This window comes from Argentina silus (assembly GCF_951799395.1).
Source record: "Argentina silus genome assembly, chromosome: X".
Lineage (NCBI taxonomy): Eukaryota > Metazoa > Chordata > Actinopteri > Argentiniformes > Argentinidae > Argentina > Argentina silus.
In genome coordinates this window covers 15,010,241-15,071,909 of record NC_139653.1, presented here as the reverse complement: position 1 = coordinate 15,071,909, position 61,669 = coordinate 15,010,241, and the positions used below count along the sequence as shown (strand labels likewise).

The 61,669-nt window shown below is 43.8% G+C and overlaps 4 protein-coding genes across 8 annotated transcripts; 2 read left to right on the top strand and 2 right to left on the bottom strand.

Annotated features, from left to right (window-relative positions):
- The first annotated feature begins 3,505 nt into the window (after positions 1 to 3,505).
- On the top strand, positions 3,506 to 14,950 carry sufu (suppressor of fused homolog). 4 transcript variants are annotated; one of them, XM_083694472.1, is made up of 13 exons: positions 3,506 to 3,841; positions 4,300 to 4,434; positions 5,157 to 5,293; positions 6,481 to 6,623; positions 6,853 to 6,938; positions 7,893 to 7,965; positions 8,381 to 8,534; positions 8,728 to 8,830; positions 10,462 to 10,500; positions 10,717 to 10,851; positions 11,268 to 11,406; positions 12,846 to 12,914; positions 13,106 to 14,950. In XM_083694472.1, exons 1-13 carry the CDS (start codon positions 3,693 to 3,695, stop codon positions 13,193 to 13,195), a joined length of 1,452 nt encoding a protein of 483 aa, XP_083550598.1. In that variant the 5' UTR covers positions 3,506 to 3,692; the 3' UTR covers positions 13,196 to 14,950. The 4 variants fall into 4 exon arrangements, with proteins under 4 accessions (XP_083550598.1, XP_083550597.1, XP_083550600.1 ...); XM_083694471.1 differs by having other exon boundaries at positions 8,378 to 8,534; XM_083694474.1 differs by lacking the exon at positions 10,462 to 10,500.
- Positions 14,951 to 15,904: 954 nt separating this feature from the next.
- trim8a (tripartite motif containing 8a) lies at positions 15,905 to 26,212 on the top strand. The gene is made up of 6 exons (XM_083695591.1): positions 15,905 to 17,720; positions 21,934 to 22,029; positions 22,255 to 22,488; positions 22,631 to 22,662; positions 22,742 to 22,857; positions 22,973 to 26,212. Exons 1-6 carry the CDS (start codon positions 17,148 to 17,150, stop codon positions 23,647 to 23,649), a joined length of 1,728 nt encoding a protein of 575 aa, XP_083551717.1. The 5' UTR covers positions 15,905 to 17,147; the 3' UTR covers positions 23,650 to 26,212.
- Positions 26,213 to 32,285: 6,073 nt separating this feature from the next.
- npm3 (nucleophosmin/nucleoplasmin, 3) lies at positions 32,286 to 35,917 on the bottom strand. 2 transcript variants are annotated; one of them, XM_083695135.1, is made up of 6 exons: positions 35,772 to 35,917; positions 35,414 to 35,499; positions 34,991 to 35,110; positions 34,593 to 34,686; positions 33,675 to 33,804; positions 32,286 to 32,629 (listed from the first exon to the last, which is right to left on the bottom strand). In XM_083695135.1, exons 1-5 carry the CDS (start codon positions 35,842 to 35,844, stop codon positions 33,692 to 33,694), a joined length of 486 nt encoding a protein of 161 aa, XP_083551261.1. In that variant the 5' UTR covers positions 35,845 to 35,917; the 3' UTR covers positions 32,286 to 32,629; positions 33,675 to 33,691. The 2 variants fall into 2 exon arrangements, with proteins under 2 accessions (XP_083551261.1, XP_083551260.1); XM_083695134.1 differs by having other exon boundaries at positions 32,286 to 33,804.
- A 382-nt stretch (positions 35,918 to 36,299) lies between these two features.
- oga (O-GlcNAcase) lies at positions 36,300 to 59,493 on the bottom strand. The gene is made up of 18 exons (XM_083695443.1): positions 58,758 to 59,493; positions 58,169 to 58,220; positions 57,817 to 57,914; positions 55,660 to 55,790; positions 55,033 to 55,204; positions 54,800 to 54,898; positions 54,236 to 54,520; positions 50,375 to 50,533; positions 50,000 to 50,220; positions 49,553 to 49,819; positions 49,129 to 49,332; positions 47,309 to 47,483; positions 43,662 to 43,747; positions 42,367 to 42,471; positions 41,957 to 42,045; positions 40,686 to 40,878; positions 39,122 to 39,281; positions 36,300 to 38,953 (listed from the first exon to the last, which is right to left on the bottom strand). Exons 1-18 carry the CDS (start codon positions 58,924 to 58,926, stop codon positions 38,817 to 38,819), a joined length of 2,802 nt encoding a protein of 933 aa, XP_083551569.1. The 5' UTR covers positions 58,927 to 59,493; the 3' UTR covers positions 36,300 to 38,816.
- Positions 59,494 to 61,669: the final 2,176 nt, after the last annotated feature.

The window sequence follows — 61,669 nt, the reverse complement described above, 5'->3', positions numbered from 1 at the left end:
TTCAAATTTGAGAAAATGTTAAGATTTTCTTGTGAAGAGAATATTTGTATTGTATGTCACTACCAATTTCATGAAATGATGCTATAATTTCATCAAATGATGTTACAATTTTGAAATTATGTTTTGAATGTGTGCATTTACTATACATTGCTGTTCAACTAGACAAATGCATATGCAATTTGATATGTAATATTTTAAAATACAATTTCTGTGATTTCATTTTCAACTACAATGGACTCTTCTTCTTCGTGTCTTGAGTCTCCTATAAACATGTATCTGGGTCACAAGTCAGTACCATATATGACTTCCAACCATTTGTTTGTTTCGTCTAAAAACCTAACCTGTTGTTAATTCATTGTCTATCACCCAAAACAACACATGGTCTGCACAAAGGACAAAGTCGATAAAGTTGTGTGTTCTGCTCTGAAATAGTTAGTTATGCCTTCTGGCTGCGCCAGAGAAAGATTTGAATCGATTCTGTTCAATAAAAGCCTAAATGTTTGACTGCCCAAAACTCTTGAACGTCTCTTCTCATTTGTCTGGACCCCAACAGAATCACCCATGTATACATTATGTGAATGAATAAACTATTAATGATAAAAGCATTGATCTTATGATCTATTTCACTTTGCAATGTTGATGTAATATATTATCATCAATGACTTACAGAGAATCAGACCATGTGCTTTTTTTGCCAAATGCTTGATTTGATCAACCTGTTGTATAAAGAGAAACAGGGTGTGTGCTTAATTACAGTTGATTTACTGTAAATATGCGGTTCAAGGCATGCAACTTACACAACCCACACGCCCAGACCACAAATATGTGTTATCTACTTCTGTGATAAGTGACTCAGAGGTAGTTCCATGGAATCTGGAGTCATGGAGACAACAGCAGGATGGTCCATAACCATTATAGTTCGATCTGACTGGGTTTAATGCATGAGTAATAAACAGACAAATTAGTAATTCTCTGTCTCAGAAAGCAAATGTTAACATACAGTACAGGACATCTAACAAAGTATAGTAGCACATGCTAAAGTGGCCTTTTAGTCCAGAAAGGCCAAGTATCCATTATCGCTTATTCCAGTAAATGTGATCAAGGAGTTGAGACAGTTACACTATTCTATTATAGAAGTTGAGCAGCCTGAGGTAGTAGTTTGTTACACACATTGATCGATATAGATCAGTTGTTACACATGATCCCACATGACATGACTTACAGTAATCAACATACAGTATACATCCTTTGATTCTGTGCTACTGAATGATAAGACAATTCTGAAACAATATAAACAAAATAAACATTAAAGCACTGTGCTGGTATGTTTTGTCTGGGCTGGAATCCTCAATGCCACCATTATGATAATTTCACATTCCTCCTCTTCTCCACTGCCTCACTTCCTATGCGCTATCACGCTATGCTCCTCAGGGCTCTCCTCCTGTCGGACCACTCTTCTCTCCACTCTGTACTCCTGCTGTCCAACATGGGGGTCACCTCTCACCACGTACTCCCCTCCCTGGTAGACGATGCTCAGGTCTGTCCGAGGGAAGGTGCCATAAACTCTCCTCAGGTCCTCCCTTACAAACTCTGGTAGTTCCCTGCGAGGCCCATACACCCTCTCAAGCCTCCCCCAGCGCAGCTCCCCTCTCAGGGTGAAGCCCTCAGGCCAAGCCCCACTCTGGGCCTGCTGGAACCTTTGCGGTTTGGGTGGAGAAGGAGCCCTTGGAGCCAAGGGAGGAGGGTTTGCATACACACACTGGTAGTTCCAGTAAGGATTAGACCAAAACATTGGGGAAGGTCTGTAGTAGTGATGGTACTCTGTAAGACCCAATGAATGGGGACCCCTAATGTTACTAGTGACCAGGTTTAAGGGCTGAAGATGCTGGCTATTGATGGGTGGAAGGTAGTGACAGTTATTGTACCATTGCATATGTGCGGTGTTGGCTGTGGGATACATGACTCTGTAGGTGTTGTGTGCAGGTAATGCATACGGGTAGAAATAGTTCATGACCTGAAGGCGAGGTATGGAGACAATGAGAGAAGGTCCCCTGGCCTCAGAAACTGGTTTAGATTATATTTGTCCATACAGAGACAACATCTCAGCTGAAACACAACACAACAAAGTAGTCAAAGATATGAATCATGGTACAAATAAATAGGCCCTTGAAACAAATGTACTCCCAGAATCAACACTGCAGCTGTTAAGAATCCATTTGAACCCCTCTGATTGTGGGTCTCCTATAAACATTTCTCTGGGTCACGAGTCAGTACCAAATGGCCTCCAAAAAAGTTCTCATTTTGTCTAAACACCTAACCTGTGGTAGATTCATTGCCCATCACCCAAAACAACAGATGGTTTACACCAAGGACAAAGTCGATAAAGCTGTGTGAACGTCTCTTCTCCTTCTTCTGAGCCCCCACAGCTGGCTATTGTGTTCCTGTATATGAATAAGGAAACCTAAGAATAAATACACTTATGTGAGATGAAATTTGAGGACTGATTTCATGTCTGAACACAGATAAGTGAAAAAAATAACTCAACGATTGTGGACAGCTCTAATAATATCATGGCAATCAATCAATCAATCATAAATGTGCTCACCTGTATTCTGAAATGCTGAATAAAATATCAGCCTCTTAGAAAATGAAATGTACCTCCATTTGATAGAAAGGTGGCTTCCAGGCAAGTTCAGAAATAACAAACCAATACCTCGTTTACACCTTATGAACCTGACACAGTTTTACGACGTGACTTCAACGTTACAGTATCTAGGCAGCAGGCAAACATGAATGTGAAGTAGGCTAAATAATGATAAGGTCATAACTGCCATATCTTATCTCAATGAACTAGTCTTTATCTTTATCTCATTTAATAGGAAGTGATTACCCTTACAGCAAGTCATTAGACAAAAAAGCAGTTTAAACACTGAAACAAATAGCCTATTGCTCGTTCTACTGGAGAATAATAAACAGTAGAGAGCGCCCTAAACCAAGTAAAATCAGAAGGGCTATGGTGAAGGTTGCATGCAGACTAGGGGCAGGACATCTAAGATTATTAATTTGATCACAGTCTACTACATACCAGTATCAGAAATTGTTTGATAATAACTCTAGATCCTATATTTTTGCTCATGGGTAAGATGTTTGCCTTAGAAACGGCTAAAACGTGGTTGCAGTAAAAAATTAATAGTATAATTGAATATTGAGCATATCATAGCGCTGGGCCGGGGTGAAGTCAAATTCAGCATTTAGACAACTTTTTCCCCAGAAAGTCATTGTTGCTTGTCCTCGGAGATGTACACACAGGATTTGTAGAAGTGACTGACAAAAAAACAGCCAATTAAAGCTCTAAATGTAGTGCCGCCTACTTAAAATCATCACTTTCATAGGATAAATTACGCGTCGCTCAATTCTTGTCAACGTCTACTTTCACAGAATCGACCAATCATGGAAAGGTTCTCTTTGGGGGCGCAACAGGCTTGTTGTAGGGAGAGAGATCGATCAGTAGTTTTTTTTCGTCGTAAACATTAACTACCAAGAAAAGTTTTCTACCAAAAAAGTTCTAACATTTGTCGGCCAAAAGAGTGCCTTTCTTTCATCTATCACCGATCAGTCAAGGGAGTCTCCCATATATACCCGACAAGGGTAGGTTACTTTCGCCTATTCTTTCCCATTTATTTGAGACTGGGATGGATGAAGTGCGGCCTGGCAGTGGGGCACCAGCCCACGGGATAGCGTCGCTGTTCCCCCCGGGGTTGCAGGCGATTTACGGGGAATGTAGGCGCCTCTACCCCGATCAGGCGAACCCGCTACAAGTTACAGCCATCGTTAAATATTGGTGAGTAGAGACATCTGAGTAATGTCTATGTATACGCTTACGTCGGACCCCTGGAATCTATTTATTTTTTGTTAAGATATGGGGTCTAGAATCCCTGGAGCGAAAGTGTTCCATGCCATGGGGAACGTTCCGTGTTAGTTGTAAATATCAGGTGTGTAGTACTATTTTCACGAATGACCCTACCGGTCAGAAGCTCCCAATAGAAAGGTATGTATTGTGTTTGCATGGCATGGGGAACTTCCGTTTGTGAGTGGTTAACAACGTTCCGTAACTGGAAGCTTCCATTCCTTCAAATCAATTTGACTGACCCGCATTTGATGTGAGAACACCCGTTTGTTTTGTAGTCAACTCGCTAGATCGCAGTATTTATAGTTTGCCCTTTTCAGCTGTTCCACTTCAGTCGCTACATTATGGTTGATTAACGTGTGTCTACCCGTCTCTCGTCATGCTTTTCACAGGTTAGGGGGTCCTGATCCGTTAGACTACATCAGTATGTACAGGAACGTGGGATGTTCAGCCCAGGACGTTCAGGAGCATTGGCACTATGTCAGCTTTGGACTCAGCGACCTGTATGGAGACAACAGAGTTCATGAGTAAGTAGCTACAGTACCGTGGGCTAAAGCCCCTGGTAGAAATAAACCGTGTTAGATTCAGACTGACCCTGAAGGCAGAACTTGTAAAACTGACTATTGCTAGATGTGTGTTAAGTGGTCAACTTCTTGACACTGATGTAAACATCCTACCACCTCTCAAGGGACAGTTCGCCTCAAAATCAAAGTTTGCCAAACATCTCTGTCGTTTTTCTTTCTGGCGTGAGGTGTGCAGATATGGTGGTAAGATTAGATAGAACAGTTAGCATAGATGGAATATGTACTTGACTTGACTAGAGTTGTTTTGATGTTGCATTACACCAAGCATTGACAGTGATATAGGATGATTTAGAGAAAATATTTGTTTAAGAGGCACTCTGTTTGACTTCTTTGGGCATTGTCAGAGGAGGCAGGGATCCCAGATTGTAATGGAGACCACCAACAGAGACGCAGTATTGGAGAAGCAATGTTCTCCATTGTTTTATAAAACACTGTTGTTATTGACTAGCTGAGCCTTCCACATACACACACACGCACACACACATTCTTTTAACATTCTGCGGTGTCAGCATGCTTAAGAAACAGATAAGCCACAGGTTACTATTGTCTAATTACCATTTAACTATCATCTCATTTCTATGCATATACCAGGTAATTTCTGTTATGTACCAAACATGTTAAATGTACCTTAGAATGAAGTGCTATGGTCTTTGTGTTTGTGTCAGATTCACAGGTCAGGATGGCCCCAGCGGGTTTGGCTTTGAGCTCACCTTCAGACTGAAGAGAGAGGTGGGAGAGACGGCACCCCCAACCTGGCCGGCTGAACTCATGCAGGGATTGGCCCGTTATGTCTTCCAATCAGGTAAGGTTATGCTATGTAACGTATGTATCTTTTGTTCCATTGTGTCAAAAAAACAAACTGACCCAGTTTTGAATGGGCTTCTGTGGTGTCATGAGTTTGAGTTCTGAGTTTGTCATGTAAACATAATTTGCATCTGAACTTTTTTACTTTTTTATTTTTTTGAGATGCAGTTGGCACACATTCAATTATGTACTTCCTCCCTCAGACTAGAGCAACAATTGGGAGGATCTCATGTCTACATCGTGTTGTTTGGTTGTTTTTGTCACAGTCTGTCGACTGTCAATGCTATGTCCAGTCCAGTTAATATTTTATACCTGTTGTGGTGGCCTGCGATAGTGTTGAGGGGATGGGGTGAGTGAGGTCACAATTGAAGGCTAGGAGCTTGGAACATGATGTAATTCTCAACCTGCCCAGTGGCTACTCGTACTACTACTACTACTATGGCCACCCTGGCTAATCATACCCAGCTTCCAATGGTCTCATTACACCCCTCTCCCGTACAACTCCCACCCAGGATGTTGTAGTGAAGTAGAATGTGTGCTCACTCAGAGAACCTCCTGGTAAAGGTTAAAGTGAGCTGTATAATGAGTGGAAGTGTGTACTGTGCACTAATGCATAGCCCCCATTTCAGGACTTTGCCCCTGCATGGTTCTTCTCTCAGGAAGTCTTATTTCCCGTTCTTTGTCTGAGAGAAGTGTACGTAAACACTCATCTGAACAGTAAACAGTATTGTTTTTGCGGCTTCAGAAAACCAGTTTCCACCACCCATTAGTGTATGCGTGTGTCTCTATGTCTGTGTGTCTGTCTCTCTCACTATGCTAAGTCCTTTAAATCCCCCTAGCCGTGTGTAATGTATACATCCAGGGGTGGTTTGGCTGGGGGGGGGGGGTTCCCCAGCTGGGGTCAATTTGCTCGTGGGTGGGCCCTGAAACTGGATGAATGCTGGCTCCCTGGCCCTTCTCTCCCTCTCTCTCGCTTTTCTATCATATGACTGGATTGGGTGCATATTACCCCTTAATAGGATGGATACCTCTTACAAAAACTCTTATCTCTACAAAAAGTCTTTTCTTGCCCTCTTTCTCTCAGATCTGTGTTCCCTTGTAGAGTCAGTGAGGGGAATCTTTGTAACTAGAACAAGTCTCCTTAGGCTATTGAGATTCACCTCTTCTCTTTCCTGTCTCGTGCAGAAAACACATTTTGCAGTGGGGACCACGTGTCGTGGCACAGCCCCCTGGACAACAGTGAGTCTCGCATCCAGCACATGCTGCTGACTGAGGACCCCCAGATTCAGCCTGTCCACACACCGTTCGGCCTGGTTAGCTTCCTGCAGGTGAGAAAATCTAACCCCAGGCTTCAGTTCCGGCCTATAGCACCGGTAGCCTTCATTCTTTATCATTCATTACCTCAAATTCTAACAAAAAAGTATTGCTGTGTTGTAGCTGTGTTAAGCAAAACTGTAGGGTCAAAGATGCACATCATATCTCATAAGGCATGTCAGATAAGTCTGTAGAGTTGTTGAATGCAGCCCCCACATTCACATGCTTTGTCCTCCTCTGTAGATTGTGGGTGTGTGTACAGAGGAGCTGCAGGCAGCCCAACAGTGGAATGGCCAGGGCATCTTGGAGCTGCTACGAGGAGTTCATGTGTGAGTCAGTCAGTAGGACTATAAAGATCAGCCATAACACAAACACGGCACAGCATCATCTAGCCCAGCTGTATGTATTGAGGCAGATGCAGCTGTGTACAGGTACTTCTCCCCTGTTACGACTCTAGATCAAAACTCGTCTACGTCTAGGGGATGTAGAGGAGTCTCAACAAAAAGGAGCACACCAAACTTATTTTAGGAATTAAACAGGCCAAAATCCAACTAATTTACAGGTATTTATTTTGCTCAGGGCAAACACAAACACAAGACACACGCCAAGGGGAAAAGGGAACTACGAGCGGTGCCAAAGCAAAGAAATCATAAACAAAAGTGATCCCCTAAACTAGTGCAATAGTAGGCTATACTATCAAGGCTATGCTAAAATGCTATGCTACACTAGACTAATACATACAGAGGGAGGCACCCACTCCTAACCTGGTGAATTGTAACAGGTAAGCCTACGTGATGGAAATGTAAACCCATGGGTCTCCTACCTATTCACCTTACCCTTATGGCGTACAAATAACAAAGAGACAAACTATGAGAAAAAAGAATAAGTAAACAAGTTTGACTTAAACAACCACTGACTACAACCTAACAAAAGAAAACACGATGCAGACTATAATACGGAGGTGATTCGAACAAACAATGGGACAGCGAGACGACAGCTAACACACGAGTACAAAGAAACAGGTCAACTCTCGAAGGGAAGACAGGCGGAGATTTTGAAGGAAACGGACAAGAACAGATGAGTGATGACGGGGACGAATGGCCAATTGCTGACGGAGAATGTAGAATGATAGGATAAGGGAGAAACAGAAGGAAACACAAAACACAACAAGGACACACGCACATGCAGGAGTGGGAACGTAACAGCAGTATTGCGGTGAATCCATTAACTGTGTCTGAATTATTTCACGTCAGCCTTGTGTGAATGATTGTCTCGGTGTGTAGTGCCGGAGGTCCCTGGTTGATTACAGACATGAGAAGAGGAGAGACCATATTTGACATCGACCCACACCTACAAGTAAGGCTTTGCTGGGTTATTTAGACTGTTTTTGTTTTGTTTTAGCTATTTAGTATTTTATTTATTTATTTGTCAGGTATACTCTAGCCACAACATGATAAACAGTTTGAGTTTCACTGACTCATCTTAAGCCCAGGTGTAGGTCTTATTCTATTTCTACTGCAGTTACTCAAAGATGTATTTAGACTGCTGTCTATTACTACTGCTTAGCTAATTCAGATTCCAGGTACATTTTAAACCATGTTCAAACAGCCCCTCCTGCTGGCCCAGTCATCACAGTGCACTTTCTGTGACTGTTGTGTGTGTATATTTGGACTAGTCACTATATTAGAGTAATCAGATCATATTCATGCGTGTGTATGTATGTGTTTGTGTGAGCTAGTGTTAACGTGAGCGTGTTGCTCATCCCTAGCAGGAGAGAGTGGACCAGGGCATAGAGACAGAGGGCTCCAACCTGAGCGGGGTCAGTGCCAAGTGTGTGTGGGACGACCTGAGCCGACCGCCGGAGGACGAAGAGGACAGCAGATCTATCTGCATTGGATCCCAGCCACGGAGACTATCAGACAAAGGTAACACACACACACACACACACACACACACACACTTTTAGGATGTGTTAGTCCACTTATCTTAAGCTTAGGAAAGTCAAGAAAGCCATCACTGGGTCTACTGTTAAACCATTTGTAGCAGAGACATTTGTAAGGATAGAGTGTCAGGTTGGGCGATAGTGTGCTAAGTGTGTGTGCTGTTTGTCCCTTGCAGACACTGAGCAGATCCGGGAGGCCCTGAGAAAAGGACTCGAGTTCAACACCAAGGCAGCACTACCACCCATCAACAGCCAGAGACAGGGCCACGAGAGACCCCAGTGAGTGCACACACACACACACACACACACACACACACACACACACACACACACACACACACACCTACATACCCACATACCCACCCTCTAGCCCAAGGCTTATCTTCGCCCCCTGCCCAAACGCAGCTTGAGACCGAGCCACCAAATATAACTAGGTAGAGCAATTTGATTAACCTTTCAATGAGATGCTTCTCCTGCTCATACATGAAGTTCATGATCAGGATATCAAAAGCCTTTTAGAGCAGCGGAGGCAGGTGATATTGGGAATAGGAAGGAATGGCCATCATCAAAGCCATGTCTCAGTATTGCCGCCAATTGAGTCCCACTGCAATTAGGCACTTTGTCCTTCTCCTGTCCTGTCCTTCGCCCACGACTGTACAGCTTAGCTCACCCCACCCCACCCCACCTCACCTCTCTCACCATCAGCACAAGGTTGTACCAGGATAATTCTCCACCCTCATCCTCCATTGATCCCTTGACCCTCCCGAACCCCCATGCTGTGATCCCAGTTGACCCAAGTCTAAACTGTTAAGATGTCTGTTTCTGAGCCACTGGGGCTTGAATGTGTCAGGGATTGTAGGTTTCACCTCATAGCTGTCCCTAAGCTTGTGTCTTCTAGTATTGTATGCATACATAGAAGTTGTGTTCAATCTGGGACTCTCTGTGCTTTGTCCTGGCACTCTCTGGTCTCTTTGTAGCCTATTGGATAATAAGGAGATAAGCCTAAGATGAATTGGATGGGGCAAGATGGCAATTCGTTCTGATCCGGGTACTCGAAATTACTGGAACTTCAGTCAAGATTGGAGAAAACATTGGGACACTTCCGTAGCAACCTGGTCAAAGTAACCTGAAGTCATGCATTAGCAACACATGTTTATAAAACACTTTTTTGAATTGTAACAGTATGAATTTTGTGCTTGATATATTTCCATGTGATCTTCACCAATCAACTGCATCACACTTAAAAAAAGTTATGCTAGCTGGTTATTAATACTACCAGTCTATCGTAACGGTTGTTAGCATGTTAGGTCATATTTTCTGCATCCATGGTGGCAGTTTGCTGATGGTGTACAATGATTTTGTTCAAATATGTTCTTAGCGACACCCAAAACAACATAGCAGGCTAATGATGAAACAACATTAGCGTTAGGTTTAGGAGAATGATGAGGATAAGTTTGGAGTATTTTTGCTGGGTGTTAATGGGAAGTCCCTGCAGCTTTCCCCAAAGTGAGAGGCGTGGTCTTATGGATTCCCATTTGTTACGTATAGCCGTCTCACTGTATAGAAGGATGATGTCCTAAAAGCAACCAGGAAGTTGGCCTAACCATGGCAGGCAACTTTTCGGACCTCCTCATTCAGCTCCATTCACTTGGAGTTTCATTTAACTCTCCCAGAGCAGATTCACTTCCAGGAGAGTCCCATCACACTCTGAAAGTGGCTGGTAATCACTTAAGAATGTTGCATTTCACTTGTGGAGGAGGGAGCTTACATTGCCTGTTTGTCACTGTAGTGGTAGTAGTGGTTGAAGGCCCACACATTTATATGCCTTTTGGCAGCACTGGTGGTTATCCATCTCATCTCGATCTATGATATTCTATGTGGTACAAATTTCCCCCCTGGTTTCTCCATAGACAATCAGTGGGCCATTTGCAGAGCCAGCAGTATGAAAGGTAAGAGCAATCGTAGAGATGTCAAATGTCTCCAAACATCTCTTTTATTGGGAGACACAGGCCACTGCAGGACTTAATATGTTCCTACATAGATAATCAATGGTCATTTGAGTCTTTCTCTCACACTCAATCTACCCTTTTCTCTCTCTTTTTTTCTGTCCTTCTTCTCCTCATCTCCCCCCCCCCCCCCCCCCCCCCCATCTTTCTCTCTCTAAGGAGTCGGAAGGACAGTCTAGAGAGTGAGAGCTCGGCGGCCATTGTTCCTCATGAGCTGGTGCGCACACGACAACTGGAGAGTGTCCATCTTAAGTTCAACCAAGAGTCTGGCACGCTGCTTCCCCTCTGCCTGAGGTACTAGACACACACACACACACACACACACACACACACACACACACACAAAAGAAGCAGAGGGACTCTGACCCTCTTTTCTTCTCTAATAAGTACAATATGCAAGAAAATTAGAATACTGAATTTGAAATGTAGTTCTAAAGATACTAACAGACTGTATTTCAGCAATATGAGCCAGTATTCAGCTCTGGTTGTGATTGTGCTGGTTCAGAGTTGGATCTGGTTTATGTAATCTGTGTCTGTGTGGGAAAGAACAAGGCCATGGCCAGCTTACAGAGAGGCCTTTGTGTGAGGGAGGTAGGAAGAAGGAATGACACTGGGGAGCTCCCACTGTCAGCCCACAGCAATGTCCACCCCTACGTAGCAAGTCAGACATGCCTGTGTTTCTCTAATATCTACATCTCTTCTGTTTGAAGGGGCCGCTTGCTTCATGGGAGACACTTCACCTATAAAAGTATAAATGGAGACACGGCCATCACTTTTGTATCCACCGGAGTAGAAGGATCCTTTGCTACCGAGGAACATCCGTATGCAGCCCACGGTCCTTGGCTACAGGTACAAACACACACCTGAACATACTAGCTGCAGGTACACCCACATGGTCCCAATACACACTGGTTAGAGTGACTCTGGTTAGACCAACACTAGGGTTGGGCTGGTATCTGATAATATTTGTCACTAGCATCACTAGCTTTGGTGGCCACAGAGGTGTAGAAATTAAGGAAAATTGCAAGTAAAATAATAATAATAGGCAGCGCAAACAATTACAATAAATCATTGAGCACTCGGAGAAGAGAGTAAAAAAATGGCCAGACTAGGATTTAATATTTCCCCGTAATTTTACAAAATTTCCATCTCGAGAATAAACCGCTTTTGTTCCAGGTAACCCGGTATTCCCACCAGAACTGGAAATGTCATTCTAAAGTGTAAAGAATACCTAACTCGAGCCCACTCATTCACACCACAACACACACACATCTTTTCGTCTTTGTTGGTAACCTGTTGTTTATTTATTCACTTAAATGTTATGGATAATAAACTTGCTAAATTGACTGAACAAAGCCTGTTTTTTGTAAAGATAGCACCGTGTCACCTGCATTGAAAATCACCAGCTTTCCAGCTAACTTTGCCCTATTGTCACTAGGGAAACTTGCCTATGCCATCCAGCTTCTGTCCAGACATAATACAGAATCAGATATAGTGACCTGTCAGTACACCCCAACAATGCTCTTTGCTGAAGCCCGGCTGCATTCCCAGCGCTATTTTTTTTTGTATTACCGTATCAACTACCTTTCAAGGTTGCGTTTACATTTTCAGCATAAACAATGTGTGCGCAAGGACTTTGTCTAAGTAAATACGGTAGGCTACAACAGTGCTCACACACACACACACACACACACACACACAGTGAGCATTGATGATTGATCATGCAGATAGCAGAGCAGAGAAGCCAGATTTAGACACTGAATATGATTTAACAGTTCCATTTCACGTCACACTATTCATATAAATAATTTACCGGTTTCTCGCAAATTATTTATCTCCGAAAATTTGAATGGGTTTGGGCGGACAATCTTGAGAACCCAGTTCTACCATAGGCCAGACTTGTGAAAATTGGAGTGTTAGCAACAGTTGGATTTAAAAATGACTGGTACCAGAGTATTTTGCCAGGAAGGTATACAAATCTGGATATCTCTCAGCCCTAACACACACATACGCAGAGCAGGAAGATCATTAATCTGTCCCATTTTATCTTCCACAGTGCTGAACTGGTCCATCATTATCATCATTACTATTATTATTATAGAGTATCATGATCCCATTGAGCCTGCTGGTTAAATATAAAAGCATCCGGCTATTTCCCCACTTAACTGCAAAACATTTCCAGTGCAAATGCCTTAAGAGTGATGTATTATGCCAGAATGTTGCCTCTGAGCTACATGTTGCTAGCTACATGTACTGTATGTAATTTTGCTCTCTTGCCTTCCCTCTAGATATTGCTGACTGAAGAGTTTGTTGAACAGATGCTTGGGGACCTACAGGAGCTGAATACTCGTGAGGAGGTGGGTGAAACATTTTACTCCTTTAGAGAAGTAAAGTTAATTTCAGTCTATAACACGATTAATAGTCTTTATATTAAATGCAAGCCTTTGACATGCTATGTTGCTATGTTATTATTTATGTCATCAAGATGGAAATAGTTTTGCTGTGGGGATAGATATCATTAAATGCTTTTCTCCGTCCTTTTTTTAAGACTAAGTTACCGAAGGAGTACAGTTGGCCAGAGAAGAAGCTGAAGATCTCTGTCCTACCAGACTCTGTGTTCGACAGCCCTCTGCAGTGAGACTGGGACCACACACACACACACACACACACACACACACACACACACACACACAGCCTCTCACCCTCTCACCCTCACTTTCTTACACCGATCTTTGTGGCGAGACTAGGATAGTACACTCACATAAACACACACACACACTAACAAACACACTCAGACATTCTAGCCTACACCTATAGATGCTCTCCCTTGCCTGGGGCTCAGACCTGTCTTGACCCACTGCGGTGGTCTGCCAGACCCTGCCACACTGACACTGTCCTCACTCCTGAGACTGAACCACAGCTAGATACAGTCAGAAGATTATGGAGGGTTTTATCTGGAGGATTCATCTTTTTGTCACTTGCCTAAGACTGTAGACGACTTACTGTCCTCACAGACTGGCCCATCACTCTTTTACTGTTTATGAAATGTCTGGAAATACTGCCGAAACATCTCTCTCCAGATTGTTATCTAGTAGATGGGAGTCATGGGTTGGATGTTGACTGGAGGGAGAGATACAAAATACTGGATGTTGTCATTCCAGACAGCCCCAGCTCCTAAGACGCAATATTTCACACTACATGAATGCTAGTGGGTGCATTGGTGATTTAGACAAGGTAGATTCAAAATGGGGATGAGCCAGAGCCATATGTATGTAGAGATGTATGTAGTACATATATGAGAGATGTATGTAGTACATATATGAGAGATGTATGTAGTACATATATGACTGTGGGTTGCTAGGTGTGAAGGCAGAGGAGCACAGAGACAGACCTGGCTGGAGGGGAATCCCCCTCACTGCATCTGATTTAGATCAAGGGTCAGCATGGTGTTTACTTCTCTGGGGCTACATTCCATTTGAAAACAAGAGTGACAATTTAACAGTGTTCTTTTAAAAGCAGGCCTATGTATAGTATCCATGTGTTTTTAAAGTGCTGGACATTCTTTTTCAATGTTTCTTGTATGTGTATGGACATGCCAAAGTTGCTAGAAGTTGAGCAGAGTGGTTACAAAGCTGTTTGGGTCTCAGGATCACAATTCTGTGATTTTAGGTTTTTATCGAACAGACTGAACCTTAATTCAGTGCCAGCCTCTGTGAAAATCAATCAGACCACATAATTCTTTAGTTTTATTGTGTGTCCTTTGTCAAATATTTGATGTGTAGCAACATGTAATATTTTCCCTTTACCAAGAAAGAACTAATCAAATAGAACTTATCAAAGCTGAGGTCCATTCTACATGTTTCTACATGTTAATTGAACTACATTCTTAGTTATGAAACCAAAGCCTGTCATCTGTCCTTCATGTATCCCTCACAAGAGTTTATCCTTAATGATTTACGTAAATCAACTGTACCTGAATGCATTTTCTGAATAGACTGTATTCACTGCCTACTGCTCCTGTGTTTTCATATATCAGGTTCAATCCACTGAAACTGGGTTAATTCTATTAATTCTATTTCTTTGGTTAAATCAAGGTTAGCTCGTCATTCTTTATCCAGCATCCCACAGATATTTCTGACGCCATGACTGCATTCCATTCATTGCTTGTTGAACGACTTAGTTATTTTTCAACAGTTGCCTCCTGTTTTTCACAAAATGTACTCTACAAGTATTTTTTTCTCTTTTTTTATTCTTAGTGAAAATGTAAAAAAGAGCTTTTATTAGGGCATTTTTTAGAAGTGATTTTGTGATACTGTGTTTTTATTATTTTATGATGAATCACTAAACTGCCTATGCCTTTGTAATCCCAAGTGCATTAAAGTTATTTACATTAAAGTCATTAAATGCCTGCTTGGTCATTCTTTGTCTTGTAGACTACTGTTGACACACAAGATGGCAACAGAACATGTGCACAGGTTGAAGCCTAAAATGTCAACATGTTTGTTCATAAAAGAACAAGAGATTTACATTTAGCGGTCTTAAACAAGTGTTTGTGTTTTGTTTTTAAGTCTTAGCTACAGCAGCAACACCAGCCATACCCTACCTCCTAACCCTCCTTTGAATATTAAACAAAATATCTATGAATATATAAATATGAGAATGATCACAGATGTGCCTCCACAATATGAGCCATTGTCCTTAAATGTACAGCTGCCTCATTGATACTGTATGACTGAGTGCAGGTGTTGTTTGTTACAGTCCATCCCCCTTACTCTATGCTGATGTATTCTGCCTTGCATAAGAATTACTTTTCCCTGGATGTACCCCTTCACCCCACTCACCCCTCTGTTTGAGATAGAAATTACCTCTTACCACAAATCTAGGATCGGATTACCCAACCCCCAATCCTAACCTTGACCATTATAAGGATAAAGAAATATCTGAGCTGTTAGGTTAGGACAATATCAGTGGTTAGGACAATGTCTACATTAAAACAGTGTAACCCTGAAATAATAAGAATTTCAAGACAACAGATCAAAATGGTATTATGATGTAAGGCTTAGTACAACCATATTCTCATCTAATTTAATGTCTGTGGATCTGTAGATCAGAACAAAACAGAGAGAGCACTGAGCTGAAAGATGGCATTAATCTATATTCTCAATGCATAATTTCCCCGTTATAAAGGCGCTCAGAATAGTTGCCCTTTTAAATCTATCCCCGCCCCTTACCACTCGACTCCTCCCCTTATGTATCAATTCTGTGACGTGTCACGTGGTTCTCAGGTGGGGGTGGGGGGGGGGGGGGGGGGGAGTCGATGTAAGCCGTATTCAGAGTTGCGTCCTGTGTGTCTACATTCCTCTCATCAAGGAGCCCAAGAGAAGAAAAAAAAATCATAAATAATAACATAGATAGCGACCGGAATACAGCGCTTCGGATATACAAAGGACTTGGACCCAAAACTCGAGAAATGACGGAGCGCTGAAGCCTTCTGATGTTCTCTATTTTCATGGACTAAAGCTGTTAGAGGCAGCATACAGATGAGATGAAAGTAAATAGTAGCGTTGCTTTTTTTATTCAATTTAAAGAGGAAAACAAGATGGCTGATGACAGAAAGCAAACAAGGGCTAAACGGTGCCGTTGCCTTTAAGACTAAATAGGTTAGTTATAAAATGTATATAGTATGCGTTGGTAGAGGCGTTAACTATGCTTGATATTTTGTAACTATTATATATCCAACCGATACAATCAAGGACACTGGCTTTCGCCTATACTCCGCTCTGCCTGTTACAATGTATCCTTGTTTGCTCGGTTGACTTCCTCTTCATGCAATGGAATTCAGAATAATATTGCTGCCACATTTCTGTCCCGTCTGCCAACGAATTTAACCATTTCTATTTGATAGCTTATAGTTATAGTCCTATTCTTTAGATGGGTATTGTAGCCTATTGCCTTCTCAGGGTACATTTACAAACATTCGAGTAGCCTGTTGGCTTGAGCTTGCGAGAATAACACCTTGGTGATGCTGTTACGTGATATTCATTATGTAGCAAAGTGGTATCAAGACACAGGAAAGGTTTTCCTATCTTCGACAGAAGTGTTTTATTGTAAAAAAAATCACACTTCTGACATTTATTACCTATAGGTCAAGTTGTTTTGAGTTGCCTACAAACCAACTGACTGCATTTTGTCAACTTCTCTGTGTCGACTCTCCTCCTGTCTACAGATGGAGATCATCCTTGACACATAGTTAAAGGCCTACGCACTGAAAGGAGAATCTGTCCCATCATAATGTCCATTTGCCTCTGTGCCATGCCATGTGTGTCGAACATATGAATGGTAACAATCAACTCGGGATGCTTTTGAGATTTTGATTCGTGTTCTGGACTGCAATTGTTCTCCAAATTATCTGGAATCAAGAAATGTATGAATTTAGTCATTCCCAGAGTGCTTAAGAAGAACAATATTCTTCCGAAATAGAAAGCCTTCTGCAACATTGTGACGATTTTCTTTTGACTTGATAGCCTGCTTTACTTTAACAAGACAGGATTCATTTGGAACATTAATTTGTGGGATTCACATTTGGCGTTATGGCTGAGAGTTGGAAAAACTGCTTTGAAGAGGAGCTTATCTGCCCCATTTGTCTTCATATATTCGAGGAGCCCATCCAGCTGCCGTGCAAGCACAATTTTTGCCGGAGCTGCATCTCGGAGGCCTGGGCAAAAGATTCGTCCATGGTCCGCTGTCCTGAGTGCAATCACGTTTACAATCAAAAACCCATCCTAGAGAAGAACATCAAACTGACCAATATAGTAGAGAAGTTTAACTCAATAAACGTTGAGAAAACCTCCACCGTTTTACACTGCATCCTCTGCCGACGGGGCCCTCCGCTTCCAGCGCAGAAAGTTTGCCTGCGCTGCAACGCACCATGCTGCCAGTCTCATGTCCAAACGCACCTCCAGCAGCCCTCGCCAACCCCTGGACACCTGTTAGTGGATGTCGAGGAGGTGAGGGCTTGGAGCTGCCTTCAGCACGACGAATACCGGCTTTTCCACTGCGAAGTGGAGCAGGTGGCTGTTTGCCAGTACTGCTGCTTCTCCCGCTGCGCCTCCAGCCATGGACACGCAGTCTGCGACGTGGAAGTGCGGCGCAAGGACATACGGGTATGTAGGCCTATACAGCAAGAGAGCAATTAGGATCAGGCTAGAAATAAGTATAGGTTTATTCTCACCTAGCAAGCAATGGCCTCTCAGGGACACACACATACAATTTCAACAGACAGATTTTTATTTATTTATTTATTTTTAACTTTTTGATCACCTTAAACTGGCCCCTTTCCCTCTGTGCATTATCTCATTGGTCTCATCATGTATGGTGCTGGCTAATAGGATAATGTTGGAAATGAATGAAGCTCTGTAAGCTCAGATTACTCTGCCTGCTGAGTGAATACTGTAACAGACACACTGTGGCAAGGTGAGCTGATGGCAGTTGCTGCATACTGAAGAAGGCTGAGACTGAAGCCTCTCCTTCATGTGTCTTTTCTGTCATCACCAATCTGAAAGAACCAGACAGATGAAAGCTTTCCCTTAGGGAAAGGTTGTCCCTAACCTTAAAGCAGGTTTGCCAAATATTTAAAACATAGAACTGATGATTGAACAGTGTCATGGAGGAACTTCATCCTGCTCCTTTGAACATTGCCCAACACCCCCTATGCCCTTAGTTAGGATTTGTGATGCAATCTATCCAAACAGGAAATAATGACTACATAGTGTGGGGGCAAATTCCCGGCAGAATGTGATCTAGTTCATTCTTGTCGGTGTCTCTGTTCTCATAACAGCAATGTGTTTTATCTATGAGGAAACAGGTAGTCAGTCACATGCTGACAAACACACACATGCTTGTATACACACATGCGCACATACACACACACACATAGGGCACTCCAACTAGCACTGATGACTAATGATCTGTGCTGTTGTGGGTTTGGCAGGGCTGGGCCAGGCAGGGGAGGCGTGGAGGAATGCCTCTCTCCACATTGCCAATGTGTCATGGCTTCTACAACAGCCAACATTCAGCCAGGGAGGGAGAGAGAGGAGAGAGCAGGGTTATAATACACACAGGCTTAATTTAATTCCTTAAAGTTACCTTTCTACACCACTCACTCCCCTTGATCTGAGATTACTGGGTTGGGAATAGCCACCTACTTTCTCCCTTATTACATTCAATGTACTGTACTGTCTGCCATGTTGGCACCAAATGTTATGATAATCATTCTAACTTGGAATGAGATGGAAGTTGCCTGGAATGTTTGGTGCCAACATACTTCTAAATCTCAAGCAGCATTTGTCTGTATATAGATCTCTGACTCTGGAGGGGAGTCATCGAGGGAAGCTCTCTCCACAGCTGCTCTCCACACACACATGCACACATCCTTCTGTTCTTTCGCAACTGCTCCTTTAGAAGGGTGACTCAAGTCATCCTGGAGTCAGACTGCATAGCAACACCCCCTCTCCTCTGTCCCACTCCTTGCCTCTTGCCATACGGGTGGGGTTTGGTTTTAGTCCAAGCAGAGGTGCTCTTCCCCCGCCCACCACAGGAAGGGTGTGTTCCCCAGTTGCCCCCTCCATCCACCTCCCCAAGTGAAGCACCCTGATTCACCCCCCCCCCCCCACCTCTCTCTCTCTCTTTCTTTGGCCAGCTGTGTGCTGGGAATGGGGCCAGCAGTAGCTCTTAGGAGAGAGTAGTTCCCAGCCTGTCTTCACATGCCGAGTCTGCTCCTCTCCTCAGGTCTGCCCCCCTCCCCAACCACACACTCGCACATACTGGGTCAACGTCAGTGTGCAGTAACATTGATAAGGTGCAGGATGGTGTGGGAAAAAGTATATACATAAAAGGTATGCTCCCATAGATTTTCCCTTTGGTATGATGCTAATATTTCTCATAAAGGAACCATGTGTTGTTCGATGGGCACTCTCTTCTATATGATAGGGTACCGATAAGATCTGATGATAATGAGCCTAATATCCCTGGTATTCTAACTAAAGGTCTGATTTGAAATGTCTGAGGGAATGCACACTGAGCTCTTTGTTCAAGTGATTAAAGGCTTCACTCATCTGAATGTGGGGTCGTAATACTGGGGGAGTCATTTTCAAAGGTCTATTTAGCGATTATTGCATCTGGATGTAATGTACTGGTTTATGTGGTAAACAAATCACAAATACATTGATACAGACACGTGTGTTTCCTTTTGGGTTTTTTGTTCTTTATCGACTCATGAAATAATCCCAAATGTTAAGTACCCCATTTTTTGTCATAAAGCAACACAACAAACATTACTGTGCAGGCTTATTTGGTCTGAGATGAGACACTTCACACACAGTCTAATAGATTTGTTTCTAAAAAACTTGAACAGGAAATAAGGCTTTTTCTTGTTGGACTTTCTTGAGGCCTTGTGTGTCTGAGTCAGTTCCTCACAATATGCTGAGGGCAGTTTGATGACATCAGATGTGGGAAATTGTTGTCAGTTGATTGTGAAAGGCTCTCTGTTTGCTGTAACCAGGGCTCTTAATTTAAACATGAGATTCCTGGCCGAACTGTTGGGCTCTGGGCGCCTGAATAGGACAGTGGGGAAAGTGATCATCAGAGAGTTTTATCTTGATAAAGGTAGGCTTTCACACTTGAAGAGAGAGGCAGATCAGTACCCAGACAGGTTGAAATGTTTCCATCGGGCTATTTCAGACACAGAAGTCTGAGAGGGAACTGGAGGAGGTGAGAATGAGGAAGACTGCCCAAGCAGAAGTGTCCAGGCACAGACAAGCCGGTGACCTGGTGTCAACACCATACAAGCAGTTTAGAGTTTGTAACATAACTTTGAAGGTGAACACCGAACAAAGACTGTGCCAATATTCCATGTAGAATCCTGTATGATATGGTTGGTCTTTTCTAGAGAGATGTGGATGAGGTGAGTACTAAGCAAAGTAAAAGAGTAGATTTTATGTTGAGGCCAATTGTTTGATGTGGTTTGCAGCTCCTCCCTGGTTTCAATTCACACCTGGTCAGGTCTGCATAGACCTCACTCTGAAGGATGGGAGGGGGGAGGGTGTGTGCAGATGCATTGTGTGTATGGCTGTGCTAACAGTCTGCTTCAGGCCTCGTCTGTGTCTGTCCTTAGTCTCTGTTGGAGACACACTCGGAGCAGAACACAGGGCTAGTTGAGTGTTCCGTTTTTGTCTACTAAAACAACTTGTCTCAGGTCTATATTCAACCAAGCGATCAGATTTCTGTGGTTTACAGTAGTGGCAACACACACAGTACAGACAGCAATGTTATGTCCCAGCTCGAAAATGTTTGTGGGGAGCTTGAGTCAAACATAACAATCTGCATAAATAAACATTTTCACCATTTAGGTGTGAAATTCTCAGTAAGAGAACCCCTCTCACACTGACCTACAGAAACCTGCCAAACTATATCCTTGAGGTCCAACAAAAAAAGAAGGCTTCTCCCCTCCTGATAGTGTCTGTCTGTGTCTGAGAGAGACAGAGAGGGAGGGAGGGAAGGAAGGAGGTTGTTGTGTTTACTGAGCCTGTTGTTTGTCTGTAGGACTGTGAGAGCTGTTAGCTGCTGAAGAGGCCTGTTGCCTTGGTACCAGAGCAGAGCCACTAGGACCCACTCACCAGGGGCCACAGGAATGTGTCCTTCTTTCTCTTTCTCTCTTCCATTCTTCTATTCCTCTCTTCTTTTTCTTTCTCTCTTTCTCTTTTTATGTGTCTTTCTCTCATTCTTTCTCGTGCTCTGTCCATTGACCTGTAAAAGCAGTGGCCCTGCAGTGCACTCACACACACACACACACAGAATGAGAGGGCAGACCCTGGTGTTATGCACACAGACCTGACAATCTGTCACTGACACAAAGGACAGCGTAAACAAAGGGAGTGATATTGTGTGCAAAATGAAAAAGGCTCTCTCTCTCACTCCCCCTCTTTTTCTATATTACTCCCCCTCTTTCCCTCTCTCTGCTCTCTCCCTCTCATTGAATCTCTCTTTCTCTCTCTGTTCTGTGTTTATGACTCTCTCTCTACTCACTCACTCTCACACATTTGTTGGTGAAATTACCGCAGCGCTGAAGCACTCTCACCTGCGCTTAGGTAGGTGGAGTAGTGGTAATAGAGGAGTGTTCATGACAATGAGCAGGTCAAGTGCTATCAGGTGCGCTGAAAAAATGTGTCTATTTCAGACACACCCCTTAGCTCCACTGCCAACGCCCCTCGCTAGCATCTGCATTTGCACTAAGCCTTGTGTGTCTGTGTTCATCAGTGTCTTATGATGCATTCTATGTTCTCAGACTGACCCCTTCTCTGTCTCTCTCTCTCTCTCCAGCATATGTTAATGAGACAGCAGGAGAGGATTGATGATCGGGTTCAGGACATTGAGGAGCAGCTCTGTAAGCTGGAGTCAGACAAGACACAGGTGGAGGTAATTGACACACTCACACACACACACTACGCCTGTCTTGCTCTTGAGTGTAGAGGAGCTACTTTAATTGACTAGGTTTGTATGGTGCAGTGGTATGTACTGTAGGCTTTATCTCTACTGGCTGTAAACATACTATTATCTCTGTGTCTGAGCCATAGAGACCTATTCTCAGCATGTGTGTGTGTGTGTGTCTGTGTGTAACTCTAACCCCTCCCTCTTCTGTAGGATGCAGTGTGTGATCTGAAGGAGCAGGTGAGAGCTCAGTACAGACGGATGCAGGCAGTGTTGGAAGAGGACCTGGGTGAAACCATGCAGCTGCTTGATAAAGCCCATTCGAGATACCAGCAGGAGAATGCCAAGCAGGCACTGCAGCTCAATGAGAGACGACAGGAAGCAGACAAACTCCTCAGCTCAGTACAGATGGTCTTCGACAGAGCAGAGGACATTAACTTTATGAAGGTAGAACACACACACACACACACACACATTTTATATATATATACACACACACACACACACACACACACAAATTGATCTTTTAGGGAAGAATAATTCTCACAGCAAATGTAAATGATCACACTAATCTCTTTCTTTTTTTCAGAATACCAAACCTGTGAAGCTATTAACGGACAGGTAAGCATTTCTGTTTGACACATTGAGAAATGAAATAAAGCGAGCTGTGTATGTGACTGTGTCTGGTTTGTCCCATCAGGTCTCAGTTGTGCCTTGGTAGTGGTCTCCCTCCACACAGAGTGGGCCACCTCAACTCTAAACTCCTCCTCTCTGAGATTGCCAAGAAAGAGAAGAACCTGCGCAAGATGCTGGAGGGTAAGAGAGAGGTTTTTAGACTTGTTCTCATCAAATGAATTAGTAACTTCTTGTATATGTTCTTGTCTATTCTTAAAGTCCAATAAGATGCATTCTCTCTCTCTCTCTCTCTCAGCTCCATTCAGTGCTCCCTCCCTCCTCCTCCAGACAGTTCTGTATCCCTGCAGCTCTAACAGCTCTGGTTCTAGTTCCAGTGGAGCAGAGAAGCGTAAACACTCCACAGCCTTCCCAGAGGGCAGTGCTGGGACCCCCAGCTTCCAGGAGCCTTCTCTAGGGGGTGCCAGCAGCAAGCAGTCCTTCTTGGGTGGTCAGGGCCACCAGGGAACCTCCAATGCTGAGGGTCCCTCCTCCCAGGCCCCTAACTCCAGCCATGCCCTGGTCCCCTGCAGCTCTGCCCAGCACATGGTGGGTCTGGGGGCCAGCTCCAGCGCTTCTCCATCGGCCCCCCACCACTCGGGCCCCGTGTTCCCCTCCTCACACTTCCCCAGTGGGGGCCCCTCGCAGCAGGCCATGTTACCTCAGTATGGGGGCCGTAAGATCCTCATGTGTACCATGGATAACTGCTACTGCTCTGGGGTCCCAACCCGCGCTCACCCTCCATACCCACGATCAGGCTCCTTTCCCTGGGTGAGCTCACAGGATTATCCCCCTCACCCCCATCTGTCCACTGGAGCCCAGTCACTGCAGGGGCTGTCTATGAGGGACTGGATGGATGCCTCCCAGACACACAGACACCCAGACTTCTATGGGATCTATGGACAGTCCTCAGCCAAACACTATGTTACTAGTTAACCACCCACAAGCACCGGAGATCATTGCATACGGATCTTTTAGGATCTCTTTGTTTGTTTGTTTTTCTTATCTTTCCTTTTGTTTTTGTTTCAGAGGAGGAGTACGGTGTGTATGACAGTGAAACTGTATATGTGGTTTCTGTCCTTTAACATTTGTTTTAATCAATCTCCTTCCTTTCTCTATTCTTTCGAACTGAGCAGCAATCTGGGTCTCTAGCTGCAGTTTAAGGTTCAGGATTCGAGGTTCAGAGAGGAATGGTTCCTAAACGGTACGAGTCCCAGCTGGTGTTTCTAACACAGTAGTTATTGACCCAGTACTGCGGGAGTCGGTATAAGAAACTGGGCCTGTTGGTGTTCTCCATCTCCTCTCTCATCCTCTTCCTCTCCCTTTCACTCTCCCATCTCCTCCTCCACTCTCCACCTCTCCCTCTCAGGAGAGAAGATGGTCCATATTGCTATTTCTTTTTATATGGGGAACACGCCCCATTGACTCTGTTTACATTCAGGCTCATGTTGTTATGGTTATGATAATAATACAGAGAAGTGGGTTTGTGGCTGTTCTAAATATAAAATGCTGTTATTACTGTTCTGTCATATTTTTGCCACAGGCAGTTTGGTGTGGGTGGGTGGGCTGGGCACTACTGGTAGTCTGGTAGCTCTGGGAACTGATGCCACTAGACCCCGTAGCTCTGGTGGTCAGCTAGTGCCAGTCACTGACCATAGTAAGATCTCAGTCAGGAAACTGTTGTTTTGGTTTTGTAATGACCATCATTATAATATATTTTTTGCTTCGACTATGTAAAGGTGAATTCATGGTCTTGACCCTATTCAGGAAGTTACATCTGTCTTAAATTAAACACATCCTTTAATGCAAGAGCCTCCTCATGGACTCCAGAGACTGCTGTACCTGAGACGCAGGTCCTTTTTTTGCTTCTTGAAAATTGTTGTCACTTCCTGTCCCCAAGCTCTTAATTTCCTGTCTGTTGCTGAATGCATGCAGAATGCCTTCCCATGCACTCCACATGGCAGAAAACACTCAAAGGTAGTTGTCAGGTTTTTAATGATTTTGATACAAGATGATACATAGACTGGAAACATACAAATCAATGTGCTTTAAAAAAGTATTAAATTATGTTTGACAAAGAGGAAATGTGTACAATCTAATTTTTGTAAACATTTTGTGCGACAAAAAATGAAAGCTGGGAGAGTGCAATGTGTTCTGGGGGGGTAGTAATTACTGATCTAAAATGTCAAAGTATGCTTTCACTGATCAAGTCATGTCAAATCAGTGATTTCTTTAAAAGGAGGAAAGAAGGATGCAATATGTATTCAAACAGGGCCTGACTGATTAGTCATTTTCCAGTTATGGACTGTGCTGTTCGGTTGCCAGTTTGTAGTGAAAGATGGTGAGGTTTTTAGTGGGTGGGGTGGTTTTGCAGCTCGTGTTCAAGCATAGTGGGTCACATTCTGAAATGTCTTGAGTTTCCTGTTGAAAAATTCCATATTGCTATGCACCCCGCCCTGTAACCGGCCCACAGTCTGTCTACAGTTGACTAAGCCGTATCAAAGGAGAAAGAGACAGGATGTTCCAGAATACTCCATTTATAAACAGTTAAGGGACTCGATGAACCAATCGGAAGTGTTGACTCCCATGTGTACTTCCAGGTTTCTTTTATGGTATCATCTCTATTATCCTCCTTTGTCTTATTATTAGAGCTGGTTGGCGAGTTAGGTCACCTCACTAGAATAACTGAGTATCAGCTGTAACTCCCTCCCTCTCCAGGGGAGGATATAAGCACAGAGGCTTAATGAGGGCTGGGATACAGGATGCATACAGTCATCCACTGATCTGTCACTCAAACTCCATCCATCCTTACCCTCCCCCAGTGAGATGGAGGCATGGAGAAGGGGATAAGCTAGGGGACGGAGCAGAAGAGAGGGTAAGAAGGGGGAGTAGGGGGAGACAATACTAATGACAATGTAAGAGAAGCACATCACTTATTTATGGCTTGTAAAACGTTCTATCAACCCCCCCTTCTCTTCCTCCTTTCCACTCCTATTTTCTCTCTGTCCTCACTTACCCCACATTGAAACCTGTGTGTGTACGTGTGTGTGCGTGTGCACGCAAGGGTAAACCTGTCTGGAATTGATTATAAAACAGTAACATAACTCACTCTCTGCATGTGATCAGGCTGGGGAAGTGTACATAACTTACAACTGGAGTTATATTTCAGATGATTCTCTTTGATTGAAAGTTGTGTAAGTGGACGGTCGATTCAACGTGTGTGTGTTTTTGGGAGAGAGGAGGGGACCGAGAGTGTGTGTGTGTAAGAGAGAGAGCGAGATCAAGACTGTGTGTGTGTGTGTGTGTGCGTGCGTGCGTATGGGGGTATGTGTGGGTGTGAGAGAGAGAGATCTGCCAAGTGGAGAGCAGCTTCAAGAGGCTCCACATCCATTTTACTGTCAAATCAGCCTCCCAAAGATCCTGTCCCTGAAGTACTGAATCACAGAGACAAATGGGAGGAGCAGAGGCTGAGATTTCACAGTGTGAAAGTTAGACTGGCATAACCATGTGTGTGGGTGGGTTGGTGGGTGGGGTGGGGATGCATGTGGCAGCTTATTAGAATTCCCTCTTTGCTTGACTCCCTTACCTCTGTATGTATTATTAATAAAGGGGACAGTTTAATGGGCCTTTATTCTCCTCTCCTCTCCTCAGACAGCATAGCACTCATGTAACTGTGACATCAGCATCCATACAGTTTAACCACTGTGAATGTGTCAGGGTAGTTTTTTTTTTACATTATTTTAGCCAAACAGTTACACTAACAATCGGAAACTAGCATGGAATGAGAGAGAGAGAGAGAGAGAGAGAGAGAGAGAGAGAGAGAGAGAGAGAGAGAGAGAGAGAGAGAGAGAGAGAGAGAGAGAGAGAGAGAGAGAGAGAGAGAGAGAGAGAGAGAGAGAGAGAGAGAGAGAGAGAGAGAGAGAGAGAGAGAGAGAGAGAGAGAGAGAGAGAGAGAGAGAGAGAGAGAGAGAGAGAGAGAGAGAGAGAGAGAGAGAGGAGAGAGAGAGAGAGAGAGAGAGAGAGAGAGAGAGAGAGAGAGAGAGAGAGAGAGAGAGAGAGAGAGAGAGAGAGAGAGAGAGAGAGAGAGAGAGAGCTCTCTCACTCACTCAGCTGTTGTGCAGCTGCTGTTTGGTGTGCTTTACCCTGGGCCCTTAGGAGCTGCAAGTAGGCCCTCTCTGTGTGAAAAAAAGGTATAGGACTGAAGCTGGACAAAGTCTCTCTATTGTCATTCAATCATGAACACTCCATCACTCTGGCCTATGCTTATAAACACCTCCTTCTGAGAGGACTTTGAATCCAAAATACAAAGAGCATTAAAAATGTGCTAGAACATTAAAATGTGTGTACACATGCTCAAAGCTCAAGATCTATGAAATTATGTTTATAGATCCCCATGTCTATTTTTGGTCATCCATAAATCTGCTGAATACATAAACCAGTCCAGTACCTCTACCAAGTTTCAGCTGCCATAAAACAACAGATGACAAACTACCACCAACATCTCAACAAAGTGGCGATGTTAAGAAACATCAGCTGTTTCTGACGAATGAGCAGAGGGTGACAGCCTAGCAGTTTCCATAGTAACAGGTTTGACATCGCTGTGACCCGATCAGTGATCACTTCTAATATTGAAATCTCATATTTCCTTAAGATTATCCTCCAAAGCACACCGAGGCTCAGCTGCCTGCAATCTCCATCTGCAACGATTAACAAAATGTGTCCCCTAGGTAACACACACACGCACACACACACCATTGAATAAATAAAGCTTTTGAGAGGTTGTAACAATATCCTGTCTTTGTCTCACATGCTGCCTGCTGAGTTTCATTACACAACCAGGAGAACGCAGCATTCATCATACGTGTATGTAAGTGTGTACTGTCCCCAATTTAATCACCCACTCTCACTCCCTTTCTCTGACATGGTTTGTGAAACACTGAATATACCACCTCATAAACCCACCTTAAACACTCTACTCCAGGACACCCAGCCTGTTCTCCATACAGACCTGGTGCACACACACACACACACACACACACACACACACACACACACACACACAGAGCTTAATTGCCCTGACTGAATCAGCTGCCTAGGCCTGCTGAGTCTGTTACCCCAGCACCTGCCATTCACTCTGCTCCTATCCCTCCAGCAGGAGTTGGAGGTCTGACTCCCTAACACAGGTGTAGTGAAAATGGGGATCACATGTCATACTCTAACATAGGTGATTATCTGGGAATCTCTGTCTTTGTCTACTCTTCTGCCCAATGAGAAGTATTGATCTAGCTGTAAATCTCTGGTCAGTCATACATCACACAATATTATCATGCTCCAGTTAGCAATGAGAAAGATATGTTGCAGGGGATGCAAGTAATGATAGAGGGAGAGGCCACACAACTATGGGCTGCCGCGCGCACACACGCACGCACACACACACACACACACACACACACACACACACACACACACACACACACACACACACACACTGTCCCAATTATCTATTGATAGATAACTTTTGCAGTGTAGTAGCTGGGATGCAAGGGGTAAAACTTGAATGTGACGACATTTCACCACATGTAAATGACGAACGCAAAACGGGAAGTACATTCGAGGCTGTTTATAAAGGCATAAACTTCCACTTGTTTTTGTTTGGCTCGAAAATATCATTAAGTGCTTTTACGGAGCAGCTTACTCAATATGCCCTTAATTATTGCATGATGCCGGGAAAGTAGTTAAGTTTACTGTTCAAACTAGAATAGTAAATCTGACAGCTAGTACAGGCATATGCTATGAGTTTGGAACATATGCTTGCCACGTGAAACCTACGTGAAACCCCTACACTCGTGCATTGAAAATAAGTACTATAATGACCTGCAATTCAGATGTTTATGACAACTTTCAATTCTGATCTCTAAAGGGATGTGTTCCTTTACATATCTTTTCACACTTAAATAATTTCAGCGGAGGTACTAGCGCTGTCTGCAAAGATTTGACAGTTGCGTGGATCGAGATATTTTCAATTTCAATGTATATGACATTGTCTTGTTGATATACATGCAGTGAATAAGTCGGCCTCAATTATATCTATGCCTATTGTATTAATTTCCTCCATATGCTGATTGTTGCCTACCATGTTAGGGTGAAGTTAATGTCAGACACACTATTATATATATTCAAATGAAGTGGAAGGCCAACTCTTAGCATCATTTTTTACACAGTGGTCAGTTCTTTGCCATTCATCTGTCAATGTCAATGAATTACAAGTGTATTTCTTTGTAAAAGATGCAGTAGCGTCTGTACTGTATTTGTGTACTCCTATACAGTTTGGGAAATTAATAATTTAGGTTGTTTTCACAGTTGAGCAGTATATGTCCAATGTTTTGTTGTCATTATTTTTTCTCTTCTGTATTGCTTAATGTTGCCCATCCAACATGTCAGATCTAAGATTAAGTGTATGGAATTGGGCTGTATCCTCCACTCCAGTGCAGTAAATATGGACCTGAGCTGTTGACATTGATGTTTCCCGGTGGAACCAGACCATGTTTATGGGACGACTGAAACACTTCTTTAACATCACAGACTGTCTCACTGCCTTGCTGCCCGATGCTACTCTGGACAAGGCTAAAGAGCTTGTGGAGAGCTGCAGGTAAGGAAGCTATTCTACACTAAAGATGGACTGAGCTGAGCTGTTTAAAGTGTGTCTCTATTGCTTAGGCTAATCAATGCTAAGGGCAGCTGGTTGGGATGCATTTTCAGTGGTATGTGTCTCAGAGCAGGCAGTGTCCCCCCTGGCACCACAGAGGAGCAGCTGCATTACTCCAAAAAACTCTACTACTCCGCCTTCCACCCAGACACCGGCAATCGTATGAACCTGATTGGTCGAATGTCCCATGCTGCAGTTCTGCAGGTGAGCACTAACTGATGTGATTCTGATGGGTTACCAGGTATCACAGATATGCCTCACCAAAGATAGATGCTGATCTATACACTATTAAGGGACTGGTCATATGTTAACAACTTACACAAACTTTGGATAAAAGCGTCAGCTAAATGGCTGTGTGTATGTCTGTTGAACTGAGTGTGTATGTGTCTATTGTGTGTTGAACTGAGTGTGTGTGTTTCTCTGTGTACTCAGGGAGATCCTCAATGGCGTTGCTGTTACAGATGAGAACAGGAACAAGCTAGGTGAGCACTGGAACACTAACATACAATTAAAATGTAACTGATATACGCTCAGTACAGCTCACACAGTCACTCTCTTTCTCTCTAACAGAAAGCTGCTACCCAAGGCATCACACAGGTGGTCATCTCTTGTGGCTTTAGACATTCTCCTCTGGTTTCTTCCGCTTATCTACTCCTTTCCTCCAGTTTCAGTCATTCTGCCCATTATGAGAGAGAGAGAGAGAGAGAGAGAAAGAGAGAGAGAGAAAGAGAGAGAGATAAACTCATAAAGTGATATTAAACTGTCCTGTCGTAAAGGATCACATTCTTCCATTGGCAGTTGATGAGGACGGGAGTGTTGTAAGTCAACAAACTAATTTGGTATTTTCAGATGCATACTGTCTTCTATATTAGTCTGTTTCAGATGCATATTGTCTTCTATATTAGTCTGTTTCAGTGTCTTTTTAACTCTACTTGGCGCTATTTTGATCTCTCTTTTCCCTCCATCTCCTCATTTCTCCCCCAGCTTTACCTTCATGGTGTCAGCTGCCTGCTCATTCTTCTTCAGAACTGGTGACAAATCATTGAGTCTGTCTGTGTATATTGTATCTAAACATGGATAAATCCTTTTCAGCATGTTTTTATCTGTACCTAAGCTGGTGTGTGTGTGTGTGTGTGTGTGTGTGTGTGTGTGTGTTCTCCAGCTCCATGGCTGTCTCCAGAATGGAACCAGAGCTGAGGGACATTGTGTCTCAGTACGGGGACAGCATGCATTACTACTACTTGTCTACTTTAACAAGGGGCTATGAGACAGGCCAACACAACTCCTTCTCCTCTCCCCCCTTTTTCTCCCCCTCTGTCACTTCCCTCTCAGTTCCCCCCTGGACCAGCTCCACTATGTGTAGATCAATGTAAGATATCAGCCTGTTACACTCCTCCTCGCCCCCACATACCCACCCCACCTCCCACTCCCACCCAGAACATGTAATGTACCCTAATAAAATAATTCTCAGTGGGTATTACGTTTACAAGAGGCTATTTAAATGTGATGTTTGTATGCACAGTTGTATTGTGAGAGTGAGGTGATGTTTATAGTGATGACAAATGAGTGCATGAGAGGCTGGACATAAACTGAAGAGACAGAAAAGTTATGTGTTTGAATAGCTTTAACTGGAATCACACTGCTTTTTACATTACACCACTGTGATGGTCCTGTGTCATCTGATAGCTGGCTCTTCACAGATTGACAGTTTTGGGTGAATAACATAAACACTAATGTTAGGTCAGCTCAGTATACAATTCTATTCTGTTATTAAGGTAAGGATGTGGGGAGCTGATCCTCGAACGCTCTACCTATGTAGAACAGAACCTGAACTGGTTGTCACACATGCCCCCTAGTGGCCATATAGTGTAGTGGTTGTCACACCGGCCCCCTAGTGGCCATATAGTGAAGTGGTTGTCACACCGGCCCCCTAGTGGCCATATAGTGAAGTGGTTGTCACACCGACCCCCTAGTGGCCATATAGTGAAGTGGTTGTCACACCGACCCCCTAGTGGCCATATAGTGAAGTGGTTGTCACACCGGCCCCCTAGTGGCCATATAGTGAAGTGGTTGTCACACCAGCCCCCTAGTGGCCATATAGTGCCTGTATCTGCCTTAGAAAGTAGGCAGCCGTGACAAAGTTGCTTCACATGATTCAAATGGGATATCCTGTGGCCTGGGGTGGTCCAGCACCATGGCTTACAGTGCACACATATGCCCATGTTGGCATGGTTTTGAATCCGGCCCATGCCGTGCTGACATACCCTCTCCTCCTTACTTTCCTGTCTCTCTCCACTATCTCTATCCAACATATATATATATAGTGACAGAGAAGGTAAAGAGGGGGAGAAAAAGGGAGGAGAGGAGAAGGAGCTGTGTTGCCCTGTCTCATAGCCCCTTGTTAAAGTAGACGTAATGCATGCTGTCCCCGTACTGAGACACAATGTCCCTCAGCTCTGGTTCCATTCTGGAGACAGTCATGGAGCTGGAGAACACACACACACATACATATTTTTTTTATATATAAAAGAGTGGGACTGAAAGTAAGGAGCAGAGGGTATGTAACCTTCAAATAAAAAAATAAAGATAAAAATCTCCAAATGGGATGTCCTAACCTAGAGCCACTTCCATGGATTCCTAACCAACCCCCTTATCTAGACCTCAGTATTGGTAGAATGGATAAACAGGTTGCCCTCTGATTGGCCAGGTGAATGTCTGCAATATTCAGGGCAAGCAGCTATGTGCAGGGGCAATTCAGATTCATAAAAATTATGCAAAACAAAACCTCAGAATGATTACCACCACTGTGCTTAGGGTGAGATGCCAGAGATGTTCAATTGATTTAATACAAATAAATGATACAGAAAAACTAAAAAGATGTTTTTATTTATACAATCTGTAAATGTACACAATAAAAATGACAGTATTCAAGGGAGGTATTTCAAGTGGGATCAATGAGTTAGCTGAATTCAATGCATAAATCTGATACAGCCATAGTTCCTAGCTTATGGTGATGCATTTTAAATTGTCAACTAGATACTCTGAAAAACTGATACTAAACATAACCAATCACTTTCCAATTGAATTGAATTCTAAGCTATCTTTAAATATTCTTCTTCTTAAGCAAAACACAGAGAATCAGATTGTTCATCAGCCAACTTCACTTATTTATCCAGATGTGTGGTCCTTTCTTCAGCCTCCCTCATCGCCCTGAATGAGAGGTACACTGACATTGGATGTCATCAAAATCATAGCACGCAACCACACGTGTATTTCATTTTCACCCACCAAATATACCTTTAAACACTCTGAAAATCAGTAGTAAAAAGATCATGTAGCCAACTGCTGGTGTTGTGACCAGGGTGATTACACCAGGTCATGCTTCATCAACAACAACGCAAGCAGGGGTCTGCGTAGGTTTGCGAAGGTTGCACAGGCGTTCGCGCCCCTCTCTTAATTTCTCAACGTGCAACCAGCCACAGATGTTGCACACCATTGATTGATTGGTTAGTGAATGGAGGCGGAGCTTAAGTAGTTCAGTACTGAAGAAGATTCGGGATACATTTTTGCGAATTAAAAGAAAGCTGAAGAAAAAGAAAAGTGGAGCTGCGGCTGGGAATCAAACAAAGCCCACCTTCGTTATGCTCTAGTATGAAGTATTCATAAAGCACCGGGAGACCGAGACAAACTATCCTGAGGTAAATACAGGCAGCCTTTGTTCACTAGCAAGCTAGTTAACTAGCTAGCTAGCCTAACTAGCCTACAGTACAGTCTGACTTCTGCTACCCTACTTTGTACATTCCTACGTAGAAACAAAAAGGGTTCTTCGGTTTCTCCCTGTACGAGAACCTTTTTTGGTGCCAAGTAAAACCCTCTCTGTGGAAAGGGTTCTACATGGAACCTAAAAGCTTAATTTCCTCTCACCCAAACACTGTTATTTTCATAATAAACCCATTTTAGGATGGTGATTGTATCACATACAGTATAAAGAATTAATTGCAACTGATAACAAAAACATACAAACACAAAGAAAGAACTTTCTGCAGCTAAAAAACACTGCAGAGACCAGGAAAGGAACTCCCTAATCACACAGAGAGGAGACTTCTGTAACCACGACACCACAAAACATGGGGTGCACATCAAAGTATCAATCTCTCGACCAAATAGTATCCCAACTTCCTCACACTCCCAATGCATCCATAAGCATCTGAATTCATGTAAAATGTTAATTTGGTATAAGAAGAACATTTCATACCCAAGATAAACAACTTCTTAATGAGGACAACATGCAGCATGTTTCTTCTTCGCTGGTTTGATAGGGACTATTTCCTGATCCAGTTCCTCATCATCATCATCAGACATGCCAGATTCAGCATCTTCAGAAGCTAAGGGAAGAGAAAAAGACATCAGTCACTAAGGGCAAAGGTGTTAATCTGCATCTAAAATAACCACAAAACCAACATCCAATGACATTTTCAGTTTCATCGAATTTTGACGAAAAATTTACTTATTTAATACAATTATGGTTTATTAAATCACGCTTGGGTGTTTGTAATATGTGTATTTTGGTTTCCTTAAGCAATATAGCTTCTCACCTGGGTACAATATAGATTCTCACCTGGGTACAGCCCTTTTTCAAATGTTTCCCCATACAGTACGTGTGCATTATTAGGCGGGCCTTGATTATGGCTGTACCTTTACAGTTTCTGACTGCTATGGAAAGCACCCACTGTTTATGCCCTTTCGTTTCTGTATGCTTATACTTCATTGTTTCTTTTTGATGGATGGAGAATAGCCTAAAGAGTTACAGAGCTTTTGTTTTGGAAAATAAATGTTTGTTGGTTTTACACTTTATCGGAGCTTGGGATCCTTTTTGGGGTTGCTACCTGGGAAGTGTGTCTAACCGTGGCGTCACATACTCATAGCATCAAGGCAAGTTTTGAATTCTGATTACGGATTGCCTTTATAAGCATTTTCTTTGGTTACATTACACTGTGTGCAAACTTTTATTCCAGCTAATCAACTCTTTGATGAGTTGGCATGTTGAATCGGGTGTGCTAGTGCTGGACCAGGACAAAAGCCTGCACACACTGAAGCTCTACTGGACTGGCAGTGAAGAATACAGGTGATAGTCAATTAATGTGATCAAGCCCATACCAATCAATCAACTTACCAACAAGATGTAGACCGCTGACAGTCACTGGTCCTGTTCCAGACTTCAGCCGGATAGTAACCGGGGCCTTCAACTCAAACTCTCCCATGCATACCTGAGGAAGACACTACAGATGAGACAGGCAAAACTGGCAAAACACATTCCTTTCTTTACTGCTTTGGAGAGATGCATTTATTTAAAGTGACTGGGCAAGAATGGCCTAAGGGTTATTGGATAGCTTGCATTGATAAGACAGAAACTACAGTTACTTTTTCTCTCTGAAGTACCTCTACAAATGGAATATTAGGTCATCAAATTATAAAGTAAAACAGCAAATAAGCAGCATGCGGGAGCTTTTTCTTTTGAATAAAGTCTACTTTCCCTCCCTATTTGCGGATCAATTGATGAATGCCACGTACCATGGGCAGGCAGTTGATGTGGAGGTTGGCAATGGGCACAGAGATAGTCTTCCCCTGGTGATTCATGGCTGTCACCTCCACCACATTACTCTCCTCCTTGGCTCCCTCTCCAAGGCAGACCTAGAAGTATCAGAGACACAGTAAGAGATGCATTCTGAAAGATATACTGGGTGATTGATCAGCAACATCTCACAGGCCAGATACACCAAGACATTCTGGGATAAAGTGAAAAGGAGAAGAGTGCAAGAATAGAGATGGAACAGCTTACTCAAGTACAATGGCCATTCACAATCTTTGTGAAAAGGGTGTACGCATGTTGTGTAACACTATCATGTGTGCAGTATGTGTCCGTCCAGTATCCATAACTTCGTGTTCCAACGAATAAAATGGGAATTCGATGCATGTCTATATCTAGAACCCTACCGTCCGTAGCTCGAGAAAGTGCTCCAAGTCCTCCTCTTCGTCCCCCTGGAAGGTGTAAAACGGTACTTTGGAGGATAATTCACAGCCTGCGAAGACACAAAGTTCAATTCTTAGTAACACGTGTAGTGTGATGCGCTATACAGTTCACAATCCCAAAACGTTGTAGTTGAATTTACGGCTGTAACTTTAAAACTTTAATGTTATCCTCTTGTTGATCTTAGTCACTTAGAAATACGGCTATTCTCAATAGTTCAAATAATCAAATACAATGGACATAGAGCATGCAAGCGTGACATCCCCACGTGTGCTAAAACGCAATTTTATGCAACACATTCCTTTAGTAAAAGCGTTGTCTTACTGAAGACGAAGCTCTCCAATTTAGATCTGCCAACACTCCCGGCATCCGATGATTCATCTTCTGCGAACGACATATTTATCTGAAATTAAAATAAATTTAGACGGACAGTTCACTAGTTAGCAACAAAACCGCTCGCTTTCGAGAGAAACAAACCAGTGTCGCAGGAAATACTACGTCATCAATGTGGAAGGGGCGGGCGCGGCATATTTCGCCGGGGTTCTTCTCTGGTGAAGATCAAGTAAGTAAGTAAGTAAGAAAGATTGCTTTACCTTCATCAGATCTTACCTTTGGCTTACCTGTACATTTGACAATAGCGGGGGAAAGCTATGCTGGATATCATGAATGACGAACGAGTAATATCACTCAGATCATTATTGAACATAAAACTGCTACATTGTTGCAACATGGCTTTCCAACAAGCATGTCATGGCTGTTTTCTTTGTTCTCCAAGTATTTCGTGGGATTTGAACTTCCATGTGGTGTAGAATAAGGCATAGACACAAATAAAAATATATTCACAAACACTTTTTACATACTTTATTAAGATTCTGAACAATCTTTTTCTTTTACATACAAATCTTACAGAAATTATAGTTACAGATTTGAATACACCCTCACCACAGAATGTCCGACGTATCATCAAATGTACAATTGAAGCCCTTTCAATTGCAGCTGTGCATTCAGAATCAGCAGAGCAGTAAGCCAGCATGTCACAAAATCACAAGCAATGTCAGATGTTAGATATCTGGTGAATCCTCCCATACCAGTGGGTAAATACGAAAATTGGTGCTTACATTTCTTAACCGTCATGTAAGAATAATGCCAACCCACATGTTTATCCTCATCAGGGGGCTTCTGGGGGTGGAAACCAGACTATGAACACAGCCATGATGATGGCTTTGCTCTGGAGCAAGTTGGATGAATTGTAATGTTTATGTAAATAACCAGGCTTGTGCTCATTGAGAAAAACAAAAGAGCAGAAGACAAATTCAGTTACCAAATGATTGAGAAGCAACACAAATTACTCAAAATATTTTTTGTGCTGTGCTAACAGTGTTTAGATATCGTAGCATGTGGATTGGGGTAGGTGACATGCTTTCAATCCACCAATGTAGCATAGTAATGGTGAGGTTATTCTGAGGTCTGCCAAATCAAATCTAATATGCATCATGCACAGCATAAATGTAATACAGTATCAAAAACATCACATTGGCAGGCAGCTATAGAAGTACATGAGCAACAGCCGATGCTGTAACAAATAGGAGAAAACTCCATTGTATGATCAAAGTGCTTTTTACTCTATTCAGATTTACAAAAAACTAATGAGAACATGTTTGAGTATAAAACATAAAACACATAGATACAAAAAGGCCTAGGAATCTCTCTTCCACGGCACCTCTCTTGGCACGAGCCACAGAGGAGTAAGAGTCAGTGCCACTTTGGTGATGGGGTTAAATAGCCTCAAAAGGAGCAAAGGGCCTACACTGAAGTGGGAACAATGTTGTTAACATTACAGGAAGAAATGTAGAGATGTATAGAGCTGACTCGGTTCTTAAATCTGCATCACAGAGAACCATGTCTGTTCTACCCAGTACATCTGAACGTGAAGTAATGTAGGGCCCTCCTGAGTGCAGCCCTGTTCATCAGCGGCCATACGGTTAGTGGTTAGTTAGCTCTTCTTCACTACATCATGTTATGATGAAAATCAGAGCAGCTGTGTGACAAGGGAGTGCTGAAGCTTGCTCTTAGTCTTGACATATGTTGTCTAATATTGAGACAGGGTTCTTCATCCTAGGTTTGAGAGCAGTAACAGTTGCTGAACCTTGACACATTTCAGGGCAGATAAAGAGACAGAGCAGAGCTAGGATATAGTTACTCCACACAGAAAAGCCAATATGTGAAAGATATTCTTCTATTGCTGAGTTTAACAGAGGATGGAGAGCTTGTGAGCAACTAAAAGGACATGGGGAACCCTGGGATTTGCAGTACTGAGCAATAATTATATAAGGAGTCTATCCACAGGTAGAAAAATAATATTAAAAGGCAAAGAACCAAAAGGCAATACAAAAGCAATATTAACAGAAATGTATTGTAAGTAAAAAAGCACGGCCAAAAGCAAAGGGTTAAAGGGAATAGGCAGAGAAGAGAGAACCTTGTGAAGTGAATGGAGGTGCATGTGCTGCTCATTCTTCAATCCAATATTTGGAGGAATTTCACTAGACTCCCACTCTAGTAGACACTCAGAAAAATGCTTTTCTCTGCAGGTCTGTCACTTGACTACTAAGGATCCTGTAACAAACCATGAAAAGACAGAAGTGTTTGCTAGGGGCACACCTGTTCCTTAAAGAAGTGCAGGTGATAACAGTAACATACTTTTAAGGCTCCCTTTCCTGAACCATTATCAGCAGCAAAATCATGTTGCAGTGTCAGTATATACGGCAACATCTCAAATGACGCCTTATTCCCTATATAGTACTTTACTTCTGCCCTGGGCCACATACTGTATGGCTCTGTGCCAAAGTAGAGCATTATATGAGGAACAGGATGCCACTTGAAAAGCCTACCTCTCTACACACTTTGCCTACACCGGATACAAACAGACAGGGTGGCTGACACACTGGTCACAAGTGAAAGGCTAATGGAGTGGATGGCGCTGGACCAGCTCCTGCTTCCTGGAGCCACACGGGGAGCAAAAACCATCCCCACCACTCTGGAGCCCATAGCAGGAGGGTAACTGTCCTCCATCTTGGCTCAAATCAACACATAGCGCTTATGGGCTGCAGATGACCTCCGGGCTCTTACAGTTTGGATTCTCTCAATCCAGCAGAGCTTGAACATCTAGGAACAGCACCATGAATCTGTAAAACTGCTGTGCTTCTGCAGCACACAATCTAAAAACAGGCTACCTTGGGCTAGTCCAGATGGTTATGTAGTATAAAATCGTCATGGAGGGTTGTTTTGTAAAGGTAGCTGACATGATCATAAGCCTAGTTGACTGAAGCTCGTTCTGTACAGTTCCTTGGTTGGTTTTCTGAGCTAGTTTCCTCAGAGGCTGCGTCCCATGATGATGATATCCTTGGGAAAGCCCTCCATCTTTGCCACTTCGAAGCAGCCCAGCTTACTATAGAAGTCCAACATCCTCTTGTCAGCCTGCCTCACCTCACAGAACGCGCCGTGGGACCCTGAGAGGAACAAATCAACAGGAAAGACAGAGAGAAGAGAGTATTTAATCTGACTAAGACTAAGACTGACATGTATGTGCATAGATCGCCAGTTAGGATTTGGCTTCTGAGTCCCTGCTGCTGTTAGAGGACTGATTTGATTGGTCTCTGTGGGTGGGCGTCACCTACCGTTGGCCTTGAGGGAGGAGAGCAGGCATCCCATCATGCTCTTGGCCACGCTGGGATCGGTGACCTTGGCATGGATGTCGACCTTGATGAGGGAGGGGAAGTTAGACAGGAAGGTCTCTGGCAGACCCTCCTCTTCCTCATGGAAACTCAGCATCATCTTCTACAGGTTGGAGAGGACAGAGGGAGGAGAGGAGAGAGAACAGAAGGAGGAGACATTCATTTAGCAGACATTATTTATCCAGGTAGACTAACAACTAAATTCATCCTGGGCAGATGAGAAAACCACATACACTCACCGGCCACTTTATTAGGTACACCTGTTCAACTGCTCAATAACGCAAATATCTAATCAGCCAATCACATGGCAGCAACTCAATGCATTTAGGCATGTAGACATGGTCAAGATGACCTGCTGAAGTTCAAACCGAGCATCAGAATGGGGAAGAAAGGTGATTTAAGTGACTTTGAATGTTGCATGGTTGTTGGTGCCAGACAGGCTGGTCTGAGTATTTCAGAAACTGCTGATCTACTGGGATTTTCACAAACAACCATCTCTTGGGTTTACAGAGAATGGTCAGAAAAAGAGAAAATATCTAGTGAGAGGCAGTTCTCTGGGCGAATATGCCTTGTTGATTGCAGAGGTCAGAGGAGAATGGCCAGACTGGTTCGAGATGATAGAAAGGCAACAGTAACTCAAATAACCACTCGTTACAACCAAGGTATGCAGAAGACCATCTCTGAACACACAACACGTCGAACCTTGAAGCAGATGGGCTACAGCAGCAGAAGACCACACCGGGTGCCACTCCTGTCAGCTAAGAACAGGAAACTGAGGCTACAATTCGCACGGGCTCACCAAAATTGGACAATAGAAGATTGGAAAAATGTTGCCTGGTCTGATGAGTCTCGATTTCTGCTGCGACATTCAGATGGTAGGATCAGAATTTGGCGTAAACAACATGAAAGCATGGATCCATCCTGCCTTGTATCAACGGTTCAGGCTGGTGGTGGTGGTGTAATGGTGTGGGGGATATTTTCCTGGCTCCTAAGTATCAACTGAGCATCGTTTATACACCACAGCCTACCTGAGTATTGTTGCTGACCATGTCCATCCCTTTATGACCACAGTGTACCCATCTTCTGATGGCTACTTCCAGCAAGACAATGCGCCATGTCACACAGCTCACATCATCTCAAACTGGTTTCTTGAACATGACAATGAGTTCACTGTACTCCAATGGCCTCCACAGTCACCAGATCTCAATCCAATAGAGCACCTTTGGGATGTGGTGGAACGGGAGATTCGCATCATGGATGTTCAGCCGACAAATCTGCAGCAACTGCGTGATGCTATCATGTCAATATGGACCAAAATCTCTGAGGAATGTTTCCAGCACCTTGTTGAATCTATGCCACAAAGAATTAAGGCAGTTCTGAAGGCAAAAGGGGGTCCAACCCGGTACTAGCAAGGTGTACCTAATAAAGTGGCCGGTGAGTGTATAACAATCACAAATAAACACGAATAAAACTACAGAAATAAAGAAGCAGTGCGGTCCTACAGTACCTCAGCTTCCGAGAGGTCCTTCTGGCAGTCTGGTTTGTTGTACTTCTCCTGCATTGAGGGTATCCAGCTCATCTTACACTTCTTGTCGAAGGGCTTGAGGTCTGCAGTGCCCAGAGCATAGCCACAGATCCCCTCCTCATCCTCCAGCACAAAGCCATAGTCTGGACTCAGAGTGAGGAACCCTCCTACTAACCTGGGGACAAGACAACACGCTGTCAGTCATACAGACAGAAGTACATTCCTCCAAAGTAGGAGTGTTAACATGTAAACGATAAGAAATTCCTAAACGATTAGAGAAAATCCCTTAACTAAAAACATTAATTTAAGATCTAAGATTCCTGCTTACAATTGCATTTAACAATGCTGCCTCTGTTGCCCAGCACAGATTTGAGGTCTGTGCGCTTGTCCACCTCTCCCCTTGAACTGAGCTGAACAGAGAGAATGATGCTCACAGCACAGGTAGCTGTATTCTGTTATTTCCCTATATGCCTAAGTTTGCTGTAAAACTATATTTTGAGTCCAGATGTGTTGCTAAACTGTCTGATTACTTAAAGTGCAATGGCATATTTTCCTTGTTGTTTTCCAAGAGTGGCAGGGCTGCCTCAACGTTTCACTTATCACCTATGTAAAAAGCGGTAAATGGTGGTAGAAATAATGAATGAAAATAGCCTAATTGTCAGCATGTAGGCCAAGAGAAAGAGCTTCATCATTAGTCTACACCAAGGTGACCTATCCACCTGCGCTTCCCTATCAAAAGACACACTGTATCTGTCTGAAATCCATGCCAATCCTCCCATTCTCTTTCTGCATGTTGCCCTCGCATATAGGCTTTCACGTTAAAAAGCTAACATTGAATGCTTTAATGCAAGTACAGACCTATCGTTTTATTTTGTGGGTCACCTGAAAAAAAGTTACAAGTCATATCTTGCAGTCAAATGTACAAACCGATGACATGCTATTAGAATATATGCAGAATTAAATAATTGTTTGTACAATTTAAACATTTAACCGTTAAAAATTGCCTCCACTAAATGTATTTTTGTTTTTAAAATCTACTCCAAAGCACACTGCATGAACGTTGCACAGAAATAATCAAATCTCTAATTTATTGTTTTCAAGGGAGTTGTAAAAGCTTTCCATTAGAATATATTTCTCATTCAGAATCCATATTTGAACTCTGAACACATTGACTACAAATGACAGAGAACGCTAAGACTCAAACTGTGTATAAGTAGTAAACCTGCATTAGAGTACATTAACCCATGCCCCACCTGTCTCCTATGAGATCTGGCTCCTGCTCGGGGAAGGGGACTTCCACTCCCTCAGAGTACATCTCTCTGCAGATCTTGTAGACCGCATGCTGAAAACACACACCACACAGAAGGCAGGACTTATAGAGGATGCAACCCAGAAAGGACAACAGTTGAGAGTGACAGAGAGAGAAAGAAAGACAGACACACACACACATACATACACACACACGTAGACTGCTGACTTGGAGTGCAGAATGGATGAGCAGCTCTGCAAATTAACCTTGAAACACATCTAAACTAGGACAGCTCAGCTGGGAATACCAGCAGCCTAGCTACACCCACACTCAGTGAATTCAGCAACACACACACACACACACACACACACACACACACACACACACACACACACGTCGGCGTACTCTCCTCACCTCATCTTTGGGAAAGTACGGCCTTATGGAATAGGTTTTGGAGGTTGGCAGTGAGGGTGGAGGCTGGAAGAAAAGATCGTTTGCCCCATCTATGGGCAACAATCGCTGTGGGTCAAAACAGACAGGTTCAGTTCCTCTGAGACTCAGGCACTGGGAAGGCCCTCTGGCCTCTGCCTTGGCTGGCTGCCTCAGAGTCCATTTGCTACAGCTGAGCCACTGTCACACCAAAAAAGGGCTGGGCAAAAAGAAGGCTAAACACTAGCCAACCATGTTACAGAACTGAAATGGCTTCCATGATACTTTTTGGTTTGACAGTGAGCAACAGCAGCAAATCACATCATACATCTTTTGTCTTTTGTTGTAAGAGCATAGCACATAAAGCAATGCATATCTTTTTTTCTTAAAGAAAGAGAAAATACGTAGAAAACTGATATATGAGGGTCGCGACTTGGTCTGAGAAAGGCTTTACTGGCTAAAGGAGATGCTCCTTTCCTTTGTCTAAGGCATCGCAAAGGTTCGCTGCGCAGGGCCCTCCTGTAGAGAAAAGTAATGATGCTGGCGCAGACACAGACAAAACTCCAGGAACAAAACAACAGAGGTTTATATGGCAATCTACTTCTGAGACCAACCGCTCAGTCCATCTATACTAGATCAATTGCTACTGAGGCTCTCACTGCTCAGCGTGGAGATGTAACTAGGCCTATAGGCTGGAGAAGTATAATTTTGTTCCTGGAGTTTTTGGCGGGCAAACTCGCTTGCGTTCTCGCTGGCGCTGCGATGCATACGCGTGCGCGTGCAAAAGGGGAGGGGGATATTTTTGTGCTGTGCTTTCCTGCAAAGAAATGAGATGTCATGAAATAAAACCTAGCCATGCTCGCTTGCGACCGCATGCGCCAGGGGAAAGCAGTATCTCCTTTGGGCAGTCGCTGAAAGAAATTCAAATTTAAATTGAATTAGATAACAACCGTCATACCGAACACTGGGCGTGACTTCTTATTCTTATATGGTTTCAGTTCACCCATTCCCTCTTCAGACAGATCTCTGCATACCAAGATGCTTTTTCGACCAATGCCTTTAGACACAACCAGGCACTCCTCTCTGTCCAAAACATGGACTTCAATTGTGATTGGTGCAAGAGGGAAGGGAGTGAACCCACCTTTTACAGATCCAAACTCATAATCATAATCAGCTCACCTTAGACAGACCAAACCCTTTCATATCTGCGCTGCGCAACACAACTTCATTAATACAAACTCTTTTTTTTTTGATTGCTGTGAAGTCAGTGTATTGGATACCTGGAACTCTCCTGCTAGACCTCCCCTAAAGGCCCAGGGCTCTTGGTCTCCACTAAGGAACTGTGCTGAGGACTGACTACGACACCCTGTTAGGAGCAGAGCCAAGCGGACATCGTTACCAGAGGACGGGGCTCTCTGACACAGATGGAGGGGGTGGGGGGGATGGGGATAATAGGTGTCTATCATTATCATTATTTTCCAGTAACTCCAAAACAAAAGATAATCTATTTGTTGTGTTTTTTTTGGGGTAAAAAGATACATTCAACTATTTTTTAATATAGGAAATGATTTTGGTTGAGCTGGGGCTCAAGCAACTAAAGCTTACTTCTGTGCACCTCAATTGAGAGGAATCACTGAGCTGACAGGCTTAAGCCTCAATCAAAGTAAATCAATCAACTACCAAATCCTGATTCACTTCCAGTGAGAACTAACAATTCATCCATGCTCAACCAATAAACGAGCAAAAGAATCAATGTTTTTAAATAAGCCATTCCTTCATATTGTCAACTAAATATGCACCTTTTCATGCACTGAGAACATGACCATTAAAGGGATCCTAAATTACTTCATCAAATGCCCCTCTATATTCATAAGACAAGCATTGGTATGCCTTTGCGTTTCCCCAGCGGTGAGTAAGCTCAAGTTGCTAGGATTAGCTTATACTGTGAAAACCCTAACCTTCGAGAAAGAGGGTGGGGAACGCAAAACCGACCTTAGATCAGTGTCCAGGGGGAAAACCTACTCTGTAAGCTTCAGCTGCTGTTGCCCCGCTGATCTCAGCACCTCGTCTGAAGTCACATTCTTATCTTATCTGCTTCGTCACATGACGAGGGAGCAAGACTCATCAAACCAGGAAGAGAGAGAGAGAGGAGGCAATAGCCTACCTGGGGAAGGGGCCTCTCAACTTGCTACTCAAGATCATCCAATCAGCACAGTGAAGACAAGCTCCACGGAAATATGTTTTCCAGCACACCTAGAGCACTTAACTCTTAGGGACTATTCACTGTGTTGTTGTTGCCATTCTGAACCTTGTTTACAAGATAACATAACATAGGCTAACATACATAGGCTGAACAAGAGCAGCCTTTATACGAGTGTTGCGCCACCTCTCAACCCAAAGCTGAGACAAGGACCCCTGTCATGTGACGAGACAGATGCAGCGCGCGTGCAGGAGAGCAAACACTCCTGCTTTAACGTACAGTAACAACCTCACCCTGACACCTAAGAACACTCCTTTTCAAGAGGTGGCACGACACAGCACACAGACACACCCACTGGGAGGAGCTCAGAACTCACTTTCACTTCAGACTCTAGTTCAGCACTAATAGACTGAATAAAATCGGATTGCTACTAAAGTATAAAGCCATGGTCATATGCTTTTTCTAAAGCGACGTACAGTTCCCATATAGGCCTATATGCCTAGGACTCAAACCAGCAGCTCTGGTGCTGCAGGCATCATACTCCAACCAACTGAGCCATCAGTGACCATTATGATGTGATGATATGATGGCCAACACTAATGATACTTGTAGTAGAATGGTCCTGGCGGCCTATACTGCAATTTGGGGTTTTGCTCCAGAGTGTGGAGCATGTAGGAGAGTAAGAGAGTGAAAACCAGGTGTGAGTTCCCTTAGGTGCATCCATGGCAGATCAGAGCCATCTCAATAGGCCTACTGATAGAAACAAAAACATGTTAGAGAGAAGCTGTCAAAAAGAGAGATTACGGAGTTAACACTTATCGCTTGGAACTAACTCGCTGCGCAAAAGTGACTTCATCCGGAGGGCTGCTTTCCTTCTCCCAAATCAGTCTCTTATACCATAGACTAATCTGATATGAAAACAATTAAAAACAAATCAAAACAAACAAACAAACAAACAAACTGAAAAGTGGCAACGCCTGCACTGGGCAAACATTGGCCACACTGTTGATCCAATAGCAGTAGAAACTGGTGCTGTGGATTCGTCCATCTGCACATAGTGAGGGGAGAAAACAATAGGAGATAGTCATTAGTAAGTGTTCTCAGTATCAAACCAGGGAAGCCGTGACTGAGTGCCAGCTGCAGTGCTTCTAACAATGGACTGGAGAATAAGGGGGCGAGCAGTTTTTTACTCTGCTTGTGAAGACACAGGAGCAAAACACAATACAATGGTTGTATTGTAGAGAATCAATAAGAGGCAATAAACTAAATCTGGAATTCCTGATAGATCAGGAATGAACCAATCTCTGGATTCAACTTGGTATATAATGCTTTATAATGCCTTATATAGCTGTTGTATAAGAGTTTAGATGTGACTCTACCAGTGTAGGTTTGCTGCCTGCTGTGTACTGGAGGTTAGGGTCCTCAGCTTTACCATAAAGCCAGACAAGACAGAAACCTGTGAATGAAAGGTGGTTACTGGGAATAACCCACAGACCATGCTGGTGCTTCAGGTTCTATCAAGGCAGCTTCCAACAGCTGCAGGCCTCAGATCACACTGAAGCTGGTATTCTTCTAACTGTATCAGGGGATACTTTTTACAAGTGGAGTTATTGCTTACCATGAGATGCTCGATGTGTGCGATCAGTGTGTGAGTGTGTGTGTAGGGGTGTATAAGATCAAGTGTTTTGGGTCCAAGGAGAAGTAGTATTGCTTAGTTTAGACAGAAACAGATGGCTGTATGATGGAGTGGAAGCCTGCCTTGGCTCTGATACAGTTAGAACAAACCATTCAGAAGAGGTATCTGAGGAGCCTACGATGAGGCTTTGAACTCAAGACCATCTAGAACACTGGTATCTACACCTTTCAGACCTCCTTGAGATTACTCAGTGAGGACTGTGGATCACGATGTGGGTCACGTGTAGATATGTTTAACCAGTAATACATCTAAAACATGGCTGAGTTGATTCATTATGCACCAGAATGGCCTTCCACAGTCAGTCACCTTGCTCTCCAAGCTCGCGTGCGCGCTAGGGCATGGGGGCGGGTTGGGACTTCCCCTGGGGCCCACCCCCATACCCCCCACCCCTCAGACTGGGAGACATGGCAGCAGGTGTGTCTGTGTGTGAACACAGCAGTGATGTTACTGGACACACAGCAAGCAGCAGGAACCCTGCTGGATCAGTCACTACAGATCCCAATACAGAGATCAGGTCACCTCATTTAGCCTGACTAAGGGAAGCTGGCAATGCAAGCGGCATTCAGTCAGTAAAAAAAAAGAAAAAAGAAAAAAAAAAGTGTGCAATGAAATAGAATAAAACAACAATTGAAAAGCGATGTAGTGCCTTTATATAGACCTGACCTGGCCTCTTACTGGCTGACATACTGTATTCTCAGGTAATTATAACATTAGCAGAGAGAGCTTAAACTAGAAGTGTGAGGCAACTAAGAAAGGTGAAATGATTGCATTGTCAAGTCTTAAAGTCAGCTTTGCCATCTGTTAAGCAGACATCTAGATATACGTGTGATTGATTATGTGCATGACTCAACTACCAAAGACTGGATCTACATCTTCAGTCTTCCTCTTCAAAAGCAATGTGGTAGTATGTTCCTATGTGTATGTCAAAACTAGAGCTGAGGGATAGCCTAAATAAGGTCTAAGGTCTAGCTAAATAAGTTCTTACTGGACTGAAACCGACTAACTCTGTGGGTGTACACACACATACGCACCTAACCACTGGACAAACGACTTGACCATAGAGATGATGCTCTTGATGTCCCAGATGTAGGGGTAGAGGTCATACAGGATGGTGCGGTTAGCAGAGTTGGACAGACGGGTGAACATCTGGATGACGGAGCAGCACATCTCCTCAAACGCCTCTGCCCTGGACTGCCACTCCGCAACCTGCAGGAGACAACAGCAGTTTGAGAAACTCTGGACAGAGAATGTGCTCCTAAATGTTGGAAAACAATGGCTACAGTTTCTAGTACAACTCAATAACACAAGAACCCATCAAGACTACACATACATACACTCAGACATACGCCACTTTATTAGGTACACCTGTTCAACTGCTCGTTAACGCGAATATCTAATCAGCCAATCACTGGCAGCAACTCAATGCATTTAGGCATGTAGACATGGTCAAGATGACCTGCTGAAGTTCAAACCGAGCATCAGAATGGGGAAGAAAGGTGATTTAAGTGACTTTGAACGTGGCATGGTTGTTGGTGCCAGACGGGCTGGTCTGAGTATTTCAGAAACTGCTGATCAACTGGGATTCACACACACAACCATCTCTAGGGTTTATAGAGAATGGTCTGAAAAAGAGAAAATATCCAGTGAGCGGCAGTTCTCTGGACGAAAATGCCTTGTTGATGCCAGAGGTCAGAGGAGAATGGCCAGACTGGTTCGAGATGATAGAAAGGCAACAGTAACTCAAATAACCACTCGTTACAACCAAGGTATGCAGAAGACCATCTCTGAACACACAACACGTTGAACCTTGAAGCAGATGGGCTACAGCAGCAGAAGACCACACCGGGTGCCACTCCTGTCAGCTAAGAACAGGAAACTGAGGCTACAATTCGCACGGGCTCACCAAAATTGGACAATAGAAGACTGGAAAAACGTTGCCTGGTCTGAGGAGTCTCGATTTCTGCTGTGACATTCAGATGGTAGGGTCAGAATTTGGCGTAAACAACATGAAGGCATGGATCCATCCTGCCTTGCACCAACGGTTCAGGCTGCTGGTGGTGGTGTAATGGTGTGGGGGATATTTTCCTGGCACACTTTGGGCTCCTTAGTACCAACTGAGCATCGTTTATACGCCACAGCCTACCGAGTATTGTTGCTGACCATCCCTATATGACCACAGTGTACCCATCCTTCTGATGGCTAACAGCAGGATAACGCACCATGTCACAAAGCTCACATCATCTCAAACTGGTTTCTTGAACATGACAATGAGTTCACTGTACTCCAATGGCCTGTCACCAGACCTCAATCCAATAGAGATCACCTTTGGGATGTGGTAGAACGGGAGATTCGCATCATGGATGTGCAGCCGACAAATCTGCAGCAACTGCGTGATACTATCATGTCAATATGGACCAAAATCTCTGAGGAATGTTTCCAGCACCTTGTTGAATCTATGCCACAAAGAATTAAGGCAGTTCTGAAGGCAAAGGGGGGTCCAACCCAGTACTAGCAAGGTGTACCTAATAAAGTGGCCGGTGAGTGTATAACCCTGGCATGTAATAATGTGGGTACATGGACCTGGTCTCTAGGGTTTATCAACACACCACGCAATGGTGTTGAAGGGTACTGCATATCTGCCTTTTGTTTTGCAGTGGTTTTATTATCATTATCACTAAGACTAAATTCATTACACAGCTCTGTAGAGCATAAAAACACAACAACCATCTCACTAACAATTTCACGGCTGATACGAAGAGCCTTTGTATGCTTCTTTTGACTCCTCTGTGTCCTATTCATAAATCCATCACCCATCCATCTAGTCCAGTCCCGCCCCAGTGATCCAACCCACCTTGTCAGGTTCCTTGCCCTTGCAGTTGACGCTGACGGTGCTGCTGTTGGCTCGTAGCCAGTTGAACTCTTTAAGCATCAGCACAGCCTTGGGTCCGTGTTCGTAGGGAAGGTAAAACATCTCCGCTAGCAGACTCAGGTCCCCTAAGGACAAGGCCTCTGCTGTGTACAGAGGCTTCTCATTGGGCCCCGGCACAAACAGGTCCTGAGGAGAAATACATCACCATTATTACGGTCATTAAGCAGTACAAAATAAGACCAGACAGTGTGGAGGCTTTTTGTTTGGCAACAGGAAACACGCATGCACGCGCGCATACACACACACACACACACACACACACACACACACACACACACACACACACACACACACACACACACACACACACACACACACACACACACACACACACACACACACACACCAGTTTCAGCTGCTCGTCTGTCTGCATGGGGGCCACGTCGCTGCCTGAGTCCTCCTGGATGGACTCCTCAAGGGACTTGGACTCAGTCAGGCTCTCCTTGTCTGTGTCCATGGGCCTCAGGTCTTCAGACATCTTCTCATTGAGGATGGTGCTGACATTCTTGGCCTCTGTGTCGGGCTCCGCTCCTGGATCAGTGTCTGCATCATCCTGCTTCTCCACAGCCATCTCCATAGGCTCCTCGTCAAGTTCCTTCTTCTCCACCTCGACCTGCAGAAATAGTTACCATGTGTAAAATGTACTTAAACTTGAATCACCTTGAATCAATACACAATCTAATAGTCTTGCCAACAAGTGGACCATAATTGAAATGTTTTTGTTGTTTTTTTTTGTCCAGAATTTAAAAGTGTGTTTATATCAATGATGTCTGGATCATTATCATGAACTCACCTCCTCCTCCTCCTCCTCCTCCTCCTCCTCCTCCTCCTCCTCCTGTGGTCCTTTGCCCATGGGATGTGTGTGAGGGTCTGGGCAGAGTGGGGGTATGATGGGGGTCATGATAGGTTGTTGGAACACAGTTGTAACTGTGGTCGAGGAGCAGAGAGAGGGTGTGCCCATGGATGGCACGTCTATGGCAGAGCTATGAGCACCGCTGTGGGGCACCTGACGACCTGGAAGAGCAACACACCACATACTGCTCAAATCATGTTTTTTCAAACAAACACAATATCAACATACAGCACAGACATAACATTATTTTACAAATGCAAATGTAAAATGGTAGACAGGTAATTAACCGAAGGTCATAAGGTAAATGCCTCTCACTGTTGTACTGATGGGGCACGCCAAACTCCCCGAGCCACTCAGTCAGGGCCAGTTTGAGGGCCAGCTGGGGGCTGTAGAGCATGTCTGTCTCCAGTTCCTCATCGCTCCCCTCATTCTCCAGCTTAATCTGGATGGACACCGTGCTGTCCTCCCCGTCATCTGTGAGAGAGAGAGAGAGAGAGAGAGAGAGAGAGAGAGAGAGAACCATTACAAGGGACAAGATGTAGATCTTTCTCTTTCATGATAACACAATTTTGTGCAGTTTTTTGCAGACAGGAGAGCTATTTTGAGTTACCTTCAAAGCTCAAGACATCAAGACAGGTCTAAATATAACAAAACAAACATACTGACTGTGGGGGCTTCAAAAAGACATCTCAAACAAGATAGCCCTAAGCATAGCCTCATGGTTAACAGGTATACATACAGTTGTGGTCAGAAGTTTACATACACTTGTAAAGAACATGTATGTCATGGCAATCTTGAGTTTCCAATCATTTCTACAACTCTTAATTTTCTGTGATGGATTGATTGGAGCACATACTTCCTTGTTACAAAAAACATTCATGAAGTTTGGTTCTTTTATGAATTTATCACTTCTAAAAATGTGACAAAATCTGCGGGGTCAAAAATATACATACAGCAATGCTAATATTTGGTTAAATGTCCCTTGGCCATTTTCACCTCAATTAGACGCTTTTGGTAGCCATCCACAAGCTTCTGGCAAGCTTCTGGTTGAATCTTTGACCACTCCTCTTGACAGAATCGGTGCAGTTCAACTAAATTCGTTGGCTTTCTGACACAGACTTGTTTCTTCAGCACACTCCACATGTTCTCGATGGGGTTTAAGTCAAGACTTTGTGAAGGCCATTCTAAGACCTTAATTCTAGCCTGATTTAGCCATTCCTTTACCACGTTTGATGTGTGTTTGGGGTCATTGTCCTGTTGGAACACCCAACTACGTCCAAGACCCAACCTTCTGGCTGATAATTTTAGGTTTTCCTGAAGAATTTGGAGGTAATCCTCCTTCTTCATTATTCCATTTACTTTCTGTAAAGCACCAGTTCCACTGGCAGCAAATCAGGCCCAGAGCATAATACTACCACCACCATGCTTGACGGTAGGTATGGTGTTCTTGTGGTGAAAGGCCTCAACTTCTCTCCTCCTAACATATTTCTAGTCATTGTGGCCAAATAGCTCAATTTTTGTTTCATCTGACCACAGAACTTTCCTCCAGAAGGCCTTTTCTTTGTCCATGTGATCAGCAGCAAACTTCAGTCGAGCCTTAAGGTGCCGCTTCTGGAGCAACGGCTTCCTTCTTGCATGGCAGCCTCTCAGCCCATGGTGATGTAAAACACGCTTGACTGTGGACACTGACACCTGTGTTCCAGCAGCTTCTAATTCATAGCAGACCTGCTTTTTGGTGGTTCTTGGTTGACTCTTGACCATCCTGACCAATTTTCTCTCAGCAGCAGGTGATAGCTTGCGTTTTCTTCCTGATCGTGGCAGTGACACAACTGTGCCATGCATTTTATACTTACAAACAATTGTTTGCACAGTTGATCTTGGGACCTGTAGCTGCTTTGAAATGGCTCCAAGTGACTTTCCTGACTTGTTCAAGTCAATTATGCACTTTTTCAGATCCGTGCTGAGCTCCTTAGAGTTTCCCATTGTAGCGTTTTTGGCTGAGTGCAATGAGTGTATCAAACGAGCCCTATTTAAATGGGCTGAGATAAGTCACCAGCTGTAGTCAATCATAATCACTCATAAGAAGTTAAGAGGCCATGCCACAAAGCAAATTTGATTGACACAACTTTTCACCAAAATTGATAATTCAAGGTGCTGTATGTATATTTTTGACCCAGCAGATTTTGTCACATTTTCAGAAGACCCATAATAAATGACTTCCGCCCAGTTGCACTCACGCCCATCATCATGAAGTGCTTCGAGAGGCTGGTCTTAGCTCAACTCAAGACCTGTCTACCACCCACACTGGACTCCTTCCAATTCGCCTACCGGCAGAACAGGAGTACAGAGGATGCCATCTCAACGGCACTTCACTCCGCCCTGTCCCACCTCGACAAGAGCAACACTTATGTGAGAATGCTGTTCATTGACTTCAGTTCAGCATTCAACACCATCATCCCCTCCAAACTGATCTCCAAACTCAGTCAACTGGGCATCAACTCCTCCCTCTGCAACTGGATCCTGGACTTCCTAACCAACAGGCCGCAGTCTGTTAGGCTACACAACCACACCTCCTCAACCCTCACCCTGAACACCGGCGTTCCACAAGGCTGTGTGCTGAGCCCCCTCCTTTACTCCCTCTTCACCTACGACTGCATGCCTGTACATGGCTCAAACACCATTGTTAAGTTTGCAGACGACACAACGGTGATTGGTCTCATCAGCAACAACGATGAGTCGGCCTACAGGGAGGAGGTCCAGCACCTAACAGTGTGGTGCAACGACAACAACCTGGCTCTCATCACCAGGAAGACCAAAGAGCTCATTGTGGACTTCAGGAAGTCAAAAGCTGGCACACACACCCCCATCCTCATCAACGGGACTGAGGTGGAGCGAGTCACCAGCTTCAAGTTTCTAGGTGTCCACATCTCTGAGGATCTCTCCTGGACCCTCAACACCTCTACCCTGATCAAGAAGGCTCACCAGCGTCTCTTCTTCCTGAGGAGACTAAAGAAGGTCCATCTGTCTCCTCAGATACTGGTGAACTTCTACCGCTGCACCATCGAGAGCATCCTCACCAACTGTGTCACAGTATGGTATGGCAACTGCTCTGCATCTGACCGGAAAGCACTGCAGAGGGTGGTGAAAACTGCCCAACGCATCACCGGTTCCTCACTCCCCTCCATTGAAGCTGACCAGGGCAAACGATGCTTGCGTAAGGCACGCAGCATCGTCAAGGACATTTATCACCCCAATCATAGACTGTTCACCCCACTCCCCTCCGGGAGGCGCTACAGGTCTCTCCGCACCCGAACCAGCAGGTTCAGAGGTAGCTTCTTCCCTGCAGCTGTCACCCTACTGAACTCGAACTCTGCACCTAGGTGACAACCTACCAACCCCTGCACCCCCCCCCGGACAATTGCAATTACAAACTGCTCTTACTCCATACCACTGCTCTTCTGTACATATCTGTCTATACTGTTCATAATGCACATATCCTATATTTTTCTTTAATACTACTGTTAATACACTGCACATATCTGTACATACTGTACATACCTGTTTATACTGTTCATACGGCATTCCATATTTATTCTGCTATTTACTCTAATGTTACTGTTAATACGTATACCTAGACTGCATTGCCTATACAGCTCATATGCTGCTTACACTGTTCATACTGCATCCTATTTATTCTGCTATAATGCTACTGCTAATTCATATACTGCTTACACTGCACTACTTATACTATACTGCACTATTATACTGCTCATATACTGCACTACCTGTATATACTGTTCACACTGCACTTTTCTGCTTTTTTGCACTTCTGGTTAGATGCTAACTGCATTTCGTTGTCTCTATACCTGTACTCTGCACAATGACAATAAAGTTGAATCTAATCTAATCTAAAAACTGTAACAGGCCCTAGCCTGTAGGTTGGGGATAAACAACTCCAGTTTGCAAGGGCCACAGGACTGCCAGTCTTCGATTCTCCCTGAACTTAATTGAAGTTTCATTTCATGTCATTGATGTAATGACATCAGTGTAAAGATGTCAAAGGAGTAAAACACTCTCTGATTAAGAGGTCAGTTGGACTGAAACCAACAGACACAGTAGCGACAGCCGTCATAGACCAGAGTTGTACACCCCTGTTTCCATCCCAGTCAGACTTACTCATGACCACGTCCTTGCGGACCCCATTCATGTTGGACTTGTACCACGTGGCCAGGGTGTGAATGGCCACAAAGTTGGACTCAAACTCGCAGTTGGGGTTGGTGAGGACTCCCTTCAGCCTCGGGATGAGCTCTGTAGATCGGCCCTTGTAGGGACCCAGGAACAGCCTCTTCTGGTCGTAATCATTGGCATGGATGTTGTCCCAGATCACTGGAGCTCTCCCTATGATTTTGGAGACTTCCTCAATGGACTCGACCGTGATGTCTTTGGACACCACCTTAGGACCTGGAGAGGTAAACATTACATGGATGGGTCATTGTCATTCACAAAATAAGTATTAAAGGGGCTCCATATACTTAGATGGTGTCAATCTTTGCCATGGTGGATATACACAAGAGATAGGGTGGATTATTGACTCCGCTCTGGACACTTTTGGAGGTGTGAAAATAACCATTGAACTTTGTGGGTCTCCATCTTAATAATTTCCTCCATTGATCAAAGACATCAGGTAGATGTCAAGTATATAATTTGAATGGGCCATGCTGTGTTTTGAAGCCAACATACCTGTCCATAGCACCTCAATGCCAGGCAACAGCTTTTCTCCCACTGTGTGCAGGTAGGGCGACTGAGTGACATTTGGGTAGCAGAATGTTCCGCAGTATTCTGTTTATGGGGGACAGAAAGACAAACAAACAAACAATAAACAAAACAAATCAATCAAACCCATTGATTTCAGTAAGAATACTTTTTAACAGATTAGACAGGTGATCGGTGTTACCAATGGGTGTATGTGTTACCTGTAGGGCAGAAGAGGAAGTTCTCTGGCTCTCCCAGGTACTGAAAGATCTCGTTGGTGATGGACACCTGAGCGTGTGCAAACGAGCTGAACACCTCCTTGTCCGCAGGGCACATGTTGTGGTCGATGTCATCAAACAGTAAGGCAAAGGACTTGCAGCCAAAATGAGTGATCTGCAGGAGAAACGAATTGCAATGTTAGACTTAAGACATTATGGCCCAATCCCAGATTGACCCTTTGGCCACAGCACTTGTCAAGATCTGAGGGGATATGAGAGGTAATAGTTAGCTCCATCTTTCCTTCGGACTGTTTCTACATGATTACCCCCGTACAATCACCTCAGGTGTACACCTGGGCATACAATCATCTCAGGTATGCACCTGGGCATATGGTTCAGGGGCTAGGGGGTGATTAAGGATTGGGCAACGTATGGAATAAAAAAAGAAAACAAATTGAGTGGAGGTAATGACTATTTTAAGGTGACTTATAAAACACTTGGTCAATTTGACCCAGAACATAAAGCATGTATAGCCTTATCAAACATAACAGGGGGATTAATAGCATACTGCCCATTCTAATTAGCCCCTGCTTAGCCCAAGTGGTTAGCTGAGATGAGATGTTGACGTGCCTGATCCAGTTTCCTCTTGAGTGTTGACACCTCCTTTTGATTGGAGAAGGTGATGTCCAGCCCTGGGGAGATGGCATAGATGAACTCTATCCCATGCTCCTTAGCAGCACTGATCAGAGTCATGAGTTGCTCTGTGAGAGGGAAGAGAAAGAAAATGCATAAATTACAGAATATTTCACATTAATAGTGCTTAAAACAATGGGAAGTCTTATACCTCCAGATAGTGGCTTGTGTGGTACATATCTATAATATGTATGTATAAAGTTTGCTTTAGCCAACCTCTTTTGCACTGTTAAGCCAGACAAAGGACTTGGCTAACAAATGTATGACAAGAACTAGTTGCAACTGCAACTCTACAAGAGGCTTCTCTGTCAAAATATACATAGACTGACACACAAAACACAAAGCACAATATCGCTTAATAAAAACCTGCTTCAAGATATATATATTATAGTGCAGCCATGTGGTTTTCGGTTTCAGTCTATGTACAGTGGGGGAAATAATTATTTGATCCCCTGCTGATTTTGTTAGTTTGCCCGATTACAAATAAATTAGCGGTCTATAATTTTTATGGTACTTTTAGTTTAACAAATAGAGACAGAATATCAACAAAGAAGTCCAGAAAAAACACATTATATAAAGTTATAAATTCATTTGCATTTGATCGAAGGAAATAAGTATTTGATCCCCTACAAACCAGCAAGAATTCTGGCTCGTACAGACCGGTTATATGCCCATGAGGCACACAGATTAGTCCTGTCACTTTAGGAAAAGTACTCCTAATCTCTGCTTGTTATGGGTATAAAAGACACCTGTCAATAGAATCAATCTCTTCCATTCCAACCTCTCCACCACCATGGGCAAGACCAAAGAACATTCAAAGGACATCAGGGTAAGAGTTGTAGACATGCACAAGGCTGGAATGGGCTACAAGACCTTCAGCAAGAAGCTTGGTGAAAAGGAGACAACTGGTGCAATTATTAGAAAATGGAAGAAATACAAAATAACCATCAATCGCCCTCGGCCTGGAGCTCCATGCAAGATCTTGCCTCGTGGGGTATGGATGATCATGAGAAGGGTGAGGGATCAGCCCAGAACTACACGGGAGGAGCTTGGTAATGATCTCAAGGCAGCTGGGACCACAGTCACCAAGAAAACCATTGGTAACACACTACACTGTAACGGATTGAAATCCTGCAGTGCCCGCAAGGTCCCCCTGCTCAAGAAGGCACATGTACAGGCCCATCTGAAGTTTGCCAACGAACACCTAAATGATTCATAGAAGGCTTGGGAGAAGGTGATGTGGTCAGATGAGACCAAAATTGAACTCTTTGGCATAAATTCGACTCTTCGTGTTTGGAGGGAGAGAAATGCTGAATGCTACAATCCCAAGAACACCATCCCCATCGTCAAACACGGAGGTGGAAACATTATGCTTTGGGGTTGTTTCTCTGCTAAGGGTACAGGACGACTTCACTGCATTGAGGGGCCAATGGACGGGGCCATGTACCATAAGGTCTTGGACGAGAACCTCCTTCCCTCAGCCAGAGCACTGAGGATGGGTCGTGGATGGGTCTTCCAGCATGACAATGACCCAAAACATACAGCCAAGGCAACAAAGGAGTGGCTCAAGAAGAAGCACACTAAGGTCATGGAGTGGCCTAGCTAGTCTCCAGACCTTAATCCTATCGAAAATTTGTGGAGGGAGCTGAAGCTTCGAGTTGCCAAGCAAAAGCCTTGAAACCTTCAGGATTTGGAGAGGATCTGTAAAGAGGAGTGGACCAAAATCCCTCCTGAGATGTGTGCAAACCTGGTGACCAACTATAAGAAACGTCTGACTTCTGTGCTTGCCAGCAAGGGTTTCTCCACCAAGTACTAAGTCATGTTTTACTTGGGGATCAAATACTTATTTCCTTCGATCAAATGCAAATGAATTTATAACTTTCTATAATGTGTTTTTTCTGGACTTCTTTGTTGATACTCTGTCTCTATTTGTTAAAATAAAAGTACCATAAAAATTATAGACCGCTCATTTCTTTGTAATCGGGCAAACTAACAAAATCAGCAGGGGATCAAATAATTATTTCCCCCACTGTATATGTTTGCAACTCGTAGAATTGCAGTTGCAACAAGGCAAGACCCTGAGAAAATGCTCACCTGCTTCTTCAACTGAGTACATCTCCCGCCAGAACATTCTATGCTTGTAGTCATCTTTAGGAGCGTAGAGGTATGTGTTCAACCCCCATTTCTGTTGTCTGGGGAATACAACATATTCTGTGATAAATACAGGCTTTACCTTATCTGAGGGACTGCTCTATCATTTGAAGATCACCAAAAATACCCAACATACTTTCAAGCTTTGATATTACCCATGTGAACTGATATTAATATTCTGTTATCTATTTAAATGAAATATGAATATATGCACTGCTTTTAACATTTCTGAACTGTTTTGTTGACAGAGCAGCAAAAGGCTAGTCTGCTGTGGGAAACACAAACAATATATTACCTCCTGAACAGCTCTTTCCTTTGTTCCATTGTCCAAGGCCTGCCATAAAAGCCTGTTTCAAACAAAAGATGACAACCATTCAGTTTCAACACATACAGTGCAAATTCCGACCGCAGCCGTCATTCATCCCCTTGTCATCGTGTTGATTCAGCTGTCAGCCGTTTACCTTGGAGACGGTATGGGTGTTGCACTCTTGCCTCCAAGATGCAACGCGTTTCATTAGCGGAGGCATTTCTCTTAATATTTGCATCCACAGTATAGCAGAACCATTTAATTTGGTATCGTTTGTCATAACTATGCAACTTGATTAGCTTATTTATGGCGTGAATACTGATGGACCCATTTGATCTTGGTGGATAAATAGGATAGTATAAGAGTGCAATATCATACGCTTCTGTTATTTGACAGCTGTCAAAATAATAATAATATAATTATCCAGCTAATCAATTTCTAACTCCTAGTTGACAAATGGTTGGATCATCACAGTTGACAGGCGAATTGCAAGCAAAATAATCGAGGAGAAAGTCTGCAAGAGACGACAAAAACCATTCGCAAAATACATATAAATACAGTGCCAAGCAGTGCTCACCTTCCACGACTCCACTGATGAATTTCCTGCGCCCCGTCAGCTCAACCCCGATCCTCCTGGGTTCTTCCACTGGCCTGGGGGCCTCGGCACAAGCCTCAGCAGGGCCTGGACTGGGGCTTGGTTCTCCCTCAACCTGCGATGTCTCCAATGTCTTATCTTTCTGAACCATTTTAACAGATGGACTGGTGTAGCTAGCTAACACCGGCGTTTAATAAAAGAAAATGTTTGAATGACAAAGAAACCTGACCCGAAACCCAGAGTTAAGAGGTTAGTGGGCCATCGTTATAAAAAAGGAGGAAACTAACCGTGTCGTAGAAGGCTCGATAACTTACTGACAACCTCCGTTTTCAAGCCACGCTCTGCAAGAATTGATCTTGATGTGGCTGATCAATAGAGTTTTTTTTGTCCTTGCTTCGTATTTGCAGTATAACGATACGGTCTGCTTTCGATAGCGAGCTGCGTTACCAAAATTGCTATCAATCTGTCAAATCTAGCGATCTTTAGTAGCGCTGCTGCTGGTGTTCTAGCAAGGCTTATCAATTTAGCTAGCGTCGTCGACAAAGTTCCGACTAATGCTGAGAGACGTAATCGAGATAAATATTATGTGATGTGGTACACAGTTTCTGTTGACATATTTATGTGGTAAAAGAAAAATATTTACGATGTATAAAGTATGATTGTGGCCGGTGAATATCAATTCGTCTTCCCGTTATTGCGTTTTGCACAGCTTCTTCCTGTTTACACCTACTGCGCATGTTCAGAACACTAGATAAAACCAGTCTAAACCGGATTTGTGTTTGAACCAAGATACTAGAGTACCAACAAGATTATAACTAATGCATTCGTTAAATTCTCCGAGAGACGGCCGGTACACCGGTCCTCCCCGCTATGGACCCTGCCTCTTTCAAAGCTAACGGAGAATTCAATGTGATGTAGAACAAGCAATTCTGTTTTTTCCCCCCGTTTTTTTTCAAATTATATTGAAATTAGATGTTGTATGTTTCCGTATTTCTGAAAGATACGCCATGCTTTGTTTACAAGAGTGTGACCCGACCATTTATCTTTACTTTGTGCGGGCTGCTCCGCCCATCCCGGATTAATGTACAGACAACACACAACATTGTTATTTAATAAAGAATAATTCTAAATTGTTTCACTCGAAGTGCATTGATTTTAGCAATAGGTATTGCCCAAATGGGATCAGTCTACACACTTTGAACACTACAAATACCTAATTCAATTCATAAATCAAGTCTATGGCATGCCTTTATAAATTACGGTTTAATGGTAATCATGATTAATGTATATTAACCAGTATTTTATATAGGATATGATGGAGGAGCTGTTTATTTATATTTGAGACTTAATTATTTCTATAAGGTCTACAAAATGTGTTGGCATCACTAGTTTGTGCAGATATTCCTAATAATTATTTTAATGATCTTGTCTTAGTATTTACATTTACATCTACATTTATGGCATTTAGCAGACGCCTTTATCCAAAGCGATGTACAACAATACATTTGTTTAAGTAAGTGAATCATCTATCCAACAGTCATCATAAGACAAAGTAATCAATGCTCACACCAGGGGCCATTGGCAGTCGTAATGCCAGTAGGCTATTTAAAAAAAATCATATATTTTATTAGCAGGAGAGAACTAGTACAGGGGGGTAGCAGGAGAGAAGAGGTCTCGGGGTTATGGTTAGTATAGGGGGGGTAGTGAGGGTGAAGCGGTCTTTAGGAGGGGCAGTTAAGATGTAGCTTGAAGAGATTGTTTTTCAATCTACAGCGGAAGATCAGAAGTGACTCTGCAGTCCTGACCATTGTGGGAAGCTCATTCCACCAGCGGGGCGCCAGAACAGTGAAAAGCCCTGACCGAGTAGCGTGGCCACTGCATCCACATAGAGGCGGCGGTGCCAGGCGAGGTTGAGGAGCGGAGTGATCTTGCAGGGGTTTGGGGGCTAACCATTGCTTGCAAGTAGAGAGGGGCTGTTCCCTTTGCCGCCCGGTAGGCAAGCGCCCGGGTCTTGAATTTGATGCGAGCTGCTACCGGGAGCCAGTGGAGGGTGCGGAGGAGGGGCGTGACATGGGAGAATTTGGGGAGATTGAACACCAGACGAGCGGCAGCGTTCTGGATGAGCTGCAGAGGCCTGATGGAGGAGGCGGGGAGTCCGGCCAAGAGTGCATTGCAGTAGTCAAGGCGAGAGATTACAAGTGCTTGGACCAAAAGTTGTGCTGCTTCTCTGGTGAGGAATGGACGTATCCTTCTGATGTTGTAGAGGAAGAATCTACAGGAGCGTGCTGTCGCTGTGATGTTCGCCACACAGGATAAGCGGTTGTCAAGGATCACCCCAAGGTTCTTGGCTGTATGGGAGGAGGTCACAGTAGAGTTTTCTACTGTGATGGAGAAGTCTTGGAGAGGGCAGGCTTTCCCTGGGAGGAAGAGCAGCTCAGTCTTGTCAAGGTTGAGCTTTAGGTGGTGGGCTGACATCCAAGCAGAAATGTCTGCAAGACATGCCGAGACACGTGTTGCCACCTGTGAGTCAGAAGGGGGGAAGGAGAGAAAAAGTTGAGTGTCATCTGCGTAGGTGTGGTAGGAGAAACCATGTGAAGAAATTACAAAGCCGAGAGATTTGGTATAGAGAGAGAACAGTAAAGGCCCAAGGACAGAGCCCTGGGGGACACCAGTGGTGAGGGGTCGTGGAGAGGACAACGATCCTCTCCACGTCACCTGGTAGGAGCGATCGACCAGGTAGGATGCAAACCAGGAGAGTGCAGAGCCAGAGATGCCCAATTCTGAGAGGGTGGAGAGAAGGATTGGGTGGTTTACTGTGTCAAATGCAGCAGACAGGTCCAGAAGAATGAGAACAGAGGAGGGGGAAGAAGCTTGAGCGGAGTGGAGAGCCTCCG

Coding starts and splice junctions, on each gene's coding strand:
- npm3 (XM_083695134.1), bottom strand. CDS start 35,844: ATGTCGTTCGCAGAAGATGAATCATCGGATGCCGGGAGTGTTGGCAGA. Junction 34,687..34,990: donor ACATCAACTGCCTGCCCATG/GTACGTGGCATT, acceptor TGTCTTCCTCAG/GTATGCATGGGAGAGTTTGA. Junction 33,805..34,592: donor CAGCGGTCTACATCTTGTTG/GTAAGTTGATTG, acceptor CTCTTCCCTTAG/CTTCTGAAGATGCTGAATCT.
- oga (XM_083695443.1), bottom strand. CDS start 58,926: ATGGTTCAGAAAGATAAGACATTGGAGACATCGCAGGTTGAGGGAGAA. Junction 49,820..49,999: donor AGGAGGAGGAGGAGGAGGAG/GTGAGTTCATGA, acceptor CTATTTCTGCAG/GTCGAGGTGGAGAAGAAGGA. Junction 42,472..43,661: donor GTCTAGCAGGAGAGTTCCAG/GTATCCAATACA, acceptor TTTGACCCACAG/CGATTGTTGCCCATAGATGG.
- sufu (XM_083694471.1), top strand. CDS start 3,693: ATGGATGAAGTGCGGCCTGGCAGTGGGGCACCAGCCCACGGGATAGCG. Junction 8,535..8,727: donor ACGGAGACTATCAGACAAAG/GTAACACACACA, acceptor TGTCCCTTGCAG/ACACTGAGCAGATCCGGGAG. Junction 10,852..11,267: donor CTGCTTCCCCTCTGCCTGAG/GTACTAGACACA, acceptor TTCTGTTTGAAG/GGGCCGCTTGCTTCATGGGA.
- trim8a (XM_083695591.1), top strand. CDS start 17,148: ATGGCTGAGAGTTGGAAAAACTGCTTTGAAGAGGAGCTTATCTGCCCC. Junction 17,721..21,933: donor TGCGGCGCAAGGACATACGG/GTATGTAGGCCT, acceptor CTCTCTCTCCAG/CATATGTTAATGAGACAGCA. Junction 22,030..22,254: donor CAGACAAGACACAGGTGGAG/GTAATTGACACA, acceptor CCTCTTCTGTAG/GATGCAGTGTGTGATCTGAA.